The sequence below is a fragment of the Vanellus vanellus genome (genome assembly GCF_965231255.1).
Source record: "Vanellus vanellus genome assembly, chromosome: 5".
In the NCBI taxonomy this organism is placed as follows: Eukaryota; Metazoa; Chordata; class Aves; order Charadriiformes; family Charadriidae; genus Vanellus; species Vanellus vanellus.
In genome coordinates, this window is record NC_138910.1 from 80,789,173 (window position 1) to 80,845,654 (window position 56,482).

At 52.5% G+C, this 56,482-nt stretch overlaps 3 protein-coding genes across 6 annotated transcripts in view; 2 read left to right on the plus strand and 1 right to left on the minus strand.

Annotated features, from left to right (window-relative positions):
• IL12RB2 (interleukin 12 receptor subunit beta 2) overlaps positions 1 to 5,943 on the plus strand; it is a gene marked incomplete at its 5' end in the record, with an annotated part of 22,406 nt that extends 16,463 nt beyond the window's left edge. Inside the window, 6 exons of the mRNA XM_082483834.1 lie at positions 1,102 to 1,203; positions 1,284 to 1,439; positions 1,993 to 2,130; positions 2,893 to 2,980; positions 4,538 to 4,637; positions 5,300 to 5,943. Coding sequence (XP_082339960.1) covers positions 1,102 to 1,203; positions 1,284 to 1,439; positions 1,993 to 2,130; positions 2,893 to 2,980; positions 4,538 to 4,637; positions 5,300 to 5,788 — 1,073 coding nt within the window. The 3' untranslated portion in view covers positions 5,789 to 5,943. The remainder of the gene's footprint in view (positions 1 to 1,101; positions 1,204 to 1,283; positions 1,440 to 1,992; positions 2,131 to 2,892; positions 2,981 to 4,537; positions 4,638 to 5,299) is intronic.
• Positions 5,944 to 12,552: 6,609 nt separating this feature from the next.
• Positions 12,553 to 29,932, minus strand: SERBP1 (SERPINE1 mRNA binding protein 1). 4 transcript variants are annotated; one of them, XM_082483836.1, is made up of 10 exons: positions 29,446 to 29,932; positions 25,927 to 26,089; positions 24,934 to 25,071; positions 24,721 to 24,792; positions 24,038 to 24,112; positions 21,491 to 21,668; positions 18,193 to 18,240; positions 15,497 to 15,670; positions 14,434 to 14,472; positions 12,553 to 13,234 (listed from the first exon to the last, which is right to left on the minus strand). In XM_082483836.1, exons 1-10 carry the CDS (start codon positions 29,825 to 29,827, stop codon positions 13,178 to 13,180), a joined length of 1,326 nt encoding a protein of 441 aa, XP_082339962.1. In that variant the 5' UTR covers positions 29,828 to 29,932; the 3' UTR covers positions 12,553 to 13,177. The 4 variants fall into 4 exon arrangements, with proteins under 4 accessions (XP_082339962.1, XP_082339961.1, XP_082339964.1 ...); XM_082483835.1 differs by having other exon boundaries at positions 24,721 to 24,816; XM_082483838.1 differs by lacking the exon at positions 18,193 to 18,240 and having other exon boundaries at positions 29,446 to 29,931.
• A 22,667-nt stretch (positions 29,933 to 52,599) lies between these two features.
• Positions 52,600 to 54,239, plus strand: GADD45A (growth arrest and DNA damage inducible alpha). The gene is made up of 4 exons (XM_082483712.1): positions 52,600 to 52,707; positions 52,837 to 52,938; positions 53,024 to 53,237; positions 54,009 to 54,239. Exons 1-4 carry the CDS (start codon positions 52,664 to 52,666, stop codon positions 54,120 to 54,122), a joined length of 474 nt encoding a protein of 157 aa, XP_082339838.1. The 5' UTR covers positions 52,600 to 52,663; the 3' UTR covers positions 54,123 to 54,239.
• The last annotated feature ends 2,243 nt before the right edge of the window (positions 54,240 to 56,482 follow it).

Below are 56,482 nucleotides of genomic sequence, written 5' to 3' on the forward strand. Positions count from 1 at the left end.
GTGGCTTTGTGCCCTGCTTTGGGAAGGGGAGAAAGGAGTTCCTGCCAACCTCCCGCACCCCACAGGAACGGCCCGGAGGAGGATGCTCACACAAAGTCAGGGGGAAGAAAGAGGGTGTGAGGTTCATCCCCTGCAGCGTGGCCAGCAGGGCCAGGGGGGGATTGGGCCCCTCTGCTGCGCTCTGCTCTGGGGAGACCCCCCCACAGTGCTGCCTCCAGCTCGGGGGTCCCCACAGCAGAAGGCCCCGGAGCTGTTGGAGCGGGGCCAGAGGAGGCCCCGGAGATGCTGGGAGGGCTGGAGCCCCTCTGCTGGGAGGACAGGCTGGGAGAGGTGGGGGGGGTCAGCCTGGAGAAGAGAAGGCTCCGGGGAGACCTCAGAGCCCCTTCCAGTGCCTAAAGGGGCTCCAGGAGAGCTGGGGGGGGGACTCCTGGTCAGGGTGGGGAGCCATGGGATGAGGGGGAACGGTTTGACACTGATAGAGGGGAGATTTAGATGAGATAGTAGGAAGAAATTGTTGCCTGTGGGGGCGGTGAGCCCCTGGCGCAGGGTGCCCCGAGAAGCTGTGGCTGCCCCATCCCTGGAGGTGTTCAAGGCCGGGTTGGACGGGGCTGGGAGCACCCTGGGCTGGGGGGAGGTGTCCCTGCCCAGGGCAGGGGGTGGAACTGGATGGTCTTCAAGGTCCCTTCCAACCCAAACCATTCTGTGATTGTCCTGTGTCCTAAGTGACCTCATGCAGAGCCAAACCCTGCACTTTGTAGCTTAGAGGAACGAGCTGAGTTACAGCTACTCACCTCCTCCTCTCTCCTGGAACACACTGTGGTCCCGCGTCTCCCCGGGAGGGCACGGGGCTGCCGGCAGCTGCTGCTTCACAAGGGGACAGAGGATTTCACCCTTCTGAGCGTGAACATCACTCACTTAACACAATAAAGCTTTGCCAAGTGGAATAGGAAATCACAGAGAAGCACTTCTTCCTTCTTTATGAAAAATGCCTTAATAATCAGAAGATTAATCTCTGATTTAAGCAGCTGATGTAAATCCCTCGGCCATGACTGTAAACCCTTTCACTGGTAACCTGCCACTTCTTTTCATTTCTTTATTTAGAGGAGATAAAAGACAACGTGTGCTATCAGATCAGCGTGTTCGCACTCTATCGGGACAGAGCGGGACAAGTGGCATCAGTTAGGGGACACTCAAGAGCAGAAGGTAAACCACAGCGAAGACCCTTCTGGGTGTTTTTAAGCCCGCTTAAGCTCAGCTTTAACAGTCGGTCTTATGTTTTGCAGCCCCGTCGGCTGGGCCCCAGGTGTACACAACACCGCGGGCAAACGGCATCTTGGTTTCATGGGAAGCAATCCCTGCCCACCACCAAAGGGGCTGCATCACCGGGTACCGCGTATACCTGCAGAAGAAGGAGAGGGAGGAAGCCCCAGCCATCTACGGTGGGTCCCCGGTGAAGAACACGGCCATGGCGCATGTGGAGGACAGAGGGTGGGGGAGAGAGAGAGATGCCTTCGGGAAGCTCCATGTCGGCAGGGAGTCCCGGGACACCAGTCCGCTGGGGGGGTCAGCAGCAAGATTCACCCAGTTTTTTTTTAAAAAACAAAACAAAAAAAAACCAACAAAAAAAACCAACAAACCAAACAAACCAACCCCCAAATTTGCAGAAGTTGCATGACAGTTTGGACTAGATATTTCATAGTTCCACCGTACAAAGCCCACTTTAGACCGAAACGCTACTGTAGCAAGCAGCAGCAGCTGCCAGAGGACGGGTTACGCAGTCCTGGGTGTCCCATCCACACAACGGCACCCGTCACCCCTAGAGCATAAGGTCTCCCACAGCCCTTCCAGCGATTCAGTAACATGGAAAACAAAGTTAATTTAAATTAAGACACCTCTCCCTGCTCCAAGTTCTGGAAACCCGGTTCATTCGAGTGAAAAGCAGTGAAAAGCTGTGCTAGGTGCTTCATCTGCTTCTCCCTCTCTCCCCTCCAGCCGTTCCCGACGCGAGTGCCCCACGCTCCCTGCACATCGCCCGCCTGCAGCCCGGGGAGCACTATGCCCTGTGGATGACAGCCTCCACGGCCGCCGGAGAGGGACCCCGGGGCAACAGCGAACTCCTCTGCTTGGAAAGTACGAGTCTCTGCCAGGATGGGGGGCCAGGAGAGGTCCTAGTCCCCTTGGCCCCATTCTCCACAGACCAGGAACACTTTTCTTGCTCTTCTTTATTTACTGAGGATCTCTCACAGAATGGTTTGGGTTGGAGGGGACCTTGAAGATCATCTCATTCCACCCCCCTGCCCCGGGCAGGGCCACCTCCCCCCAGCCCAGGTTGCTCCCAGCCCCGTCCAACCCGGCCTTGAACACCTCCAGGGATGGGGCAGCCACAGCTCCTCGGGGCACCCTGCGCCAGGGGCTCACCACCCACACAGGCAACAATTCCTTCCTTATAGCTAATCTAAATCTCCCCTCTTTCAGTTTGAAGCCATCCCCCCTCCTCCTATCACTCCACGCCCTTGTAAAAAGTCCCTCCCCAGCTCTGAAGACCCTCTGAATTTTGTAAGAGCTTTTCTATTTAACACCTCTCTGGTGTGTGCACCACCCTGAGTTTACACCCTCTGAAAATACTTCCTCCAATACTGGAAGAGAGATCGGCAATTGCGCATTTTGGGCTGTGGACTACGTACCTCACCAGACATCGGTAGACATCTTCATGTTACAAAATCCTGTTATCCCCAACAATCCATCCAGATTCCCTGTTTTAAACCAACACGTTGGTATGTTTTATGAGCGCAAACACTACTCAGGCCATGACTGTTGTCCAATTTGAACCAGCTTATTTAATTTATTTTTTTTTTTTTAATAAAGGTGAATGATGGGTGTTGTGTATTTCAGGTGTTGGGGACTGGATGACTGTTGTGATTATCTGCAGCTTCTTCATCTTCTCAGCCTGCATTTGTTCTGTGCCTCCGGTAAGAAAAGGGTGAGTGGATCCACCTGTTACATTCCCCCAAAACCCGGAATTGTTATTAGAAGGGATGGTCACGTCCTTTCAGGACACCCTGGGGAACGGCGAGGATCGTTCTGAATAAAGGTTTCGGAGTACGCAAATGATGATAAGAACACACATTGAGCTTAAAATACAGCCTTCCTTCATAGGTACACTGTGAACGTTTAACCTAGAGCTTAAGGGCTGCTGCCACCCAAACAGAACTGAAGGGGTGCGACCCTTGGCGATTAGCCTGGGGGCGAAGTTAAACCCCGAGATTATAAACCATTTTCCTTTAGAACAACGGACACACACGTCCCCCGGCAGATTTTCCAGGACTGGGGCTCACGGCCGTATCCAGCACGCTCTGCCCCACAGGGCTGCTGTTCGTTACCGCAGGCAAACGCCTGGCAGGAGGAGGATGTCCCCCAAGGGGTCAATACTCGGTCCAATTTTAATATATTCATTAATGACCCAGATGAGGGCACAGAGTGTATCCTCAGCAAGTTTGCTGATGGTACCAAACTGGGAGGGGTGGCTGACACCCCAGAGGGCCGTGCTGCCATCCAGCGTGCCCTGGACAGGCTGGAGAGCTGGGCAGAGAAGAACCTAATGAGGTTCAACAAAACCAAGTGCAAGGTCCTGCACCTGGGGAGGAAGAACGTAAAGCACCAGTATAGGTTAGGGGCAGACCTGCTGGGAAGTAGCTCGGAGGAGAAGGACCTGGGGGTCGTGGTAGACAGTAAATTATCCATGAGCCAGCAATGTGCCCTTGTTGCCAAAAAGGCCAATGGCATCCTGGGCTGCATAGGGAAGAGTGTGGCCAGTAGGTCGAGGGAGGTCATTCTCCCCCTCTACTCTGCACTGGTGAGGCCACAACTGGAATACTGTGTCCAGTTTTGGGCTCCCCAGTTCAAGAGGGACAGGGAACTGCTGGAGCGAGTCCAGCGAAGGGCAACTAAGATGATGAAGGGCTTGGAGCATCTCCTTATGAGGAAAGGCTGAGAGCGCTGGGACTCTTCAGCCTGGAGAAGAGAAGGCTGAGGGGAGACCTTATTATGGCATACAAGTATCTAAAGAGTGGGCTGAAAGAGGATGGAGCCAGGCTCTTTTCAGTGGTTCCCAGTGACAGGACGAGGGGCAATGGGCACAAGTTGGAACACAGGAAGTTCCGTTCAAATACACGGAAACACTTCTTTACGGTTCGGGTGGCAGAGCACTGGCACAGGCTGCCCAGGGAGGGGGTGGAGTCCCCTTCTCTGGAGGTTTTCAAGACCCTCCTGGATGCAGTCCTGAGGGATGTGCTCCGGGCAATCCTGCTTTGGCAGGGGAGTGGGGCTGGATGGTCTCTAGAGGTCCCTTCCAACTCTGAAACTCCATGATTCCACGATGCTGCGTGGCATTGCCCTGCCCGCCGCCCCCGCGCTCCCCCCTCAGCCCAGGGCAGCTTCACCACGGCACAGAGCTCCGCGGCGCACACACGGCACGTCCCAGGGCAGCGCCGCGGGGAATCGGCCTTCACCCTTTTAATTGCGTTTATTCAATCTGCAGATTGCACTCGCTCCTCTCGGCCTTTATGCCGCAGTGGCAGAGCGAAGCCATTCCAGACCCAGCTAACGCTACGTGGGCCAAGGACTACATGGCTACAAAAGTAAGTTGTACCTTATTTTGGTTTTTTTTTTCTTCTAATCAGCTGGAGCCATGCAAGTGAGTCATCTCTTGATGAGGCAAATCCAGTACTCCGACAGCAGATAGGATCTGTTCTTGTATCATCTTAGAATGGATGTTGAGTTGGGGGTCTTCAGCCTGGAGAAGAGAAGGCTCCGGGGAGACCTTACAGCAGTTTTCCAGTATCTGAAGGGGCTACAAGAAAGCTGGAGAGGGACTTTTTACAAGGGCATGTAGGGATAGGATGAGGGGGAATGGCTTCAAACTGGAAGAGGGGAGATTTAGATGAGATATGAGGAAGAAATTCTTGACCATAGGGGCGGTGAGCCCCTGGCGCAGGGTGCCCCGAGGAGCTGTGGCTGCCCCATCCCTGGGGGTGTTCAAGGCCGGGTTGGACGGGGCTGGGAGCAACCTGGGCTGGGGGGAGGTGGCCCTGCCCGGGGCAGGGGGTGGCACTGGATGGTCTTCAAGGTCCCTTCCAACCCAAACCATCCTGTGATTCTATCTATCAGGCTAGTTTAAGACCAGAACAAGGCAGATCTCTCATTCTCAGCAGTATCAGCGGCTGTGCAGAGGGACACCTGCAGTCCGGGGGAGGTCATAGGATCTTGATCATATAATTAATTACCGCTGCCCCCCCCACAGGCGGAGCTGAGCTCACCCTCCAGCCTCTTCCTGCTCAGCGCCGGCAGCTTCGAAGAGCCCGAAACAACCCAAGTAGAGGAAGCCTTCACGAAGACAGACCCCCCAGCCCTCCGGGACCAGCTCCTCTTCGGCAGCGCTGGCCACAGGGGAACGGGCCAGTGGCCGCTGGAGAGCGGTTTAGGGCAGGAGCCAGAGTATGAGGCTCTGCCCGGCACGGCAGACGGGGACCTGTACGAGCAGCAGCTCCCCGACCTCTACAAGAAGATAGTGGCGGAGGTGACAGAGCACACACAGACGGTTTCCGAGTACCTCACCAACCCCATCACCGCGTACCCACCCCTGGTTACCGGAACGGCTGAAGACCACCCTGAACTGGAGTGCAATCCTCTCTCCGTCTTCCCAAGAGGGTTTCTGACACCTGTGCTTTCCTACGAAGGGAACCTCACTTTGGACGCGGTGAAAATAAACCGCAGCTCTTTCACAAGGTAGGCGCTCGGCGTGACGGAAGCCCGGCCCGCGTTTTTGCACTTTGGACTAAAGTATGTCAGCGTGTTTCGGTCGCACCAGTCCAGTAACTTGCACGTGACACCTTTAAGAGATTAAAAACCACCCAACTCGCCAATCTTTCCAACACCGTGACTCACACCTTACCGTAAAACACAGCAGCCCCTCGTCAATCCAGCACGCCCAGGTAGAATTAACAACAGAAGACCAGGAATGACGGAGATGCATTATCCGGCTTTCGGAGTGGTTAATTAGTGACCCAGATGCCTTCACGCCGCCTGGGCTGCCTCAGGCTCCTCCTGTCCCCACTGCCTGCTCAGGAGCGGCTCAGCCTGGCACGGTCCACCCCAGGAATCAAGAGATGTCCCAACCATCATTTCAGCCGCCGCTCGCGCAGGACCTCACCATCGCCGCCCCAGCGGGACGGCGGCTGCAGCCCGTGCTCCTCCAGCTGTGCACAGCTGGGCAGCCACGCAGCACGGGGACGTGGCATTCCTCCCCGCAGCCCCAGCGCTGGCACCAAGGCACATTGTCCCCAGTGACACCGGTGCTCCAGTGCAGCCGTCCTGGCTCAGATCAGGAAAAGGAGAAATCCTCACCAGAAATAAAAGCAACAGGCACCGCATGTACGCAGTAAGTCAAATGGACTGGTGAGAAGAATTTAAATAATTTATTGAAGTATTCTAATTACAGGTTGGAAGTATGTGTTACACATTTAATGACTTTGTTTACTATATGTGTATATGGATAAATAAAGCGTTGGGAACCTGAAATTTGTTTTCCTGTTGTTTCCTCCAGTCAAGCTCAAGTGCTACGCTGCAGCTACGCAGAGATTAAAGTGTCTTTAAAAAGATAAAGCTGAAGCGTTACTGCTGGAGATGGGGTAGTCCAGATCTGAACTTACCTGGAGCATCCTCCTCCTGCCCAGGATCAGGCGGCCGCTCTCCAGCAGCAGTTGGCTCCGCAACCTGCTGAGTCGTGGCATAAACTGGTGATGAAACCCTCCTGTGACACCACCACCTTAGAGCACCTCCAGGAAGAGCTGCTGTCGGACTTGGGGAGGGAACGACCCTCGGCAGCCCCGCAAAAAGCTGCTTCCACCAGCAGCAGCGACAGAAGACGCACCGAGGCTGCGACCTCAAGGCCGTGGCTTCCCCCACCGCCTTTCGCTTGAAGTGAAAAGCAAAAGCAAAGGGCTGCGTTAGGGAGATCTCTGTTGGCTTTTTCCCCTTAGTTCTTATTCCAGATCCCCTCCACAGGAGGCGCAGACGCTGTCGCGCTCCCAAGTTGAAAGGCGCTGCAGGACCAGTCTGTTAGTAACCACGCGCACGCTGCGTCCCCAGCTGGTGCCAGGCAGGCTGGGCTTATTCGCACCACCCGGTTTGCCGAGGTCCGCACCTCCACCCACACCGGGAAAACCCCTCTGCGATAGGCAGGAGCGCATGAGAATAGTTGTGTGCACATTTAAGTTTTAAACTTCTTGGTTTTTTTTTTTTAAGGAATGGGAAATTCAAGCCTTGGCACCAGCTCTCCTCCTGTTCTGCTCTCAGTGACTCCTCTCCGCGCTTCCCGCAACGCCCAGCACCGTTCCCTTGGATCGGCGCGAGAGCTCGCAAGCGCCCTGGCTACTCTCAAGCCTTAACTTGCCAGTCTTCCGTGTACTGAAAACAAAATCAAACCATCGGCAACGATTCAGCTGTCGCTAGCCCGCAGCCGCCCGGATTGCTAGGAAGGAGATGCATCGCGGTAAAGCCGGAGCAGCCAACGGGACCCAGCATGGCACTCGCCGTCAGCTCCCAGCGCACACCCCCAAACCCCCAAAACAACCCGGCCGAGACGTGTTCGGTAGCCGTAGTCTGCAATCGAAGCCAGAGGCAGGACAGTGCACGGTACCCCACCTGAAAGTCGCTTCTTGGGAAGAAGGAACTAAGAGAAAAACTGACAACGGACACTGCCCAGGAAAGCGCTTTCCCAAAGCGGAGGGGAAGGCGCCACAGGGAAGCGTTGCGAGAGGAGCGGGGCAGGAGGAGCAGCACCCCGGGCACCCCGCGATCTCACCGTGTGCACCCGAGGGCTCCCCTGCTGCACAGAGACCACTCTGGGATGCCATCCTTGCTCCGGCACTGGGTGCCGTTCCCCCACCACCCCAGCCCAGGGAGCGCTGTCCCCGGGCCCAGCCCATGGCTCACCTGCGGCAGGACACTGCCCACGACCTCTCCCAGGCACGCCAAGGGATGCTCCTCCTGTCACGGCTCCAGGAAAGCTTATTCTTCCTGCCACGTAACTCAGCAGTCACTGGAGGACGAAAATACTTACCCAGACTGTCCAGCCACTCGGCAGGAGCTCAGCACATTCACGGCAGAAATTGGGCACTGAAGAAAAACGATTCCCAGATGTGCCAGCGAACGCAGACGCAGCCTTACTCGAAAGAGGTGGACACACTCGTTAAGACACAGCACGCAGCGTGCCTCGCCATGGTAGCACTGCAAGCGATCCACAGTCCCTCCTTCCACCCACACGTTCAATAGGGGTGTCAAAGTTAACAGGACTTTTTGATCAGCAGGTTCTCAATAAAACCACTTGCAAGGAGGCTTCAGAGCAGTTCTAGGCTGGTGAGACACTGGCCCAGGTTGCCCAGAGCAGTGGTGGATGCCCCATCCCTGGAAACATTCAAGGCCAGGTTGGATGGGGCTCTGAGCAACCTGATCTGGTTGAAGATGTCCCTGCTCATGGCACGGGGGAGGACCTAGACGGCCTTTAAAAGTCCCTTCTAACCCAAACCATCCTATGATTTTATTGCTCTAAGTTTAGTTTTGAGTTGTATTTTGGGATAGTATTGCAACCCTGGGACTTGTACGTATCCCTCACGGCCACCTCCAAAGTGGCCCAGGACCCCCGTGCTCAAGGTCACAGCTCAGACACGGACGTACTCAAGACAGGACAGCAGGGGAAGATGCGCTTCCACGCGAAAACAGCAATCCACAAGCGATCTGCAGAGCAGCCCCCCGTTTTAGCATCTTCATCCAAGTCTGACAAAGGTAAACAGTGGTCCACCATTAAAGGGAACTGCTGCGCGAAAAAGCGCGTAACTAGCAACGGCCGCCTTTGTCCCCAGACGCTGCCCCCCTGCCCTGCATCGCTGCCCTGCAAGTGCCACGCGGTCTCACCCAGCCAGCCAGACCTTCAGGCGCTTCCTTAGGAGAAAAGAGAAGCAAATCTTTCCCTCGTCCTCCATACGAGAGAATGGAAATCCTGCAGTTTGCCGAGTACAAATCCCAAACGCAACCGGGCACGCGCCAATTCAAATTGCTGAACTGAAAGAGAGCGGTAAAACCAAACCTGCTATCTGATTTACCTTCCCTCCACTCAGTCAAGAATGCAGAAGTACAACAAAGCTCCCTCACCTCTTGGTGTTATGATGACCTTTGCGGCAACACCTCACGGGTGAAGCCCAACCAGCTCAAGCGCACTTATTTGGTAAGTCCGGGCAAGCTCACACCGTAGGGCAGTGAACCAACACGAACCAAAGCAGCCTCAGCACCCACCCAGCTCACAAGGCCCCTCGCACCAGCAGCTACGCAAGATTTTTTGCCAAGTACCAGCTCTGCCATTCCGCTTTTTGGGTCTAGGGGCTGGTTCTGAGATTTGGTCCCCAGCCATCTCCGACCTGTGAAGACCGGCCTGGTGTCACCCAAAGGTGAACATTTCACTCGCACTCGGGTCAGACATCCGCGACAACAGAAGCCCATTTTCACGCTCTCCGTACCCAATCTGGCAACCGCCCTGTCAAGAGGATTCTGGCTGGGCATCAGACAAACCCGTACCTCGAGTCAGCTGCGTACAACCAAGTTAGATACCTATTGCCAAAGAAAGGTTGGTTTTGTGTGTTTTTTTTTTTTTAAAAAGGCAAAAAAAGTACTATTTTGTCATTCACCTATTTCTGCATATTGATCTTCAACATACAGACAACAGACCACCAGAGCACGTTTTCTCCTTGCTCAAGTCTCAGATTGCCATGTGAGGCTTCACATGAAGACTTACACCAACTTCAAGAGACAAATAGCAGTAGTAGGACAACCAAGCTTTTGTAACTCCTACCTGAAAGTCTCCCAGTAAGGGCAAATGAACCATTCCCCCCCCCCTCCATCGCCCCGAGCCAGGTTACACATTCCCCCCAGCAAGAATATTACATTTGGCTTTCCTAGCGCAGCACCCAGCGCAGCGGGGTACGTGCCGACCACGGCATCGGGGCACTTGCTCAAATTCCCCCCCGAGCCTGGGCAGGAGGCTGTTACCTGACGACGGCAGACCAGAACAGGAGCACAACACGAAGGTAGCATGGTCCCCGCAATGATTTTTAGAAAAGAAGCAGGTTAGCAAATGCTGGAAGTGTCAGCTTTAGGCATATGTCCTGCGTTTATTAAAACAAGAGGCGTGGCTATGCAAACCAATCTCCACGGGCAAAGAGTCATTACAAGTAAGAGTCATCTCAACTCCTCAAACTGCAAACACTGTATATTCACACCGACTTCTGATGTTTCAGAAGAATTTATGTCCTTTCCCGCACGGCCAACAACTTCATTTATTCATCACGCTTGTTTCCTCCCAGCCATCGGCGGCATTCGATCTGAAAGATGAACTTTCATGCTCAAACCTTGCCATGGTTACATTCAAAAGCCAATTTGCACCGTGTGCATTTCTCTCCGTTTCTCTCCAACTTTTTTCTGCTGACCCCCTTTTTCAAATTGTTCAGGTTTTAAAAGGTCTAGTCCTCTGGATTTGGCGTGACAGCACAAGTAGCAAGCAAGAGGACAGAAAATGTTACTAAAGAGCAAGGTCATTAATTGTAAATAAGCTACTCGGAGGGAGACATTTTCCCAAGGCAAAGTCCGTTCCTGGCAATGGAAACGCCTGGGCCCCACGGCCACGGGCAGACTGGACCTCTTGGGGCAGACCCTAGATGAGACGCTATTAATCTAAGTGGTTTCATCTCCATGTGTTTTCATGACATTTTTTAAAAGAGCATGAAAATAAACCTTTATTTCAGTTAACACCCACCAATATTAAAGATATATGTTCACAGTTTTAGTTCTTGACACAAATGGACCGAAAGAGGCAAATTTACATCTATCAGAACAGCAGACGGACCAATTGTTAAGTACAAGCTGTCTTGAAAATCGTACGTGACATGCCATTTGGGAAACTGCTCTACGCTCTAAAGCGGGAGAAGGGAAAGCTTCTGAGCAAGTCCGGCTAGCAGGGCCCCAAACGACTGACTGGCTGGCCCAGAAGTCATCCGGAAAAAAAGCCGAGTGGCAACTGAAACGGCAAATATACAGAGTCTGGATAAGGGGAGGAAGGTTTATGTTACAGAGAAAGCTTTTCCAGAAGTGTGTTTCTGCATATCTAGGCATTCGTTTAATTGTATTATGTCCCTAACGCTGGAACTGCAACACAGTCTACTGAGCCACAAAGGGAGAGGGAAGAGGAAGGACTCGGTGCTGGACCTCCACCAGCCCCTACGCTGAGCACCTGGGTAAGATCTGCTACGAGTCCGGAGAAACGAACCAAGAGATTTTTACCATCCACTGTTTGAAAACTTGCCTCCTTCTCACAGCCTGGAACGTTAAACTATAGGTGAGTGCACTAAAAAGTCTAATCCAATGATATTAACAGTGGTTTACAACAAAAACTTTTGTAGAAAATAGTTCAGATAAAGCAAGCCAGCTAAACACCACAGTTAAGGAGTTTGATATTTCATATTCAAAGGTCTCCAATACTTTTTGCCTGTCCTGTACAGCTTTTAAAAAAATAGGGCGTTACCTTTTGTTTTATATCTACCTAGTTAAGAAACTACAAATATGTTATAAGCTGTCCAAAGTGTAAAACATTAAATAAAATGAGAAACCTGTTTCTAGTCTCCTAACAAATGCTGCAGATAAAAACCCTAAGAAACCCTCTTTATAAGTCATTCTCTCAACTCCTTTTGCGTCCTGAAGTGGTAATCCTGTTCACAGGGATTAAATTAAACCTACGGCAAATTTCTACGGGGGTAGAAAGGGGTTCTTACAATCGCGCTCTGAAAAACATTCATTTGTCAGCTAGCAGTCAGATCTCAAACACCGCACAAATCCAGAACAAAACTTTGACGGAGAGGTTAAGCGTCGGGCTTTTGTTTTGCATCTTTTTGTGGTGTCACGCACAGGTTGCAACGTCCCCATCTCAAATGGTAAACCAAAACTCCCTCCTGCCAGAGCCAGCCAAGGCCTGTGGTTTCTCCTTCGCAAGACCTGCTGCTGTTGGAGCAGCGCTGCGGATACATCAGAACTGATGTACGCGTGTCGGACTGCACTGCTAAATTCTACGTCCCAGCCGGAGTCCAGACGGACTACCGCAGCAGCGGCTATCACCTTCCCCGACCTCCCCGCTCCGACTTCAGGAAAGGTTACTCCAATCTACGGGGCACCCCTCTCAAAGAAAAAACATAGGTAATTTAAAAACTTTTTTTTTTTTTTTTTGCCAACAAAGCATCTTGTTCTGTTGAAGGGAAGAGAAGGGAATAAAGGTAATAAGGGTGAGTGGAAGGTGTAATACATTAATTTTAAAAAACTGTTTAGACCAATTATCCACACGTCATTGCTGGATCAATACACGGGTATTCAACTACAAACCAATGTGCTTTGAATCTTTTTCAAGTATCTGGCCACCAATTTTGTAGAAAGATTTTGGCGTAAACAAACTACCAAACATAGATGAAAAATGACTGTTTTTCCAAGTCTGAAATTAAGCATTAAAACTAAAGTACTCCAGGAGTTAGTATTCCATACAGCACTAACAGTCTGCCAAATTAAAATCCCACATATTCCAAAAGACCATGGGCCGATAAAAATCTGCTAAACAGGAATTAAGGAAACGGAAATAGTGTGCAATAATTAAAACCCAGTTTGTAGTTCGGGGAAAATGTCTAAAATCCTGAATTAAAAAAAAAAAAAAAAAAAACACAAATGAAGTGAAAGCTTTTAACTGGTACACACTGTTCACACCTATATTTCAAGTTTGGAAACGCATATTTTCAAGCAGCAATACAAAAAAGTATCCATGAAGAATGCATAATCTCTGAAAAAATTATGAAAACATCCCTGCTACCATTACATTTCTAAATACAAAACTGACTACCATATTGTTGCTTCTGTGTAGCGAGAGAAGTTCATTTTCAAAACAGATAAAATTCAGTCTTTAGGTGTGAATGGTATGAATGACAGTCTCCTCTTTTTTTTTTTTTTTTTTAAATTTCTTAGTTGTTTAGGATCCTTAAGCATGCAAGCCTCGGAGAGGAAGGCCCGACGAGGGCAGGGTTGGCTTATGACATCCAGTTTAGGACAGAGCTGGGAAAGCCTCTGGGTCATCTACATCAGGAGCAGAAGCACTTGACTGAAAGAGAAACATCAGAAAGTTATTCCTCCCCTTCAGCGGCATCGAGCCCTATTGCGTTTCTAATTCTTCACGCGTTACCAAGTCCTTCCATTCGCCTGGCAAACAGGGGCTCAGCGAGACGTGAGCACCGCTCGGCGGCGGGCACGGGGACAAGGTTAAGCCTCTGTCCCTGCACAGACAGACTGGGCAGCACTTGCATGGGGCAGGGGCAGGCAGGGGGATTCCCTGTACCCCGCAAACAGGGGTGGGAAATCCGCCTTTTTAAAACTAACCGGAACCCTATTCCATAGGGAAATACCGGGATTCAAAGAGGTACACAATACAGCAGTCTAGTGCCAGACAAATTACTACAAGAGCAACATTTTTGCTCCATGATAAGCAACACTTTTTTTTTATTCCAAGGACTAGAAAGTCTCCTATACTACTTTTTGAATCAAAGCCATCTGAAGAGGCATTATAAGCAAACAGATCACGCTTGAACGTGATTATCGCACAAGGTTACAAGTACCTCTCTTTTTCCACTCTTAGAGATCCCTACATGTGGGCTTACGCTATTCTACTAGCATATAACCATCACTTCTTACCGAGGGACACGACTGAAGTGCTACAGAAAAGGCCTGTCTGTAGCACAAATTAAGTTTCACACGTTTAATTTCTCCCAGGTCACAAACTAGCTGTTGATAAAAAGGATTTTTGTGCCAGCCTAGCCCTAGAAATTAGTGCATTAACCAAGAATCTCCTCAGTAATTCTCAGCAGAGTTGTTTTAAAAGGCTCTGTACCACACCTAAAAACCACAGCTGCAATGAAATGCAGAAATTAAGTATTTTTAAAAATACTCTTCACTTTGCCCATGAGGGATGTCGAAGAGAAAAAGATTTGGAAGAGCCAAGATAGTGGAATCTCCTGTAAACACACTCATTTATCAAGAGATGTATTTAAACCACCCCATAAAAGTTCTATCAACACCTATAGGCGAGATTAAGACACTGCAGAAGTACCCAGCCCACAAACTAGAGTTAAAAAGTAATAGCAGGGTATTAAGCCCATAGCCTAAGTATCTCTAGTTGCTCGTTACAGAAAAGCAAAAAAACAAACCAAAAATAAAAAGCCAATCCTCTGCAGGAGGGGAGTTACAGTCCCTGCAATAGAAGGGCCTTGTTCACAGGTAAGGCAAGCGCCAGCAGAGATCACCAACCTGGTTGGGCGTGTGGATCACGTCAAACTCCTTAACCAACTGGAAGGAAATAAACAAAGTCAACATCAAATAAGCCGCAGAGAAAGTTTTTAACTACTTTATGACACAGCATTCTTGAAAAAGCAAGATGCCATACCAGTGAAACAACTCAGAGCCAACACCATCACCATTTAATTTCAATTCCTTAATTTTTTCTTATATTGCTATCAGGAGAGAGTTTTCCAGCTAATAAGCCTAAAACTTAAAGGGATCCAGTGTAAAAGAGAACACAAAGTCAGTGTTCTAGTAGAGACAAAAAAGAGACAGTCTGGTCTCTGTGAAGAAAGCCCCACCACACAGACTGAACACATCTTCTAGTGAGTAACAATTTGATTAGATGCATTTCAGCTGAATAAGCGATCCACATTAAATCAAATCGTTACTGTAGCTGTACTACGATACTTCAAATTTACATGTTCTCTCCCCAGTCCCATTCAGTACTTCTGAGTATTTCCTTAAGGCTTTAGGACTAGAGGAGGAAAAAAATTACTGCAGATAAAAAAAAATCCACACCAGTAAGAGTCCTATTTCCACATGAAAACACTAAATTCCTCAAATTCAAGATATAACATGCAGCCGTAAAACCAGTCTTTCACCCCCAACAGGTCACAATGCAGATACAGCGTCCTAACTGTGTCTGAAAATAACCGCTCTAGCACTCGCGGCTCTGCTCTGGCACAAACAGGAGCGTCTCACAGTACATTCAGATCTGTCCATACTGAAGAGTCATTTTTCAGGCTTAGATACAAAGATGGGACACTTTTTTTTTAATCCAACCTAGTCCCCACCCTCCCTTTTTTGTGTTTAATAAGAGCACCGCTAAAACATTCACCCTTTTGCCCTAACAGTAACCTAATTTAAAGTAAACTTGTAAGAACAGACACTTTACTTGGTTTTAAAACACGGTGTTTGCTGTCAGAGCAACTCCTCCAGCGATAAGGAAGACACCTAAAACTATCTGTGTGAAAAACCTAATAACAACCGAAACTAAACTCCTTTGTGGACGAAAGCTGTAGCTCCTTACCTTGTCAGTTCTGCCTCCACGGCTGGCCCTGCCACCACGCCCTCGGCCACCCCGTCCCCCTCTGCCACCACGTCCGGGGCGGCCAAGGTCTCCAAAGTTGATCTCCAGCTGGGATGTAATATCATTTGCCGGCTTGCGGAAGTGATGATCCATTACCGAGTCCTCAGCGTGAGCCTGAAATGAGTGTTTCTCCATGAGTAAGGAAAATCACCAAAGGAACTTTTTCATCTGTAGTCGCGCTCTTACCACCGCAGCATGCGTGTTCACCTCCAAACGCACTCCCAAATTGATGGCTGATTACCTTGATCGATTCAAGTTAAATGACAGTGCAGGAATTGTTAGGAATCAAGTTATACCACTTGTGCAGATGACAAAAACCACATATAGGTAATCAAATAAGCGCTTGAGCAAACAAAGGTATTTTGCATTTCCAAGATAATTCAGGGAAGCTCTGGAGTTCCTTCAGAGGAACACGTTCAGGCTTATCTGAGATCAAACTATCACCAAGCCTGTACAGAACCTCATTTTCTAGCATTTCTCTTCTCACTTTGTATCCAGAGTAATCTTCAGGGTCTATGGATTCATTTCATTCTTTTTTAAATACTTACTTGGTAACCCATCTTTATTTTACTCAACGAGTACTTTACGCTTTCTCATTTGTTTAACCCCGTATAAATATTTAAAACAAGGGAGATGGTAAGAATCCCTTATCGATTTGTACTAGCCATAACAAACACTGAACGAGGCATAAACAGTTCAAATAGAATGTAACTGAAGTAGCCAAAACATTAATGATAAAACGAGAACCAGTCTCACCAATTACAGTGAAAAATGTGACTCTCCCCACCTCTGCCATGATAAAACATTCTCTTACAGCTGGTTGGTTCCCAGTGCCTTCACAGTGAGAAACCGGAGCCTCGAGGAGCAAGCTACGCACCAAAGAGTTACACCATAAATGCTACTATTCAGCACATTTAAATATTTCAAATTATTACACACTGAACACAGAAAGCCCCAAGTGTTTTCAAATTATTTTTCCTATTTTGCAAAACTGATTTTTCTAGGTAGTAAGTCGATGTTTGGCACCTATGATGATACAGAGAATGTAATACTGACCCCGCTGCATCAGACCAAGTGTTTCTCTAGTCCAGCACTCTGCCTCTTGCCAGGCCCAATCATCGTGTTTTGGAAACATGACAACATACAACGCTTTCTTTTCCTATAAGCCCCTAAACTTCCAGCACAGCAATTTTCAGTTTGCCTTTTTTTTCCCCCTACAGAAGCACCATGTGCGAGCTTAAGCCTACCGACTATAACTTACTTTTCTTGTGGTGCAATTACACAATATGCCTGACTTTCAAAGGTAACACATTGTGCAATTAAGCCCTATACCCTTTAATTACAGTTTGTAGACCCTTCAAAAGGCTGCAGTCAAAAGGCTGAAAGCTGCTTCCAAGGATTCCTCGAGTCAGTCACGAGCGCCAGAGCGTACAGAGCCATAAAGAGCCTTCGCCCCCACCAACCTAATTACCCCTCGCCCTGCCCAGCTCTATGTTTGGGCTCCGCAACGTCCTGCGGTGGAGGGCACTGCAATTTAATTAGGCACAATGAGAAATACCCCTCCACGCTGCTTTATTTCAAACATATTTCACTGTGATGTATTCCACGGAACAACTTCCCCCCCCCTCTTGATTTTAGGGATTTCAATTGTACACACTTCCCTCGGAGATCTCTTTTCCGAACTTAGGAAGGCAGCCTAAGCAGTTATTTTTCAGAGAAAACTCATTCCACATCTCAGCCTGACATTACTCATACATAAGTACACCAGCAATATTTGTAAAACAGTTCACAATACCTTTTGTTATGGTTTTAATTTCCTTCTTACTATTTAATATTTTATCTACAGTTTTGATCGCTGCAGGGTACTGAGATGGGATTTTCAACTTATTGGTAGTTATATGACATTTTATTTTCTGAGAGGTAGTATCAGTGGAATTCTGTGCGCTTCCTTCCCTACACTGTCACTGCTTAAAAAAGAAACACTGAAGTCTACCAAAAACATTGTTATTTTCATAACTTAACTTTGATTTAACCACCAAACTCAACAAATAGCAAACCATGTATGTAACCTGATGATTTCTTTATCCAAAGTAACTAAAGCTAATTTAAAACACCAAAGAAGACTGAGCATGTTCTCCTCGTCCTCTTCTATCACTTAGGTGACAACAGTCAAAGACTTCGTACAAATTGGTTATTCTGAATCTTCTTCAGAAGCATTTAATTTATATGTATTGGCAACTCCCAACAGTGCTCTAATCTAATAACTGATCGCTTCTTGAAGGCATTGCTGCTGGGTCCTGGGGAAGGCTGTCAAAAATTAAGAACAAGCTACTAACGGAAAGGGGGCCAAAGCAGACAGCGAGACATGGAAAAACAACAGCAACAATGAAAAATAAAGAGACTCATGATAGAAGCAATTATGATAAGGTTTGAATTCAGCTCAATTAGAAGCAAGGGTACTAATTATGAAGGGTCCTATACGGTGCAAAGTTAGACAACAGGCAGGGACAGAAGAGCTCCAGATTGTATCTAGTTGTATTCTCTATTTTTGTGACTTCTTAATATCCAGACCTTCATTTCAGAAGGGGCTCATATCAAAACACAGGTATTGCCAGTTAGATATAAAGGATCAGTACCTCATTTGACTCCAGCAGACTCCCCTGCATTTCTGTCATCGCCTTTGTCTGATGAAAGTTGCGTGTCCACGCCAAAGTGACAAAAGGAACAAAGGGAGAAAACAAAAGGAAGAAATGAGACTCAACTACATACAGAAACAACAGGTAATAAGGTCACACGAACTCGCCGGGTACAGATGTCACTGAGCACATGAAGCAGCAAAAGGATGAGATCAACAGCTGTGCGGGCATCCAGAAAGACTAGAGGATGGACTATACCACAGGCGTGGAGACAAGAGGAATCTCAGATCGATACCAAGAAACTTTAATGCAAGCTGCTGGAAACTCTCGTAGAGACCACGCATGCAGGCTGATCTCTAGCGCCTCAACGCATCAGGCACACCGCGTACAGAACTAGACAGGTAAGAAGGTGGGATGTTTAAAATTATTGTTAATGAGAAAAGGTTCCTGCACGGCCTCGATTCAAGAGTCATTCCTCCAAATTTTGAGAAGACGAACTATTATTTTCTGAAACATATTTCTCAGTCTCCCATTGCAACCTCCTCTAAGGAAGCGATTAGATTAGCAGAAAAGTTTGAAGGCGCAGGAAAGGGGCATGGCATAGCGCAGCAGATACACAGAGTAGGAACTGATCTACTAGTGTATCAGTCTTTCCAGGAGACTCTCATCCAACTCCTAGAACAAATTTTAAGATCTCCCCAAAACATAACTGCTTCCCATTTTTTGTTCAGCTGCACCAGCAGAACTAAGACTGAAGCCGCTAAACCAGCTGCAGAGAAGGAAAAAAGAGGATCTCTGTTTTATGGCATAACCCGATCTCCTGGAAAGAATCTCATCAGACTAGGGCTGCCAATACATATGGGTTTCATATTAAACCAGCAAGAATCTGAGACAGTATTAGAAGTTCATTTTATACAAAGTATCACTTTCTAGTAATTGCATAACAAATGTGAAAGAAAGGAAAGACCTGAGATAGGGTCAAGCGTTTCACCCCTCAGTGAAGAACGCAAGGAGGAGGAGGAGAGCTCTTTCCTAAGACTAAGGCAGACGAACAGTACTAGATCCTCATACTCCTTTTCCCCCCACGGACTCCTAAGACATTCTCCCAGTAGTTCTCAAACTACAGGAATGAGGGTGGTCATCACAACACTTCAAATTTCTGAGAAAATCTACCAGGGCACGTTGTGATTTTTCAGCTGTAAGAGTACAGAGGATTTGGGGCTGAAACCCAGAATTTACTTATAAAACAAGTCACTTCCACACACCAACTCCCTTCTTAACAATAAGAATCCCAGAAACCTTACATCAACTTTAATTTCATGATTCATAAATATGTCCAAGAGGACAATCAGAAAAAGAACTGCAGGCGATTGGCAGGTTTTGTTTGTAACTTCTACACATTCCACTTTCTAAACCTGCTCACAAAGGAGCCACAGCGGAGGCTTTCCTAACAGCTCTATTATAGAGCTTTTCTGCTGTAATACTCAGCAAGAAGCCTCATGCTGCTTCCCAAGAGAATCAGTGAGCAACAAATAAGTGAAATGGGGAGAGACATCTGCTGGACATACAATAAAAGTAGGCTAAAAGGATCTACATCTAAAAGCAATTTTTTTAATATCTCACTTCTGTGCTTATACAGCCAGGACCTGTTAGCTTCTTATGTGATAGAGTTAAAAATATCTGACTCATTTCTTTAAAGAGAAGTTAACCAAATACACCACTTAAGTAGAACAGTCCACTAATTATGTCAGTTCTGCCATAAGAGTAATTTGATTAGTTATTCTTATGTTTTTTGTTCCCCCCCCCCCCAAGTTAACTACCGATCCATTTTTCAAATAGAAAATACAGTATGGATCTTTCTAGCTTCTAAGTTACACAAGAGTACCACCATCTTAGTATACCTGCAAATATGTTAAAAAAGACCGTCTTCAGCTGACTAAATGTCAAATAAATCTGCTTTGGACAGATTGGGGCTGGGGGGTAATTCTTGACACACTTGCAGGACTACAGGTTAGGTAAATCTTCATAAAATACATAAATAGTTCTGTTTAAACATACTCTAATATACAGCAACATTAAGTCTAACCCAATTTCCCTTTTCTACACAAGCCAGAGAAAGCAGTATTTAATGAAGACGTCAAACACCGAACAGCTTAAGGTAAACAAAAAGATACGCGATCATTTAAAGAACTGAACTATTTTGCAGAGCAAGAAAAGAAAATAGGAAGACTGTGATAAAATCAAACTTGTTTGGAGTTCCGTAAGACTAGAAACAGAGTTTTCATTGGAAAGTCCTGGATAGCGCCTCCCCATCTGTATGATGACCCGGGCTTACAAGAAAACACTGACAAGGCGTGAAACAGCAGAAGTACACATTAAAAGACCAAACAGAGTATTAAATGCTATCTAGTTACTTCGCAGGGAGTCAGAACCATCTGGTATACAAAGTTGCAAGCCACCCGTATCTTAAAGCAGGCCACTGAAGCTCTTACACAGTGTTGAAAACAAGGATTAATGCAGCCCCGCGTTAGAAAACAGAGCTCTTGGCACTTTCCTCCCTTCTGAAGTGGAAGCGAACGTCTCTCCTTGCCATTCTCACTATCTTGGAACAGAATAATTGAAATTTTGCAGTCACCGAAATGAGTATGCTTGAGAAACCGCAATTTTAAGATAATTCTACAGCAGCTACGTCAAATATCACTGAAGCATACAAATGCATTTCACTTGGTTTCTCAAAAGCTTCAAGGACAGTTGTCTATATAATATTACAAAGTGAGAAGATACCTATGTTACAAGCTTAAGATACACAGTTTAGGTATTAAGGTGTCTTGAGGCATGACCAGCATTTCTTCAATCTTACATCATGTTTAGCAAGCACCATACATCTGTGTACTGCATGAGACCAACAGAGATGCTAAATAACATAAGCTTTCTTTAAAATAAAAAAGCAAATAAAGAAATTTGATATTGATTTTTTTTTTTCTACAATGCTCACCAAAAGACAGCCCTTACAAAGTTACCTGCCCAGTTGCAGCAGTATTCTAGTCTCGCCTCTAGATTGCATCACAGTTTACACCAACCTAAGGATACAGATCAACTGCTAAAACTAACCAGAGTAAGACTGGTTACTTATGCTACTGCGTAACTTCAGTTTTATGAAGAGAAATGTTGTTCCCACTTTATAAACTTTTAGCTACAGGTCAGCGCATCAAAGACTGGAGCTCCCCCTCCAAGAAGCGCGTATCAATAGAAAAACCTACACAATCTGGATACTAGCAAGTATTGAAAAGCACTTTACCTCCTCGCTCTTTGACTTGTGAAGAACAAATCCTTTTTTCCACTGCCCATCAGCACCCTCATTTGGTTTACGGATGTTGAACTCAACTTTTGCACGATCCTTACTTTGAATAGCTTTCCACTCGTCCAGGGTCATTTCCTTAGGACCTTCTTCCTTAACTTCTTCAACCTCATTCTCTCTGTGGTAAATTCATGGATATTATGATCATGACTTAGAACTCACATTCTAGATATAACAAATTCAGAATCAGTTGTTAATTGACACCAGATTATAAAAAAGTTTGTCAACTATTCAACAGTTAAGAGGTGTATATAAAAAAACCCTCACTTCCACCACTCAGAAGCACACATGAAAACTCATCTCCCTTAGCCAGAGTGCCAAAAAAATAAAAAAATCACAGCCAGACACCTTTAAGCAACTAAACGGTGAGCACAGCACAGCAAAACGTTAAAATTAACACTGACCCAATGCTGTCTAAAGAAAGTTGTCATTAATGTGGAGAATTCTAATATGAAAGCCTAACTTCTGCAATGGACTTGTTTGGAGCATTTCCTCCCCCTCTTTTTGAGATACCTCTCTCCCAAAGGTTCAACTTAAGGCAGTGAGAGACAGCTTGTTCTTACCACAATTTTCAAGCTTGTTAGGTTTTTTTTTTTTAATAAAAAAGATAATTTAATCAGCTTTTGTTTGCCCACTTCCTTTATTGAACCAAAGACCATTATTAGTTTCCCAGCTAACTGAAACAATTTTTACTTTCAGCTAACTTGAAAAAACAACGGCATACAACTGAGTTACTTGTGTGATATATCACCTCATTGCCTCTACCTTCTGCCAAAGAGCTATTTTTAAGTAAAACACACAACCACTACGCTCAATAACAGATCATGTTCCAGCTACGCAGGCAGTCAATCTTCTAGTCATTCTTCAGTGTGTTTATGCAACTAAGTTTCCGATTTATAGAAAAATATTGCCATGTATATGCAGCAAAAAGATCATGAAAGCCTCAACTTGAGAAAAAAGGTCTTCATTTTGTTGCCATTCATTTTGATGTAATAATGCAGAGGTTTAACGTCAAAATTTCTGTATTTCAGTTTTTTCTCATTCTGTAGGACAGAATTATTTTTGACATGGTATATAGTCAGGAGCATTTTTGTTGTTGTTGTTCAAGGCAAAGATATTACCCCTTGGCATTCTGCACATTCTACTGCAGTAAAACATCTTACAGTTCTGCTGAAACATTTAGGTTAGAGATCCACTCCAAACTAGCCAACCTGAAAACTAACCCACGTAAAGATGCTTTTCTATAAAAGTAACTGACAGATTACAACAGATGTGTACCCTTCCCTGTTTCAAACGTAACACATTTTCTGCAGATTTGAGGAAGAAGAAAAAAAAAATGCAAATACTTCGCAGAATTTTGCAAATAAATGATCTGCACACGGATGGGTCAGTATCTGGTCAAGCACCAGGACACTGCTACTAATAAGACCCAGGAAATACTGCAGACACAGCAGATTTAATATATCCAGATTTCCAATACATATAATTTTTCTAAGGACTAGCTCACTTGCATTTTCTGACCAATGCTCAAGCATTAATTCTCACACTGCTTCTGTATACAAGATGACCTTAACCTCCGAACACCGCAACCTTGGAGAAGTAACAGCATTTAGTCTTTTTTTAGTTAAACTAAATCTGTTTCTTATTCTCTACCCAGTAACTACCAGTACCTTCTTGACCACTAACCAAAGTTATTAATGAGGAAATAAAGCTATAGTAAACGCCACATTAGAAATCTTGTGCAAACAAGTATGTCAAAATGCTATCTTATCTGTTTGCCGTTTTCTTTCGAATCCACCATAAAGCGTATTTCTCCTTAAAATATAACATTTTTATGGTAGCGTAGTACCATAATGTTTATATCACGTTTTTACATCAACTATGAGCATCGCTACTTGCTCATTCTGCTTCTCTAGTTACTCTATTTCACTTATCCCATCACTGGTTTCTTCTGTAAGTGTCCCAAGTGAAATGAGAAGCAATCAAGTCAGCTTCTTCGAAAACTGCCTGCATACACAGAAGCTGGAGCACGAGAGAGATACCACCTCTCCTCTACAGCCTACTCATACAGTCTATTAAACAGTTGTTTTTCAAAAGTAAATATAAAAAAAGTTGCCTTCCACTGGCAGAAGAACGTTTTGTCCCTTTTGCTTGGTGGTTCTACCTAGTTATGAGCACAGATGCTTTTGGATTTGGTACTTACGAGCTGCAATCCCGAGACCCTAAGCGTATTAGAACTGATTATTAATAACTCAATCTGAAAGTGACCTAAGAGCCTGCATGACACTAATGAACAGCTTCAAGACATCAATTTTTAGACATGCAGTTTTTAAAGAGACAGTCTGTCAGCAGCATTGTGGATAATTTCATATCTAACGAAGAAAATATAATCTGAGTTTGAAGTAGGAATAAATATCAGAGGTTAAAGGCAAAGTAAGGCTACCTTTGAAGCAATCAAAGAACATTAAGGGGAGGGGGGGTACTCACTTATTTTCAGAATCAGCAGGCGGATGTTCCTCTCCCTCTGGCGTTTCCTCAGTTACAGCCGACTGATCCAATTCACTGCAATTACATAATGTTTGGAGTTTTGTTTTTTAAAAGTTCATCCCAATTAAAAGCTACACAAGATCAATGATTAAGTTCTATAGTGGATTTACACAACCCACTCTTCTTTAAACAGAACTATTTCATTAAGCATTGGTGCTCTCTGTGCCTTATAATTCTATGCTTTTCACCTTCCTCGTGGTTTTCCCCCAACACTCACTACTCCCCATGCTGAAAGGCTCCTTCTGTACCTTGACCCAAAATGGATTTGGGTATTAAAAATACCATTTTTAATGTAATACTTTTAAAAAAGCATGCTTGACCTGATCAAAATCATTAAAATTAAATTGTTTGATTATTAGTAAAAGAAATGTTCCAAGAACCAGCACACAACCTCCCCCCATTCCAAACTTCCCCAAAATTCTGGTTTTAACAGTCATCTCTTATGCTACAAGAAATCGCTAATTTCCTAAATTCTGCAAAGGCTGCTTCAAGCGTAGCAAAAATTATCAAAAATCAAAGGCAAAAAAAGGCAGCTAAATCTTTACATTTTGCAAGCCGCAAGAATTAAAGATTTATTAACATTCTGCCAATCATAGTTTTCTGAGCAATTACAGATTACTAACGTTAGTTCGTCTTTGACGGTTCCCCAGTTGTGTGATCCACTGCCACCACGCTTGTCCTCATGCTTTAGGCCACTGAAATGTGAATGTGAAACAGAACTAACAAAACTGAGTTAACATTATAGTGTCCAGATACAGAAATTCAAAGGCAAATTTTAAAACATGTATTAATTGTAAAGAATAGCCAAAAAGCAATAGAAAAAGTTAAAGACTTACGATCTATCGCTGCCACTGTGTCTGTCAAATTCACGTTTGCCACGAGAGTCAAACCCATCTCCTCTGCCCATTCCACGGCCACGGCCACGGCCTCTTCCGAGTCCACCACGTCCACGCATAGGTCGGTCAAGAATGGGTCTAGCATGGAACAGCCAAACTTGAATATTTCACCTCCAAAAATTTACAGCACGGTTCTTAAGGTTTTCTTTTTCTCTTTTGAGAATTTCATTTACTTACTTCTCCTTTGATAATTACTGTTTGTAACTGTGTCGATGCCCTAATTTTAATGTCAAATTATTACACTGAAAAACCCCACATACCTAATGCCTGCATTCGAGAATCTGGAAACAAACGCTCAGAAGGATTACTCTTTGTTTGCATCTTCTGACGCTAAATTCCAAAATTTAGCGCTTGTATTGTTACAACTAGCTGATACTACAATTCCAATTTAACTCTCAGTCATCCAACTTACTTCTTTTAAAAGTATTTTAACTTTGGCTACTAAAATCTTAATATTTGAACATTACTTTCAGTCTGGACCCCTCATGATACTCAAGACACATTAAATCTTGCCTAGATGTAAGATGGTTTCACCACTTCCAGATTTGAAGTCACTGCAGCCAAGGTGTAAACACCTACATGAACAAACTTTTACTGGCTTCAAGTCAGCTGTACAGATTTAAGAAACGCCTATAAAAGCAAACAAACCTCATCCTGCAGGCAACGGCTACACTTCAGTCCCTTTCCTGAGCTACCTACTGTAGATTTAGAGAGATATGGTCAATATCTGACTAATTTAAACCATGTTTTCAGTTAAACCAATGGGACTGTTCATGTTGGATCACTCCTGGTCTATAATTTGAGTCAAACTAAATCACGGAAAAGGAAAGAAAAGCGTTATATTCTGCATAACATATGCTCTTCTTATGACAGGCAGGACAGCCCCCTCCTATCAAAACTAGGAAAAGTTGTCAGGCAAGACAAAATTCTTACTTATCAACGGAAAATTCTCCTCCTTCGCCTTTCTCATCGGCAGGTTTATCAAAGCGGCGCTCACGAGGAGGTCGTCTCTCCGGTCTCCTGTCAATAGGCTTGCCTTCACCCTGCTGTTGCTGCTGCTGCTGCTGATCAGGCCTCCTGCCGATACGTCTTATCCCTGAAACATTAGGCAAAACACATCAACGGAACGTGGAGCTGCTCTGGGAGAGATACCGACTCTAACACCGTAAAGCAATATTGAAGGTAAACTGCAATTGAAGTTTTTCTTCTAGCCTTGTGACTAGATAATCTGAGAAACTATACCTTTACAAAAAAGTCACTGTAGATCATTTGACTATTCTTATTCACTTTTTTACACAGCATTTCAATCAAATTATATTTTGTACAAGCGTACGCTCTTACAATATTGTAGGAGACAAAACCTGTCAGAGCACACAACGCATTAGTAATAGTGTTAAAATGACAGGGTGAAATTTCAAAGAAGAATCAAGGTGAGCAGGATGATTTTTTTTTTTTTTCCTCTGAAAGGTGCTTTTCAGGTAAAACGAGTGGTTTTTACTTTGATGCGCACCAAAATGAAGTCAGCATCACCACACTGGACCCAAGTCCCCGTGGCAGCCACCCTCCTTCATCCCACTGCGCTCTCCTTGGAAAGGTTTTTTGGCCACTAGCACAACCCAGGACAGGGTCACCCTCGCCCAGACAGGTGTCACCTGCGTCGCCATGAGCAGGCAGCCCAGGACAGTTGGTACTGGTCAGTGACTAAATGGTGTGTTCATCCACACCAATTCTCCCAGTCCAATACACGCTCCCTGACGAAGACTCACCTCGTTGCGCACTTACTTAAAATAGCTTAAGAATACACTACGCCAGGGAGAAGGCTAGCCAGCTCACCTCCCTCTCTATGCCTTCTGAAAGTTGTTTTTTTAAATAATAACTCCGCATGGGATTATATTCTTCAACAAGATATCTGAAGGATCTTAAATACAGGTTTTTCCTACTCCTCTGAAAGGTCCGTTTACTCTTCTTTAGAAAGATCTGGACAAACATATTAGTCCTTTCTTATACTCTTTTCTTGCCAAAATGTTTAGGGAAAACGCAAATCACCAAGGCTGGCTTAAGAATTGTGAATTATCTTTTAATTTAAAAGATGCCAATTTTTAATTTATTTTTTTTTTAAGAAATAAGTTCCTGCCTAATAAGCAATGTCATATTTGGGTGGGGCTAAAGAAGCTACAGTTGTAATGATATCCAAGCCAACACACCCAAATGAACAATGTCTTCCTTACCTTACAAGCTGTATTTAACATGAAGTTTGCATGACATACATTGCTTGCTAAATAATCCTTACTCCCTGAGGAAAGGCAGGGGTTAAACTCACTAAACATTTACTTTGAAAAGGGCTCTCAAACTAAGGAAGATCATTTCGTTTTAAGAGGTAAAGCTCAGCAAGGAAAGCGAACAGGCCGGTGTCACATAGGAGGTATGCTGCAGAACTGGAATGAATAATCCACATCCTTTGAATTTCGAGTTCAACACCCTGCGCTCAGAAAAACCTGGTTCCTGCTGAAGCCTAACCAAAAATTCAAGTTATTTCTTTTCCTTACTATCACAAAGCTTTGAACTGGTAATTCACCAGTCAAATAATCTGCACCTTTACATAGTAGTGGAATAGTTTTAAACTGCAATACATTCACACAGGAAACAAAGCCCATGGATATCATGGCATCAAATGCCTTTTTAATGTTAGAACAACTGTCCCCCACAAAACCCCAGACATTTTCAAACTGGAAAGTGACTTTGTTTACTACGGCGCTCCATACACACTACTACAAAAGCAGCCCTACCTTTCTCTGTTTCACTACTATAATAAGCCATGAAATACTTTTTTTTTTTTTTTTCATAGCAACGTAGTGCTTGTTCTTGAAAATGAATGTGAAAACCGGGAGGTAAACACGGACTGCTAGCCCTACCAAAACCCCTCTGCGTTCTCTTGCGTTGCCCAAAGACACTCACTGCCCATGGTTCAGGTTTACCTTCTGAGGGACACCACCATAATTCTGTATCTGACTAATATTTCCAGAGGACACTGAGCTTAGTAAATCACCACTCGGGACAAATTATTGCATTCCTCCCAGGGAAAAAACTCTCAAGAGTAAAAAGTACAAAAGACCCATAAGCAAAGAGTATCATAACACAATACCGAACTTCTGCTTTTCACAAGGTGTTTTGAAATAACGTTTGGGACACCTGCTTTCTAAAACAACTATTATATTAAAACATTTTCTTTCTTAAAAAAGCTTAAAACGTGGCAGAGGATCATTTTGCAACACACACTGCAGTAAACGCAGGTATTAAGATGCTTTCATGTAGCACCGCGGTCATCTGTACTGGCCGCGTTTCTGAAAACATGGTTTGTAGTTAAACTGCAGTTAGCAAGCGATTTCCTCACCCCCACGTCAAATGCTGTCACCACACTTCGATGCATTTCAAGAATTCCAATTCAATTAGAGTTCTGACCAATCTGACATGTGCTGAAGTTTGTGTGCGGTACAGCTGTCTGCCACGGGACGACGTGCGTGCACAACATCTATCCCTCGTCATGCGGGGCTGTGTCCTGCTAATTAATTTGCCCAGAGCGTATTTATTTCCCCTATCTATACTTTGATTTCTTTTTTTTTTTTTTCAATAAAGTTTCCCGTGAGGGTTGTCTTATGGGTTTACACAAACGCGGCGGAGAATTCACACAACCTCTTACTAAAATACGTATGTGATTCCTGACATAGAATCACAGAATGGTTTGGGTTGGAAGAGACCTTGAAGATCATCTCGTTCCACCCCCCTGCCCCGGGCAGGGCCACCTCCCCCCAGCCCAGGTTGCTCCCAGCCCCGTCCAACCCGGCCTTGAACACCTCCAGGGATGGGGCAGCCACAGCTTCTCGGAGCACCCCGCGCCAGCGGCTCACCGCCCTTCCCTAGAAAAAACGACCCACGCGAAAAGCCCGGGGGCTGTCAGACACGCCAGCCCGCCCCGAACGCGGTTTCAGTGCGGCATGCGTTGCTGAGATGTTCCGTTTCACGTCGCAGCCCTCCCGCGGGCAGCCCTCCCTCCGCCGCGCCCCGCACGGCCCCAGCGGCGGCACAGGGCCGCCCCACGCGGGCCCGACTCCATTTTGCGCGGGCCGGGCCGGGCCGGGCCGCGGGGACACCCCGCCCGCCACCACGTGCGGCCGGGCGAGGAGGGCCCGCCGCTCCTCCCGGAGCTCCGCCGCCTAACGGAGCCCAGCGGGCGGGCGGCCTCCTCCCGCCATGCGCTCCCACACGTGGGTGCGAAGCCCGCGGCTGCCGCCGCCGCGGGTTCGGCCCTGCCCGGGGCCTTCCCGCCGCCGCCGCCGCCTCCTCCTTTGTGCGCGGCGGGGCGAGGGGCGGCCCCTCGGCGGGGAAGGGCCCGGCAGCCCCCGGCTCCCTCCCTCCCCTCTCTTCCCTCCTTCCTTCCCCCGCCGCCCCGCTCACCCTCCTTCCGCAGCGGCGCGCCGGGCTGGCCGCTGCCCTCCTCCCGGCGATCCCCGGCGGAGGCGGCGAAGGGGGGCAGCGGGTTCTTGCGCTCCTTCTGGGACTCCCTGCGCAGCTGCTTGGCCGCGCTACCGACGCCGCCGCCGGCGCCCGCCTGGCCCGGACCGCCGCCGCCGGCCCCGCCGGAGGAGTTGGTCTGAGAGCCCGCCGGGCCGCCGCGGGCCCCGCCGCCCCCCTGGCTCCCGCCGCCGCCGCCGCCGCTCTCTTTCCTCCGGGTCTCGGCCGCCCGCAGCACCTCGAAGGGGTCGGACTCGTCATCAAAGAGCTGGTCGAAGCGGTTGGTGACGACGCAGCCGAAGCCCTCCTGCAGGTGTCCGGGCATGATGGGCCCCCGTCGGCGGGATCCTCCTCCGATGCTGCCGGGCCCCCCGCGCCCTGCTCGCTGCCGCACAAGATGGCCGGCCCCGAAGAGACCCGCTTCTCTTCCGGCGCCGGCCACATCCGGGCACCTCACCCCCCCTCCCCTTCCCCACCCCCGCGCGGGGCACGACGGGAACGGCAGGCGGCCTGCGCCCGCCACCGCCCGCGCCCGCCCGCCGGACTACAGCTCCCGGCATGCCCCGCGCCGCCATTGTGTGGGCCCGCCGCGGCGGGCGGGGCCTCCCGCCGCCGCCATCGCCATCGCCGCCGCCCCTAAGGGGGGCCGGGGGGGTACCCAGGGCCCTCGGAAAGGGTTTGCCGGCAGCGGTGACATCAATCCTGACGCGATGAGTCTCTCTCTCTTTTTTTTTTTTTTTTAAGTGTGTTTTTGAACCCGTTCGCCCCGGTTCCCGCCTTCTCTCCTCAGGAGCTGGGCGCCTTGCCGGGGGCGGGGGGGGGCACGGCCTGTTCTGCAGCAGCTCTCCTTCGGGGGAGAAACTGGTCATCTCAAGGATACACTGAGGGAAAAAAAGTGGAAAAAAAACCTCATAGACTTTTAAAATTTATTTATTTTAACAAATTCCATCAAGTGTAAATTTCCCAACTGCAACAAACCACCCGGGTGTACGTCGAGCTTATTTAAGGATTAAATAATGCAGGCTGGCTGCAACAAAGTTACAGTTTTTAATTAGCGGTTAAAACACTTTAAGAGCATACTGATAGGCCTGAGTGAAAGCATGACCCAGCTGCGAATTTAAGCTTTTGTGTATCCAAGTAAACGCACAAATATATGAAATTACTGAGCAGCTCACTCTGTCCTCCTTCTCCATCTAGTTGCCTTATAAAAATAGTTTAAAAAAGCCCTAAAGAGCGTGGAATCGCAGACAGGCAGTTTGGGTTTCCCAGCCTGGGCCTTTGCCGGCAGCGGTGGGAGCCAGCGCGGCGCTCAGCCTCCGCAGGGTTTGTCCCCGGCCACGGTTGTCACCGGACCCACCGCTGGATCCAGGGAGAAACACCCTGTCAGGTTAGAAAAGGGATAGCGCCACGACGTTCGATTTGAAAGCGAAATCGTTCTTACGTGGTGCTGGTGAAGATGGTTGCCGTGAGTACCCAAAGCACCCCACACACGCAGGCTGGGCACAGTCCTTCTGTCGAGAGATCGAGTTAACGCAGGGACACGTCGCTCTGCTGAAGATACAGAGCGGTTTCGTGTTCAGAAACGGTGAATCCCACACTTCTCACCAGCATTAGATTGCTTTTTAAAGCATGACACTGAGATAAATGTGTGTCGTCGATGGCAATTTCAGTAACAGCGATTTAAGAGATTTGCTGCTATAACCAATAAAAGTTACTGTTTCAAAACCTTGTAGATTTACCTTGATCTTAGACGTGTAATAAAATTTCCTTCTTCCATTAACATTTATACTCATCTAATTAGCAGATACACACAATTAGAAGACAATATCAAGTAAAGATGGTAAATATTTGCAGTATTAATTAGCCGTCGTAGTTCTCGTTGTAGCCAGTGGGAGTTATATTATGAGAGATTAAAACATATTGAACTGGCACAGATTTGACAGTTCCTTCTAAAACACTATTTCCTATGCTCACAGTTTATATCTTTAAATAAATTGTCAGAACCTTTTGGTACCTGTTAATATAATTAAGTTTATCCTCAGCAAGGATGATACTTCTAATATTTGCCTCGCCTACTCCAAGAAGTTAAACCACTTTAAATGATTGCTTTGGAAAATCATTTCGTTACATTTGCTTAGTTCTTCTTCTAGACTAGCTGAAAATTATTTTGGCTGCGTTTATTGTTCTTCATCGGCTTTCCCCGCAGTACCGCAGCCACCCCTCTTCTGCTTTCACGAGGCCTTTGAGGAAGCCCCTCCTGCAGTACCACTGCGAGGTCTGCGGGGGATGGAAGCACCGCATCGCTCACACAAGAAGCTCACCCTGTTCTCGGGATATTGATAAGTCGTCACCATCAATTACCTCCTCAGAACTCAAAATATTTTCCTCGAGCAAGCCTTCTGCTTTTGGGATTAATCAAATGCCACCAAGCAACACACAGTTAAAACTCGTTGCGTTTACATGGCAGATGTTTTTAGGTAAAGCCTTGAACCCGTTTCAGCCTCCTGTCCCGTCACACACACCAAGGCTGCATTGCATCACATACATTTTACGAACAAAATACAAATGTTTCTCACTTGGAGTGCTGGAGCGCTGCTTGCCAGATGGCATGGACGGCTTCTTGTTTATAAGAGGGCATTTGTTCACAGGAACGGCCTTCTCAGTCGCCTGTCTTTGGGGCTTGGGATTTTTCACTCCAAGGGAAGGCAGAGCATCTCTCTTTTGCTGCTTTTGCAAGCATTGTGCATATCCAACTCCCCCGTGCTATACTGTGAGCTGATGTATATTCCGCATTCCAAATTTTTCCCAGTGCAGACGTGGCATAATAGGTTTTGGGTCACACCTTGAATTAAACACAAAACAGATTCAAAGCATTTTAGTATCAACTGGGAAATTGATCGTCATGTGGATACGATCGCCAACAACCAGACTTACTCCTTCTGCACTGCAAGAAACAGGAGTTGCAGGTGCATGACAGGAAGCCCGGGCTCTTCACAGGACCGTCGCACACTTTGGCACGCGCCACCAGCTTGCACGTTGGCGTTTGCAATAAAGAGGCCCGACAATTAGCTGCGCAGGTCAAAAGTCCAAATGACAATGTTGTCTGCTGCATATAATTCACAGTTTTCAGGTGCTTCTGGCCATAAGATAACATTTCAATTTGTAACGTTAAAAAAGGGGGGTTAAAATTTTTAAACTAAAAGGGAGCCTTTACACCGAGGGAGAGCCCTAGCGCCGTACCCACACGAGTGTTGTACTTCTCCCGTCATGCAAAGGACAAGCACGGTCAGGACAGGAGAAGTTACCTGGGTTTAGGCCTTGTTTTAAAAGCAAACTCATTAATCGGCACGTTCGAATTGATAACTTCTGCCTCACTCAACAGGAGCAGCCTTGCAGGAATCCCAACCTGAATGTTGACATGGCAGCTCGTTCCTCCAGCCCACTCCTCGGCAGGACTGCAGCCTGCCGTTCTCTCTAGGGAAAAAGAGGAGAAAATGTTCAAGTCAAACCAATGACTTCATGAGCAGCAGAGCCGAAAAGCCTGGCTTCCTACACCTGGGGAGATCCAGGTGGGTCCCATCGTGTTCATCGATACCTTGTGGAGTCTGGAGGAGCAGTGCTCCTCTAGAGACCTTGTTTTCCTTCTGGAGCACTGCTCCTCCAGGTACTTTGCTTGCCTTGTGGAGGAGCAATAGCTAAATCCTTGCCCCGCACCCAGCTGCCTCATTTCACAGGGCTTACAAGAAGATAAGGCCTTTCTAGTCGTTGTTGCTCTGTTAAATCTGCTCGATGCTGGCCAACAAATGCAAAGGTGACTGGGGGAACGGCTGGGGCTGGCAGCTTTGCACACACACTGCTTCCTTAGGAAGCTTGGCTGAAACGCGTCTTCTAGTGGGACTGCGTTTGTGGACAGAACCACAGGTAGAAAGGGCCGGGGAAAAAAGCGCTCAGCAAAGAAAACATCTTTCACGGTTTGGTTTGGGCTGAGATGCTGCAGACAAGCGAGGCTGGTTTCTGCGCTCTGGTGTGGCTGGCAGGTGCAGCGTCCCGGCCACCAAGGAGAACCACAGCCACCCACAGCCAAGCCTTCCCATGCACTGCTTCATGGAGAAACAACAGCCCCAACTGCTTTTCACACCTCAGGCTGCTGACCATGGATGCGGTGTACCAACAGAGCTCTCCGTTGTGCAGGGAGAGCATGTGCCTGGCTCCTGGCGAGCACGGCTGCTGCGCAAGGGCATCACACCTCCTCACGTCCCGGCCCATGCTGGATAAGGACAGAGATCGTGCTGCGGTCGGCCGAGAGGACAGATGGCAACGTCTGGGGCTTTGCTACTCTCCAAATGTCAGCAACATTTCCTGCCGGGGAAACATTCGTGCACCCTCAGCGATGCTGAACCGCAGTCAATCCTGAAGGTCTGGACCACAGATGACCATTGCCTGGGAATTAAATAGCCAAGGACTATGAACGCGGTGCTTCTGCTTCTAATCAAGGATGTGTAACTTTTATATAATGTCTTCCAAATCACTGAAACCGTACACATCAGTCTCAGGACAGTCATCTCGTTAACGCTTCTTGCTGATTAGACTCCAGCAGACAGCATGGGGGTAATTCAAGCACGCGCAGAAGACTTCCAGGAGCTGGCGTCAAAGACTGGGCAGGCTGATGCAGTTCTCCTGCGTAGCAGACGCTGGTGTTATCATTTCGCACTGGAGTAAAACCAATATTTCCACCACCCCCCCCCCCCAAAGAAGTGGATTGCTGGTGCTATTTATGGCTGGGACGTGCAACGCTCCTTGGCCGAAGCCGGCCTATAGATAACCTACCTACGGAGCCGCTCCTGCACTGCTTACCAAAAGAGGCACGGAGCGCTTTCTGACACGCTACACTCTTATGCTATTTTCAAGCTTTGCCAACAGCTGTTGGCTGCCTGCTTATTAAGCAAGAATAGGAAATGCGGCAAGTTGAGGGCAGGGGGAGAAGAATTCGTTTGGGTCCTTGCTCCATTCCCAAGACACGTTTTCCCTAATTTTTAACTTCAGAACCTTTATAGATCTGTTTTGCCCATTTTCTCCACATGTTACTTTGCTGTCAGAATGTACAATGTATGGACAAGGAGGAGGTTGCTTGGGTTTTTTTTTTTTTTGAGAATAATAATTTCCTAGGCCATACAAAATACAGTGATTTCTTGTACAGAAAACATTACGCTTGCTTCTGAATAAAGTCAAGTATGGCCATGATTTCTGACCAGTAAGAGAACTTCAGGTATCACATAGTCACTGTATGCAGCAGAGAAACTTAGCAACTTCTTGCTCAGTTTGTTCTGGCAATTGTTTTCATTGCATTTTTAATTTGCTGCGTGACGATACCGACCATTCATACTGAGATGCTCTACGGCCGTCCACTGGCTTCAGCAAAGTGAAGTGGGACAGATGACCTATTCCTGGCACTTTTTATAAGCAAAGATACGGTTCTGGAGAGTCTGAAGTAGCAGCTGGCGAGTGGAAGATAGCAAGCAGACTACCTAAAACTCTAACTTTTGCAATTACTTCGCATTACTGACATAATAACAATATTTTCCCATTGCTAATTAATATTGCATTACTAATATAGTAACAAAGTACACTTCGTTAGCGAAGCGGTACCTAGTGCTTGCCGGTGCTTGCTCATCGCAGTGAATACAGCAGGTAGCAAGAACACAGAGCACTTGTTACTCAGCTGTTGGCATCAGTGCACTCGTGGCGTATGGATCCCTTGTGAGAAGAACTCCCAGAATTAAGCAGCGCTGGGCAGAAGGACAGCAGGAATGACGAGGAGGAGTCGGGCAGAGCTCACGAGAAGATACACAATCTGCACCACACGGCTTTATCCTCCCACATATTCTCCTCACTTGGGCACAGTGCTAGATATATTTTTTGGTAGCAGAGAAGACCGGCAGTTTCATTATGAGGAGGGCTGTAAACATATGAATAACAACAGTGCTTCTACGTGAAGTACGTGCATTGAAAAATAAAAAAGCCCAGTACTGCTCTGTGCATTAAAATGTGCAACAGACAAGCGAAGCAAATCATGCCGACACAGAACTTCGCTTGGAAATTAAGCCAGACTAATTGAGCTCTGCCTGAACTTTCTTTGCCTGAATCCTAAACAACCTGCTAAGCAAGCGTTCTTCCTTCACAGCAGTCAAGGTAAAAGGTATTTTTAGGCGAGAAAACCAGCACTGGAACGCTACAAAGCAGAAGGTCAGGTACGCCAAACACTGCTTTTATCGCTTCTGTGTGGTTTATTTCTATGACCTCTCCTCTACCCACCCCTTCCCCGGGGTTCCCGAGGCCCTGGTGCTGCAGAAGGGGCTGGGGTGTGCTGGAGCCACCTTGGCGATCAAAAACCTCCCTTGGGACCAACCCTGGAGGAGAGGAGGCTTTGCCACCTCCTTAATCTGAAAAGACAGAGAAGGGAAAGAGGAGAAGAAAATGTTTCCCCTTCCTAAAAGGCTCAGCAGAGCACAGGGACGCCGGGGTCTGGGCGCTGCGGGACCGCGGGGAGCCTCTGCGCCCCAGCAGCCACCACCGCCACGGGTGAAATGATGCAGTTAGCCACGCTGCACTGAAAATTAGAGGGGAATAAACCAAAGGTGCCTTAGTGAAACGGCCAACAGCCGCGCGCAGCAGCGCTGGGAAGACTGGGACATGCCAAAGCGAAACCCGCTGGGCCGGCCGGTAACTGTCTGGGCAGAAAACTGCTCCTCCCTGCCAGCTAGAACTGCCTCCCGCTTCCACGGGCAGGTTCCCATCTCGGCTGCAGCTGACACGGCCGCTTTCTGCCTGCTGCCGCCTCCCACGCGCTGCCGTCGCCGCCGCTGTGCCGGCACACCGCCCAGCGGGCAGCACCGGCAGCTGGATCAGGGCCCCGATCTGGCTGGAAAAAAGCAAAGATGCTTGGGTTTTTCCCCCATATTTTTTTTTTTTTTTAGGCTGGCAAGGGTTCACGCCTCAGCCCTGCCGCCGGCAGTGCCAGGGCAGGAAGGGGAACACGTTAAACCGCGGGTGCAGCCGAGTGCAGGGCGACCCTGTGGTTGCACGTTCCTGCGCGCTCAGCAGCAGGTCCAGCGTCCGGGGTCACATTCCCTCCGCGCCTTCGACGGAGCAGCTCAGCCTCCTGCACCGGGCTGGCTGCTGACACTGACCCACAGTCACGGTATTTGGTGGCCCTGAGGCATTTGGGGACGCCAGCGGGGACTCCCACGGGAGCCCTGATACCTGCGACAGCCTGTCCCTGTCCCCGGGGGCAGGGGCCGGGCTGGACCCATGCTGGATACTCTAGCGCTGCATCGTTCTTGTGAACATCGCCTAGGAAACGAACCAAAGCAGCCTGCAACCCACAGTCTTTCAGAGAAAAGCCATCGGCGTGGCTCTCCATGCCAGCGAGCGAAGCCTGGGGCTGTGTCCTGCCCTGCCTGCAGCCCTGCCTGCAGCCCTGCCTGCTGGCGGGGGCAGCTGGGGCTGGGCCTTTGGGTTCAAGCATCCCAAAGTTACAGTTTTGGCCAAAATCCGAGTCCAGAGACGCGGTGTGCAAACAGGACGCGTCTTTGCAGCAAGCTGACTCGCCGCCCTGTATCCAAAACAGATGGACAGTCAGAATCTGGACCCACACTGTCTGTAGGGCACCGAAACCCCCTGGCGTACAACTGTTAACGTGTCCCAGGCTGACACTGCCACCGAGGCTGTCCGGGACAGCTTTGGCCGGTCCCGGTCCCAGTCCTGCCGGAGAAGCGGCCGTGGGGACAAAGCCATGTTCATCAGCGCTGCCTCCGAGCCCCGCCGGCTCCCAGCCCGTCTCCGTGCCGAAAACCAGCTCATCCTGTTTGTGCGCCTGGATCGGAGTCGGCCGGGCTGCAGGGTGTGGAGGGCGGCTGTGGGAGAGCTGGGCCGGGCTGCTGAGCCGGCAGCTTGGCGGGGACACGGCGGACACGAGCTGCGAAGCAGGAGCAGGCGAGACCACTCTGAGTCACCCCGCAGCATCCCCAGCCCGCCTGCCCGCCTCGCTCCCCGGCCGGCGGCTCAGCCTCTCCTTCCCCTCCGCCGGCTGCGGGCTGGCTACAGCCGCTCCGCAGAGCCCAGATTTCATCTGTCGTACAAATAAAAAGGGCTCTTTTGTTTTACGGAGCACGAGGCAGGGCAGGGAACGAGCGTAGGGTTATTTTGGGGCAGGGCCAAGGCAGGGCTGAGCGAAGGAAGACACAGCTTCCCACCTGGCAGCTGCAGGAGAGCAAGGAGCAGGAGGCAGATCCGTGAGCCGGCGGCTCGGCCAAGCTCCCCGCCGCGCCGGCAGACCCCCCCCCAGCGTCGTGGCACCGCAGCACGGCACCGTGCACGGCACAAGGTGGCCCTTCCCAGGGCCCAGAAGAACCCCAGGCACGTCCACTGCCTCCAGGCACTCACGTAAGCACAAGTGCTTCTGGGCTGACACAGAAATGCAGCACGAAAAGGGATGTTTCTACCGTATCAGGGTATTATTAAAAAAAAATCACATTTTGCTACACCTTTAGCTGTAATGCTATCGTAGCTGGCTCGCTCCTGGTTACGCTGAGAGTGCTGCAAACCGCAGCCCCCGTGAAATCACCAACTTAATGGGTTGGAAAAGACTCCCTACCCTCAACCCAGCTCTCCCGCACATCTGCCCCGCACATCTCCCACACATCTGCCCCACAGCTCTCCCACACATCTGTCCTGCAGCTCTCCCGCACATCTGCCCTGCAGCTGTCCCTCCCGCCACCACCAATTTCTAATAGAGACCGGTGTCAAGCGACCTGGGACCTTTGTCCTGCCGCCCCATGCGCCCGTTTGCTGGGTGTGCAGATGCCTCCGCCACCCGCAGCGCTTCCCCAGCCTACCCCGTGCGAGGGACCTGCTGCCAGCACGACCCAGCGCTTGTGCTTGGGTTTTCTTACTGATTTTATTTAAAATAAAAATGACCCGGGCTGGGGGGCTGGGCCAGCCCCGGTGCCTGTGCGAAGCCATCCTTGCCAGCAGCCCGGCTCGGGAGCCCCCTGGGCAGGCAGCGGGCGGCTGTGGCTCTTTGCACATGGGGCTCCCCTCGCCCTGCCTGCTTCTCCCTGCCTGCTTCTCCCTGCCTGCTTCTCCCTGCCCATTTCAGTTGCAGGAGGAGCGGAGCCCTGCGGGACCCCTGGGCAAAGAAGAGAGGTCCCCGGGGGGTGTGCGGCACAGGGGGTGGCTCTATCGCCGTCTCCCCGGCACAACGCTGTCAGCTGAGTCTCTTATTTGCTCTGCTGTATTTGATTTAAACAAGTCCTGCGCACGCTGCCACGAGGCCAAGGGAAAACCTTTGGCGAGAGCCCCCGTGCTGGCCGGGGGCTGGCTGTGGGCTGCACCGCTCTGCACCCCAAATCCTCCTTCCGTGGGTGCCCTCGCACGGTGCTGGCCCCCACCCCACAGCAGAGAGGGGTCCCCACGCCGTCCCCTGTGCGTGGCCCCGAGCAGGCAGGGGGTCTGCAGGGCCCCGACGTGCCCCCCGGCAGCAGCCCGTGGTGGGGCGCAGAAGGATGGGTCCCTCCAACGGCGCAGCGCTCCGCAGCTGCTTCGGAGCACAGAGAGACGGTGCACCCCAGGGTGGCTTTGCGGCGAGGCGTGTGGCGGTGCGGACTCTGCTCCTTGCAGGGGACAGAGGCTGTGGGACCGGCCGTGGGGCCATGGGACTCTCAGCCGGGGGAGCTTCGGGGTCTGGGGTGGGGGAAGACCCCCTGTGGGACACACAACCCCCCCCCCCCCCCAGCTGGTTTAGCTCATCCTCACGGACTGCTCCTGGGGAGAAGGCGTTGCTCTGCTTTTTGCGTTTCTGAGCATTGCCCTAATCCTTTGCTCGGGCAGAGCCAGGTTTCGAGGTCTCCTCACCTCCCACCCGCAGGAGGGTAAAGGGGAGAGTGATTCAGCACTGTCCCCCCGGAGATGGCTGGGAAGGGGTCCTGTGCGCACCGCCGGGGTGGTGCTTTGGAGGCAGCCACAGTCCTTACACAAACCAGGCACCAGAAATTCTTGGGGCTGTCATTCAGCACTGGTTTTAGCTCTCCCACTGAGAGGCACCCCCGTAGGGAAACGCGCTCCCCTGCAGCAGGCAGGGAGACGCAGAGCCATCCCTCCCCCGGAGCATCCCGCACGGGCGGCAGTCGGATCCCATCGCTGTGTTGCAGGCGGAGGGCCGGGCTGCGGGCTGGGCATCGACACGGGGATTATAACATCCCCGCGGCAGCCTCCGATGGCCGCTGGCCCCTCTCGCCAGCGACGAAACCTCTGCAGAAACATCGAGGAGGCTGGGAACCAGCGAGGGGAATCTCCAAATCATCCGGGAGCTTGGGGCAAGCCGTGGGATTTCCACGGATTTCTGGGCAGATGGAGATGAGCAGGAGCAGCAGCTCCCGTGCAGCAAACCTTAGGCGTGCGTGGAAGGCATCGCCTCCTCCACCAGCGTGATGTCAGGCTTGGGCGATTAGCTGGAGCCATTAATGCTGATGCTGTCGGTCACTAATGAGGTATGTATTTCCAGAAGGGGAGCGTGGCACACGCACCGAGTCTCTGGGTGCTGGCAGCGAGCCCCAGAGGACATCGGCTTCAGTCAACGTGCAGGTCCGGGGCGCTCTCGGACCACACGCGCTTGACCGTACCTGCTGCGGCAGCACCTCACCCAGGCGAAGAAATACAAGAAAAGCGAGATCAAACACACCGAAAGCAGGTCACGGAATTGCCTCTGCTGCAGCTGGGCAAGACAACTACTCATTAGGGTGATTACAGGCAGAGGAACTACCCTGGCTCTCTGCTAACGAGCGGCGTGGGCTGCTTGACCTGTGCAGGTCTCTGCAGCCCAAACAAGCCCCGGGGCTGTTGTTGCACGTTCAGCTCCGGCTGGAAGCTCTGGAGGTTTCCCCACCGCTCCGGCTCATCCCAGTCCCCTGACCTGCAAAGGGTCCCACCACCCGACCAGCGCCGGGGCCCCGAATCCTGGTGGCTGCAGCGCGTCCTGGGCAGGCTCGCTGTGCATCCTCGGGGTGCCAAGGAGAGCCGGAGGGCTTCCTCAGCCCATCTGAGCAGTGCTGCTGCCGGCGTGAGCCCGGGGCTGATGTACGGCTGGGGGAATTCAGGTGTAAAGACCGTCAAAGCCCACGGATGGCGTGGGGGGGCTACGGAGGCCGAACCTCAGCTGGCGAGGCCGGCAGAGAAACACACAGGAGGCTGCTCGCAAGCAGAGTGCCGAGGGTCTGGTTCTCCATCGCACACAATTGTTAAGGCATCAGCCCCAAAAATGTCCAAGGGGGATGTGCAATTGCTTGGGGCGTGTTTCTGAGAGATCCCAAGCGCCCTCATCCCGCCCGCTTCCCGTGACAGTAGTCCTCTCGTCCACCAGTGAAGCGTGGGCACATCCCAGCACCTTAGATGAGAGATGCTCAACCCGTAGCCTGGTAGCAAGACCTCTGACGCCTCCTCATGCAGTGGGTTTAACTTGATGTGCTTCATGGTCCGTGTTGCGTCACTCATTGACTGTCCCAGCGTTAACATCCCACGGGGTCCCCGCGGCTGCTGCTTTAGATAAAGAGACAAACGAGCAGAGAGCCGCAGGGCTGCCGGCTCGGATAAGGCACTGTGGGAAGTGTGGTCCCCAGGCCATGGTGGAGGTCCTGTTGATGGTGGAGGTCCTGTTGATGGTGGAGGTCCTGTTTACAGTGGATGTCCTGTTGATGGTGGAGGTCCTGTTGATGGTGAAGGTCCAGTTCATGGTGGAGGTCCTGTTGATGGTGGAGGTCCTGTTCATGGTGGAGGTCCCATTTGTGGTAAGAACGAGTGGCAGCGCGGTGCTGCCTGCTCTGATAACGGGGCACGGGTCCCCAGCGCAGGGGGGACATGTGAGGACACCCCACCGTGACACAGCTCCTGTAACCACAAACACCACTAAAGATAGAATTCGGAGGACCGCGGGAAGAATCAGACCAAGACACTACTTTCCTGGCCGAAAAGGCGTAGTAAAAATGGAACAAAACCACCGGCAGTTTGTGCAGCCTGCAGCGAGGGGCCAGACTTTGGTGATGAAGGGCCATGGAGCCACCCTGCTTGCTCGAGCCACCAGCCCTCCCTGCGTGGCAGGGACCCCGCTGGCCCGAGGATGTCCCTGTCCCCGCTGCACCCACCTGGCAGCCTGGGCAGCCCCTCGCTGCCAGCCCCCTTTCTGTGAAAAAAAGGGGAAAAAAGGGGTTTTGCATTCGCCGTGGGCGTGCTGCACACACCAACTGCCGCCTGTGAATCGCTCGGAGCGCCTCTGATGAAAGAACCCAAGAACAAAGTGTTATTAACATATGGCTCTGCAACGCGGGCGGCGACGGGGGGAACGGCACCCGCTCCGCATCAGGAGCAGCCACCAGCCCTGCGAGGCCCTCCGCCGCCGCCTCCGCCAGCCCTCATCCCCTCCTTCAGGCAGGAATCCCTCCCACCGAGGCTCCTCACAGTCGTGCAACCCCTTTCCCAAAGAAATCCTCTTTTCTTCAGCCTTCAGAGGAGCCCTTTGGTTCACAGCTCACCCTCTTCCATTGGTTTAGATCCAAGCCCCCTCCCCACCTCCTCAGCAGCCCTCCAGAGCATCCTCTTCGCCCCCGGGATGCCATCCTGCGACCACCCTGTGTTGTGTCGACAGCTCCTCTGGTGTCCTGGGACCCAGCCGGGAGACAGAAAGAGCCAGCCCCAAATTGGGGACCCACATGCCAAGCTGTCACCCTGAAGTCACCGTCCTGCAGCCCCGGGGTGCCTCAGCATTCCATCGGACCATCTTTCCTCCAAGCCGTGCACGGCCACCGCTCGGCAGCTGCCGCCGCCCCTGGCGAGGCCCTGGCCCAAAAACAAATGAAAAGTTGCAAAAACTCGGTATTTGCCCAAATCCCAGCCCAGCTGCAAAGGAGGAGGGAGCTGCGCAGTGCAAACAGTAACACCAGCGCTGGAAATCGCTTCACTTGAATGTATTCAAGCGGGGTAATCATTACACGAGTAGCTGCAAACCAAGCAGAGAAAGCTGTCTCTTGCCTAGAGACTGCTCCTGAGCAGAAAAAGAGGCGAAAAATTAATTAAAAAGTGCTGGCAGCTCCCATAATACATGAAAATAAAACCAGCACAGCTTGCTGCTACCGCTCCGGACTGGCCTCTGCAAGCATCGCCGGCGCTCCCGGTGACTGCGGCGCGCGGCTGATCTGCCAGACTGCTTCAGGATGAGGGAACCTTCCAGCACCAGGGACCTGTACCAGCGCTATTTGACTTCCTTAGAAGTGTATATTCTTTAAAAAAAACACTTTACACCATTCACTTAAAAATTGCATATTTTAAACTGCTCTACAGAACTGAATAAAAAAAAATAAATAAATTACCCTTGTTGCAAATTGATGCTAAAGGATTGGCCTGAAAGGTGCTGCTCCAGTCTTCCTGGGAAGAGCCGCCCGGCAGCAGCGCCGGAGATCTCGGCACTGCGCTGCAGGGATAGAATCATAGAATCATGGAATGGTTTGGGTTGGAAGGGACCCTGAAGACCACCCAGTGCCACCCCCTGCCCCGGGCAGGGCCACCTCCCCCCAGCCCAGGTTGCTCCCAGCCCCGTCCAACCCGGCCTTGAACACCTCCAGGGATGGGGCAGCCACAGCTTCTCGGGGCTTCTCTGAGCCCTCACCATGAGCATTCCCAACACTGCGGCAGGCGTAGCAGAGGGCTTGCTGGGGGGAAAGAAAAGCATCCATTACTAAGTTCTGCAGTGCTAGCAACACGAAACCTCAGTTAATGATTGCTAATTTGCCGTCAGTTTGCAGCCACCCTCTGCAGTGATGCCCCCACACCAGCCAGGGAAGCATCCTCCCAGCAAGCGCCCAGTGCTCTCTGCACACTCGTCCTTACTCCCGAACTTGGACAAGCTCCACTCCTTCCCCGGGGACCAGCCCTCATGTCCCCCGGCACCTCCGCAGGCAGCGAGGGCAGCTCCTCGTCCCCTGGGCAGGCGGGGAAGCGGGTGCCACGGTGGCACCACACATCCCCAGTGACACGGCTGTGGCTGGGGATGTCAGGAACCTCCGGTCCCGCTCTGGCCCTGCGGGACATGGCTGTTCCATGAGGCGGTGCAGGAAGCAGCTCATGGCAGATGCCCCGGAGCACGTGTCGCCGCATTTTTCTGCTCTTTTCATCCCCTCTAATTCCTCCTAAAGAGCTTCTGGGCTGGGGGGCAGAGAGGTCCCCAGGGCTGCAGCCGCTCCCGCCGGGGGACAGGTTTGGTGGGGAGATGCCATCAGGAAGGACATGTCCCCACCTCCGTCCCACCCCGCCGCGAGAAGGTTTCTCACCTTTTATTTCCCTCTGGATTTACAGCCCATGTCCCCCACTCAACCGGGCAGTGGGTGGCCCACCCGTGGGGCAGGGGGCTCAGCGTGGGCACAGCCAGCAGCATTCCAACCCCGCTGCTCCCGCCAGGCTGCCCCAGCCCTGGGGTCACCCACCTCATCCCCCTCCCCCCCCCAAAAAAAAAAATCAAAAAAAGACAGGACAGTGAGCACCAGGACAGGCATTAAAGGTTGAGCTTTTCTATCGTGATATGTTACACCTTGGGTAATTTTTTTTCTTACTGCAGAATTACTTTTAAAAAAATATATCTATATAATAAGGTTTTTTTGTTGTTTTGTGGCAGAAATGCGCCGGTCCGCGCTCCCTATGGCTCCCCCGGGGGGCTCGAACCCGCGGCCCCCACGCCGCGGCTCTCCCCGCCGCCTCCGCCAGGGGGCGCCGGAGAAGCGGCGCCCGCGCCCACCCCCGTCCGCGCCCGCGCAGGGAGCGCGCAGGGAGCGCGCAGGGAGCGCGCACAGCCCGGCGCCCCTCTCCCCGCGGGAAAGGGCTGTGGCTCTCCCCGAGCGATGGGGGGGGGATGGGGGGGGTTTTTTTTTGCCCCCGAGCTCCGGGACAGCCCCGCGCCCCCCGAGCGTGGGAAGAAGGGTCCCCCCGATGCGGGTGAAGGGGGTCCCTGCCGGCACAGGGGGAAATATGCCCTTCAAACCTTCCCCGGAGTCCCTGGAAGGAAGATTCCTGCGTTTCTCGCCGTTACACGCGGGTTTTAAATCTGCTGTCAGAGAGATGTCGTGGTTTCACCTCTGCGTACCGCTACAGTCGTTACCGCGATGACCATCAAACGCAGAGCTTCGCTTTAAGGTCCTTCGAGCTTTTATTTCTAAGGGCTCTTCCCCATTCAGTGCTTCATAGAATCACAGAATGGTTTGGGTTGGAAGGGACCTTGAAGACCATCCGGTCCCACCCCCCTGCCCCGGGCAGGGACACCCCCCCCCAGCCCAGGTTGCTCCCAGCCCCGTCCAACCCGGCCTTGAACACCTCCAGGGATGGGGCAGCCACAGCTCCTCGGGGCACCCTGCGCCAGGGGCTCACCGCCCCCACAGCCAACGATTTCTTCCCAATATCTCATCTCAATCTCCCCTCTTCCAGTTTATAAACCATTCCCCCTCATCCCATGGCTCCCCTCCCTGATCCAGAGTGTCCCCCCCCCGCTCTCCTGGAGCCCCTTTAGGCACTGGAAGGGGCTCTGAGGTCTCCGTGGAGCCTTCTCTTCTCCAGGCTGACCCCCCCCACCTCTCCCAGCCTGTCCTCCCAGCAGAGGGGCTCCAGCCCTCCCAGCACCTTCCCAGGGGACAAAATTAAAGGAACTCAATGTAAACTCGCATCCTGTCCCCGTGTGACCTCCCTGCTCCTCCCAGGAACAGCAGTGAAGGTGACGGTAACTACAAAGGTGATCAAGCCCGGCTCTGTTCTCCTGCGTGTGACCGCGCTCAGCAGCAGTGGGTGTTTTTTCCCCAGGGGGGGGCCAGCCCTCCCCACCGGACCAGGGGAAAATCCACGGGTTTGGCAGAGGGGGACATCCCAGCAGGAGGTGGGACTGGGACGGGACGAGCAGGACGGGGTGTTTCCCGCAGCAATTTCGCAGGAAGCGGATTTCCTTGCGGAGAAAGCACGCGGGGCGGGAGAGCGTTTAACTCATGCAAATGCCACTCATGGGCTATTTTACGATTCCGCGCAGCTATTAAACAGGACAAAGTTTGTTTTGGCCGTTTACTGCGGGTTTATCTGGGGAGCGGCGCTGCAGGCGGCCGGGGGGTGTCCTGGCTCCTGGACTTTGCCCGGCGCTGCCGGTGCTCCGGCTGTTCCCGCAAGCGCCCAATGCCACCGCCTCCGCTGGGTCTGCCGGCACCGCAGCCCAGGCCACTGGGTGACCCGGTACCGCTCCGGCATGGACGTGGGGTGTGGGGACACCCGCAAAGGCGAGCGCTGGGTGGGAAAAATGCCCTCCTCACCCAGAGAGAAGGGATGGAGGGATGCGGGCAGGGACGGGCGTGGGAAGGGAAGAGGGAACATCGCTGCCCGGAGCAGCAGCAGCGCTCTCCGGCATGTTTTGGGGAGCAGCACCGGTTTCTGCTCTCCTAAATTAACAGTTACCAGCAGCTGCTTGAGCCTGAACAGACCCAAATCCCTTTCAGTGGTGCTTTGAGGACAGCAGGAATGTGCTGAGCACGGGCAAACCGGCGTGGGATAAACACGTCCCAGATCCCCTGGCTCCCTGGGCCCCTGGATCCCCCAGGTCCCCGCATCCCAAATCCCTGCACCCCCAAATCCCTGCACCCCCAGGTCCCTGCATCCCCAAATCCCTGCACCCCAAATCCCTGCACCCCCAGATCCCTGCGCCCCCAGGTCCCTGCACCCCAAATCCCTGCACCCCAAATCCCTGCACCCCCAGATCCCTGCGCCCCCAGATCCCTGCACCCCAGATCCCTGCGCCCCAAATCCCTGCACCCCAGATCCCTGCGCCCCCAGGTCCCTGCACCCCCGCCTTTGGGAGAGGGGAGAGGACCCCCCCAGGTCAGGAGTCCGCAGCCAGCCTTGCTGGGCAAAGAGCAGCAGGCACCAGTATCCCCAACCTGGGGTCCCACTCCCCAAATTTCCTCCTTTCATGCATGTGGATGAGGTGAGGGGGGGACAGACGGTGTTTGCCCCCGGCCCCTTCGCTGCTGTCCTGGTTCACAGTGTCCACCTCTGCCGATGAAAGCGGGGGGTGCCATTGTTTGCTTTCGGTGCAGGGAGCCCGGCGCTGCATGAAACGCCCCATACCAGACCAGTCGGCTTAGTTTAGTATAAAATCATAGAGTTGTAGAATGGTTTGGGTTGGAAGGGACCTTGAAGACTACCCAGTCCCACCCCCCCACCCTGGGCAGGGCCACCTCCCCCCAGCCCAGGGTGCTCCCAGCCCCGTCCAACCTGGCCTTGAACACCTCCAGGGATGGGGCAGCCACAGCTTCTCGGGGCACCCTGCGCCGGGGGCTCACCGCCCCCACAGGCAACAATTTCTTCCTCATATCTCATCTAAATCTCCCCTCTTCCAGTTTGAAGCCATTCCCCCCCTTTTCCTGTCATGACATGCCCTTGTAAAAAGTGCCCCCCAGCTCTGCTGGAGCCCCTTTAGGCACTGGAAGGGGCTCTGAGGTCTCCCCGCAGCCTTCTCCTCTCCAGGCTGACCCCCCCCACCTCTCCCAGCCTGTCCTCCCAGCAGAGGGGCTCCAGCCCTCCCAGCATCTCCGGGGCCTCCTCTTCCTGAGCCCACATCCACTCTCCTGGGGTCGGGACTTGGCATTTTGGGGACCGTTGGCCCCTGCCACCTACATCTGCACAACCCGACCCCACGGCTGCAGGGAGGGGACGCGGCTCTTGCTCCGGCCAAGCTGTTCCCTGCATCCACCGGGAAAGGTGAATGCCTCCTCCAGGGAAGTCCTGTCCCTGCTGCCTGCAAAGTGCCACCGCGCCGGGCCCGGGGCTGGACTCCTGTGACCCGGGCGGTTGGGAAAGCCGCTGGCACGGTGCCCACCTCCGGAGCCAAACCCAGCCGGAGCCGCGCTTCCCGGCTGCCCCGCGCGCTCCCAGGCGCCGGCCAAAGTCAAACCCCGAATGCCAACGAGGGACCGCCTCAGCTGATCCCCGCTTTTAATTGCCTCGGGGATGGAGAAGCTCCTCCAAAGGAAAACGGGGGGAAAACGATGTTTTGTGTCATATACACAGAAGTCCCACACTCCAGGGAGGCTCCGGAGCCCACACCGGGACCTGCGCCTGCCCGCCCTTCCCCCATCTCCGATGGCTGGGTTTGATTTTTCGGTGGTTTTAGCGCCTTTTGGGCTCTCTGCCGTGTCCCCCGGAGCCCCTGACCCTGCCCCGGCCGGGCTCAGCCCTGGACTGGGATGCCGCTGGGAAAATGCGGTGACCGTTGGACCAGAGGCCGCCCCCCCCCCCCCTCCTCTCCCCCCCCCGGGGGAATGTGCAAGCTGGCGTTTGCTTTGCAGAGGTGACCGCTGCCCCTCGTTATCCGGCAGATCCAAGCGGGAGGGAAAACGCTCGCCCGGAACGCATGGTCCCGCCAGGCCGGGAGCGTGGTGGGGAGCGTGGCCGGGGTGCCGCGGCGCGGGGCAGCGTCTTCCTGCAACGCGGGCCAGACCCGGGACTGGCAGCGGGATGGACCGGGGGCGGGGGGGGGGGGGGGGGGGTCAGCGGAACGGGCGAGAGGTCCCACGCGAGACAGCAGCGGGGCAGGGGACCGAAGGAGCGGATGGGGACAGCGCTGAGATGGGGAACGGGGCCGCACAGCACAGAGCCGGGTGACGAGGGACACGAAAGCCCCCCCGGCACCGCGCCGCGGGGCTCACGGGGCAGGAGCGGCGGCGGTGGCCGGGACCACCCTGTGGGTGGCCCCCCCGCAGCCCCCCGGGACGGGGCTTGGCCGGCTGCTGGCCCCGTCGGTGGGGACGGGCTTAGTCACCTCTCACCGACACCGTTTGATGTTTGGTCTTCTTCCCAAAAACTTTAATTAAACAACTCGGCGCTCTTAGGCACGGGAAACATGTCTCCGGTTGGCCGAGAACATCCTCCAGCGGCGGCGGTGGCCCCCGAGTGGGCATCTCCGAAATCCCTGCCTGTTAGCCCAGGGCTCTCCAAGCTGCCCGGGTCCACCAAGGAGCTAAAACCCACAGCCCCAGAGCACATTTGGGGTTGGCGGCGGGATGGGGGGGGGAGGGGAGAGGCGAGCCCCCCTGGCTGAGCCCCCCATCTCTGCGATGCCGAATGGGGGAGGGGATTGCAGGCAGCAGCCCGGCAAATGGTGAAAATCAGGATTAAAGGGTTGGGGGGGGGGGGGGGAGGAGCGGAGGGGGGAGAAAACCACCCCGGACGCTTTTTTGGCAGGCGATGAAAGGAAGGTTTAGCGGCAGCTGCCAGCTGGGAGCCGGCGGAGGGACGGCAGCGGGTCCGGCTCCATCCCGGGCTCCCCAGGCCGGCGGCCAAGGTGCATCCCCAGCGCTTTCCCCCTCCTCACCCCCAAAGCCGGAGGGACCCGTGTGCCCCCCGGGCATCCCCGCTGCTTCGCTGGGCAAAGGGAGGGAAGGAAAACTGCCGCCGGGCGGGAGAGCCGCGGGGAAAACGCGGCTTTAGAGCGTCGCCTGCCATCGTGGCCGGCGCGGGTCACGGAGCCGCTGCTACGGGGGAGAGAGAAAAAAGGCTTCAGCTGCTTTTGAGTCGCCATCCAGACAGATTTAGCTCTGCGGCCGGTCACAGATGGGGCTGCGCGGCCACACCGCCCGCCGGAGACAATCCGAGATCTCGCAGGGAAGCCGGAGACTTTAGTCGCTAATGGAGATACGGCAAATTAACCGAACTTAATTCGGAGGGTCACCACACAATGCTTCCACCTGTTCCGCTGCGGTCCGGCCATCTGCCACCCCCTCCACCGGATGCAAAAAAGGCTTTTTTTTTTCCTCCCCCCTTTCTCCCGATGCCGTGGGCTTCGTTACGTCGTGTCATACCCCACTGGGGCCACAGCGCAATGGGCGGCGAGAGCCCATCCAGGGGAAAGATATGCAAACTTTTGGAAGCTTTCCCCACCAGAGCCAACGCGACCCAGGGGCTCCTTCAATCCCTCTCTATATTCCGTTAAGGAAAAGGGTCTCATCCCCACCTCTCGTTTTCCAAATGGGGAATTAAGGGACTCCGCAGGCGGCGTATTGAAGGCTGCCCTGCATCGCTCGGCCGCCCTCGCCGCCGCACCGCGCCGTGGGAAACGGCGGCTGCTGTTTACGAGCCGAAGGAAAACGCCGACGCAAGCGAACCGTTAAAGCTCCCGCTGCCGAAAACCGGCGCGAGGCCTCACCGAGGGTCCCCGTCTGCAGCCCCCGTCCGCTGCCGGCCGGGTTGGGCAAGCGTTTCGGCACTCGCCGCGGGAGGAGGGCGGCTTCGCCGCGCGCCAGCTGAGAAAGCGTGATCTTTGACACAGCTCCCATTAGGAGAAAATCCTCCCCCCGGAGGTCTCCCAGGCTGAGAAGGGCCATACGACAGCAAAAATAACTTCCCGGAGAAACCCCCAAGTTCAACCCAGCTCTCGGAAACCCCGCGGAGGGGCCGGCGAGGGTGGGATGCTGCCCACCCCCTGGCAGCCAGATGGTCCGGTGTGGGGGGGGAACTGGGGGAGCGGGTGACCTCCGCCGGGCTCAAACATCCCCTTTTAGCTGAGTCAGCACCAGGAGAGCAAGCTCAGGCAGCTGCGGAGCGGTATTGCGGCTCCGGCCGACACGAAGCGTTGCTTCGCCGGAGTCCAGCGCGGGTCGTTCCCCCCCCCCCCTCCCCCTGCCCGTCGGGGGTATTCGCAGGGGGAAGCGGTGACAGGCGCTGTTTGCAACACAGCTGCCACCACCGAGGGCGCCGTGCCTGAGGGCAGCACGGCCAGGCTGCGGGGCAGGAGGCTGCCCGGTGCGCCGCTGGCTCGGCTCAAATGCCGCCGTCCCCACCGCCGGTGCAGTAAGCCGGGGTAGCGCTGTACCTACGGAGTGCTGCAGCCCCCGGCGTGGGAAAGGCACGGAGCTGTTGGAGCGGGGCCAGAGGGGGCCCCGGAGATGCTGGGAGGGCTGGAGCCCCTCTGCTGGGAGGAGAGGCTGGGAGAGGTGGGGGGGTCAGCCTGGAGAGGAGAAGGCTCCGGGGAGACCTTAGAGTCCCTTCCAGTGCCTAAAGGGGCTCCAGGAGAGCTGGAGGGGGACTCTGGATCAGGGAGGGGAGCCATGGGACGAGGGGGAGCAGTTTTACACTGAAAGAGGGGAGATTTAAATTGGATATTAGGAAGAAGTTTTTCCCTGTGGGAGCGGTGAGCCCCTGGCGCAGGGTGCCCCGAGAAGCTGTGGCTGCCCCATCCCTGGAGGTGTTCAAGGCCGGGTTGGACGGGGCTGGGAGCGACCTGGGCTGGGGGGAGGTGTCCCTGCCCGGGGCAGGGGGGTGGGACTGGGTGGCCTTCAAGGTCCCTTCCAACCCAAACCATTCTATGATTCTATGAAAAGGTGTCACTGCAGACGCACAGATCAGAAACCACGTCCCAGGAGATGCGGCAATCATGAAAGCTGGCACGGAGTGTGAAGCAAACCGTCAGTTCCTTGAAGGAGTCATGCCAGGGGAGGTTTAGACTGGATATTAGGAGAAATTTCTTCACGGAAAGGGCTGTCCAGCACAGGCTGCCCAGGGCAGTGGTGGAGTCGCCATCCCTGGAGGGATTTAACAGAGGGGCAGACGTGGTGCTGAGGGATGTGGGTTAGCGGTGGTGTTGGCAATGTGAGGTTGATGGTTGGTCTCGATGATTTTAAAGGTCCCTTCCAACCTAGGCGATTCCATGGTTCTATGGTTATATGACAGCAGCACACCGAGGGCAGCGTCCCCCGTCCTGGTGTCCCCCGCGCTCGCGTCCCCCCCACTTGTGTCCCCCGTGCTGGTGTCCCCCGCGTTGCAGATGCTCTCCAGGGCTGCGAGGTAGATCCCGTTGTGGCGCTGGGTACCGGCGCTGCCTGCAGCCCGCGGGTCCCTCCCACCGCCCCGTTTCCTCCTGCCACCAACGCAGCTACGGCGGTGCCGTCGTGGGCTGCCAAACGCTGCCCGTCGTGTTACGCCGAGGGACCGCTGCGTCGCGTTGACGGTGAAAACCACTCCGCAAAATACTGCTGTCACCACCGCCAGCGCTCCGGCCCGTACCCGATCTTTCGCAACGGCGTGCGCTGAGGTTTTGGAGGGCCGGGGAGGTTATTTCACGGGCGCGCTGGTGTTCGCTCGCCGGGGATCGGCCGCCGTTGTGTCTGCGGATGGACAACTTCACCTTAATTGCGTATTTAAAGGGAAACTTGTGGCCTTTGGAGGCCTAATGGGTGACGCCGCCCCGATGCAGAGGGCGATGCTCGCCCGGGGAGCGAGATGGTGAGATGAGGTCATACCTGCCCGTACCTTACACATGACCCGGTGTTGCCGGTACAGCCGGTGTCCCCGTGTGTGTGTGTGTGTGTGTGTGTCCCCTCGTCGCCGCCGTTATCTCGAGGTGCCACCATAAAGGGTGACGAGTGGTGCAGGCGGGCACGGAGCCAGAGGCCTGGGGCTCGGCCTAGCCCAGGCAAGGAAAGCACGGGTGACATGTTTAAAACGATGCGTGTGCCGTGAGTAAGCGCTGCCCATGGAACGGTGCGTCAGCTGCCGCCGCACCGGCCCACCTTTGCCCCCCACTCCCCTCCCCCGCCCGGGACCGGCGAGGAGGGGGTAGGAGCAGCCCCCGGCCGGGAGAGCCCCCGCTCACATTTATATTTCAGCTTTTAACCGGTTTGGGATAAAACGCGCATCGTGTGCGTGCGCGTCCCCCCCCCCGCCCCCCCCGGCTTCCCCCCGCCAGCACCCATCCACAGGCCACGCCCCTCCGCAGGCCACGCCCCCTCCTCCCCTCCCTCAGCCAATCAGCGCCCTCCGCCCCGCGGGTTCCCGTGGCGGCCGGGCCGGCGGGGAGCGGGGTCAGGTCGGCCGGTGGCTTGAAAGGGGCGGGGCGGGGTGGGGGGGAAGGAGACGCTCATTTGCATGAGCCAATGGGAAGGGCGTTATGCAAATGAGGCCGGCGCGGGTTGGTCGGACGCGGGTGGGATAACGCCCGCGGGGGCGCCTTTGTGCCGCAGAGGCGGCGGCGGCGCGGAGCGGAGAGGGGCGGGCGGAGCGCACCGGGCACCGAGCAGCGGGCACGGGGCACCGCGGCTGCACTATGACTCTGGAGGAGCTGCCTGGAGACCACCGCACCGCCGGGAGGTAGGGGTGCGGGTGCGTTAGGGTACGCCGGGGGGGGGGTGGTGGTGGTGGCGGTGGTGGTGGTGGTGGTGGCGGCGGCTCCCGTGGCTCCCGGTGACGGCGGCCTATCTGCGTTTGTCCCGGCGGTAGGATGGAGCAGGCGGGGGACGCGCTGGAGGAGGTGCTGAGCAAGGCGCTGAGCCAGCGGAGCCTCACCCTCGGCGTCTACGAGGCCGCCAAACTGCTCAACGTGTGAGTGATGCCCCCCCGTACCCCTCATCCCCCGGTGTGGGTGAGTGTCCCCCGTCCCCACCGGTGACCGCGGTTGTCCCCGCAGGGACCCGGACAACGTGGTGCTGTGCCTGTTGGCGGCCGACGAAGAGGAAGCGGGGGACGCGGCCCTGCAGATCCACTTCACCTTGATCCAGGCCTTCTGCTGCGAGAACGACATCAACATCCTCCGGGTCAGCAACCCGGCGCGCCTGGCCCAGCTCCTGCTGCCCGCCACCGGCCCCGAGCCCCCCGCCGACCTCCACTGCGTCCTTGTCACGGTGAGCACCGCCACCACCGCTGCCACCGCCAGCCCCCGGCCCGGCACGCTGCAGCCGGGTTCTCCCGCGCCTTGCGTCGCGCAAGGATGAAGACGCGCTCGTAGCCATGTGGCTACTGGTTCGCGTCGCCCCGCGTCGCCCACCGGGGGTGCTGGGGCCCGGCAGCCCTGGCGCTGGGTAGCCCGCAGCGGGCAGCGCCGCGGCGGCCTGGCTGTACGGCCGAACTCGTCTTTCCAGTGAGCGATGATGAACGCGCGGAGTGTGGCTTTTCCCCTGCAAAGCCGGGAATCCAGCGCGATTTCCAAAGGGCGTTTGGTAACGCCGGAACTGGCCGCGCCTGGGGCACGGCCACCGGGCCGGCACAGAGGGGATCCCGTGGGACTTGCAGGGCCCAAGAAGCCTTGTTCTTCTTTTTTGCTTTTTTGCTTTTCTTTTTTGCTTTTTTGCTTTTCTTTTTTGCTTTTTTGCTTTTCTTTTTTGCTTTTTTGCTTTTCTTTTTTGCTTTTTTGCTTTTCTTTTTTGCTTTTTTGCTTTTCTTTTTTTGCTTTGCCCCCCCTTTTTTTTTTTATCTTTTCCTACTCTACCCCGGAATCCGAGGCTGCCAAACTCCCCGCACGGTTCTGGGGTTGGGTCTGTTTGTTTGCCTTAGTGGCAATTTAAGATGATTCATCACGCTCCCGAGTTTTCTGCTGCGCTTTTTCTTTCTGTGGGGCTTGGTTTTGCCTCTCTGTTAAAACTCTCCCCCCCTTCCCTCTCTCTCTCTCTTTCCAGAACCCCCATGCCTCGCAGTGGAAGGATCCAGCGCTGAGTCAGCTGATGTGTTTCTGCCGGGAGAGTCGCTACATGGATCAGTGGGTGCCAGTGATCAACCTCCCGGAGCGGTGACGGCGCCGCGCACGAACTGAACCCAATTGCACTGAAGTTTTGCAATACTTTACCAGTTGCTCAGGAAGTAACTCCCTGCCCTGGCACGAGGATTTACTGGGGGGTGGGGGGTGGGGAGGGGGCGGAGGGAGGAAAAAAAAAAAATAACAACAAAAAAAAATGTAAAAGTGATGTCAAGGGAGGGGGGGGTTAGGCTGAAGTTGAGCTACATCTTGTGGGGGACGGAAGAAAAAGTGACTGCGGAGCGCTGGGGCTGAGCGTGGAGGCGAAGGGAGAAGCGGCGCTGGGGTGCCGGAGGAAGGAGCCCTGCTCGCCGTGCGGCCGGCGGCGCGCGCAAACCCCCGACGCCCCTCACGGTTATTACTATTATTATTTTTTTTTTTTAAGTGCAACTTAACAGTTTCTGGTTTAAAGAGCAAAAAAAAAAAAAAAAAAAAAACCAAAAAAAAAAAAGTTAATCGAAACATTTTACAATGGTATTGTATTTTTGGGGATGTTAATTCTCGAGTTTTTATGCTAAGATATATAATAAGTTATTTTATGATATTGATGAAATAGAATTATTTATACTCAGAGGTTTGAGAACCAGAATGCCCTTAAGCAGTTGGTCTGCAACCACACGTTGGCTGGTTAAAGCAGCTACGTTAATATAATCGTTTGGAATTAGATAGTGGTTTTTTGGTTTTGTGTTTTGTTTTTCTTTTTCTTTTTTTTTTTTTTTTTTTTTTTTTGAAATAAAGTTAAAACTCCAACCCTTCGTACTGCCTTTTATTTTCTTACCCCTTTCATTCCTGTACAGGCAAAAGGGCTCGTTTGGCAGCTGCTTCCTTGTCCTGGTCCTGTTGCGCTGGTCCTGCGCGGCTTTATTCCTAACCCCTCCCAAGCCATTACGTGAAAAACCAGCTGATGCGCTGCAGGAAACGTTGGAAATATTTATTTTTCTTGAAGGCTGCCGCTTTACCAGCAGAGATAAAAATAATACCCAAGAGGAAGCGGGATTTTTTTGAGGCTCCTGCAGAGCCCGACTCCTCTTGGAAGGTTCCTGGTGGGAGGAACGTTTGGCCCCGTGGTTCCTTTCCCAGGCAGCATCAGTCCCGGCATTGCACCACAGACGGCTGCAAACACTGGATGTCCCGCTGCCTCCGGCGAGGCCGGACCAGTTCTCCCACTCCCAGGGGACAGCACGCTCCAGCACGATGCCGCCCTGTCCCTGTCCCGCGTGGTGCTGCAGGGTCGTAGAATGGTTTGGGTTGGAAGGGACCTTGAAGATCATCCAGTGCCACCCCCCTGCCCTGGGCAGGGACACCTCCCCCCAGCCCAGGTTGCTCCCAGCCCCGTCCAACCCGGCCTTGAACACCTCCAGGGATGGGGCAGCCACAGCTTCTCGGGGCACCCTGCGCCAGGGGCTCACTGCCCACACAGGAGAGAATTTCTTCCTCCTATCTCATCTAAATCTCCCCTCTTCCAGTTTGAAGCCATTCCCCCTCATCCCATGGCTCCCCTCCCTGATCCAGAGTACCCCCTCAGCTCTCCTGGAGCCCCTTTAGGCACTGGAAGGGGCTCTGAGGTCTCCCCGGAGCCTTCTCTTCTCCAGGCTGACCCCCCCCACCTCTCCCAGCCTCTCCTCCCAGCAGAGGGGCTCCAGCCCTCCCAGCATCTCCGGGGCCTCCTCTGGCCCCGCTCCAACAGCTCCGGGGCCTTCTGCTGTGGGGACCCTCCGAGCTGGAGGCAGCACTGCGGGGGGGTCTCCCCAGAGCAGAGCGCAGCAGAGGGGCCCAATCCCCTCATTAAGGGCAGAACCCCCCCATCCCCCGGTGGCCGCGCACGCAGCTCGGGGCCGGGCAGGTGACATCCCCGGGGACATGGGCTGGCTGCAGGAGCGGGACCGCGCCGGCGTCCAAGGGAGAAACATGGTGAGCCCCCGCAGCAGCCGCGGACCAGGAGCAGCCCTGGAGAAGGAGGTCGGGTCAGGCTCGGCCACGGTAGCTGCATAAAAAGGGAGTTTTCTGCACATATTCTTGTTAGCGTCATTATTTGGGCATTCCAAAAGCAAATCCACCCCAGGAGCCGATCGGCTCTGTGCGGGTGTATTTAAACACCCTCTTTCTGTCGCATGTCACTTCAGCAGCACGAAAAGTCAGAGATCGAGGAGAAAATCGAACCCCATCTGACCATAAACACCTGCAAATACAACCTGGGGACCCTTTTACCCCCCTTTGCCGTCGTACACCAGATGCTCTGCCGCTTTTCCTAAGCGCGTGGCAGAAGCCGCGTGGCTCAATCACCGTTTTGGCATTAAAACTAATTGCAAATATTTGCAATTTCACCGAGTTCTACCTTGAGCAGAACCCCCCCCCCTC

Bases quoted from the DNA above. Each gene is read 5' to 3' on its own strand.
- SERBP1 (XM_082483835.1), bottom strand. From the start codon at position 29,827: ATGCCCGGACACCTGCAGGAGGGCTTCGGCTGCGTCGTCACCAACCGC. The intron at 26,090-29,445 runs GTGAGCGGGGCG...CTAATGTTTCAG, and splicing joins CGCGCCGCTGCGGAAGGAGG to GGATAAGACGTATCGGCAGG. The intron at 15,671-18,192 runs GTACTGATCCTT...CACTCATTTCAG, and splicing joins GTCTGCTGGAGTCAAATGAG to GCTCACGCTGAGGACTCGGT.
- GADD45A (XM_082483712.1), top strand. From the start codon at position 52,664: ATGACTCTGGAGGAGCTGCCTGGAGACCACCGCACCGCCGGGAG. The intron at 52,939-53,023 runs GTGAGTGATGCC...TTGTCCCCGCAG, and splicing joins GCCGCCAAACTGCTCAACGT to GGACCCGGACAACGTGGTGC. The intron at 53,238-54,008 runs GTGAGCACCGCC...CTCTCTTTCCAG, and splicing joins TCCACTGCGTCCTTGTCACG to AACCCCCATGCCTCGCAGTG.